General features: G+C 40.9%; 1 protein-coding gene across 1 annotated transcript; it reads right to left on the bottom strand.

The window, feature by feature from the left end:
* Positions 1 to 4,080: 4,080 nt before the first annotated feature.
* Positions 4,081 to 46,760, bottom strand: KIAA0319 (KIAA0319 ortholog). The gene is made up of 20 exons (XM_069007973.1): positions 46,691 to 46,760; positions 37,108 to 37,880; positions 28,965 to 29,148; positions 26,715 to 26,813; positions 25,946 to 26,043; positions 25,484 to 25,571; positions 24,842 to 24,934; positions 24,100 to 24,232; positions 22,113 to 22,341; positions 19,645 to 19,768; positions 18,138 to 18,270; positions 17,110 to 17,258; positions 15,057 to 15,208; positions 13,812 to 13,950; positions 12,460 to 12,619; positions 11,010 to 11,152; positions 9,931 to 10,053; positions 8,876 to 8,966; positions 7,256 to 7,347; positions 4,081 to 6,417 (listed from the first exon to the last, which is right to left on the bottom strand). The coding sequence occupies exons 1-20, from the start codon at positions 46,737 to 46,739 to the stop codon at positions 6,239 to 6,241; spliced, it is 3,231 nt and encodes a 1,076-aa protein (XP_068864074.1). The 5' UTR covers positions 46,740 to 46,760; the 3' UTR covers positions 4,081 to 6,238.
* Positions 46,761 to 63,894: the final 17,134 nt, after the last annotated feature.

Genomic DNA, 63,894 nt, shown 5'->3' with positions numbered 1-63,894 from the left:
GTCATTTTGTATGTGAGTCTTTTATGCTGAGTCGAACATTTTATCACAGGATAGGTTTTGTAGATTAGAGTGTCTTCCCTGCTTTTGTGATGTGATAATTCTTTATTTCATTCATTAAGATTTAAGATAAGTTTGTGGAGCTCTTCTATTTCTGTCTAATTAATACAGTCTTGAAGCCTGAGAAACTGTCTTTTAATTTCCAACTTAACATAGTCATGGCCAATTTCCATTTTATTTTCTTAAGTTACTCTGTAAACAGCTGTTTGATATACATACACCCCCACCCCCACTGCCTGTCTTCTCTGTATAACATGCTCTCAAGAAATTATGTTTACCTGTTCTACTAGATAGTAACAATTTAGCTATCTTAAAGGAGATTTAAGTATGGTGTTCAGAAGCTCTAAATTACATTTCAGCACTTGTTTAAGGGGTTTCCATGTCAAAACTTCCTGCTTAGGTCCTTCTAAGAAGAACCATGAGAAGCTGGTGGTTTATTCACCCTATCAGTGAGTGCCAAAGCTGCTTAGCACAACTGGCTGAAGTTGTTTCAGAATTATGCCGATTATCTTCTGTTACATCACCTACCCACAGGGATGGGGGAAGGCTACTGCTACTACCAGAATGTACAGTGCAATAACAAAGAAGCAGATTCCATCCTTCAACAAAGGACATATGTATCTCATCAGCTTATTCAGCTGCCAGTATTCCCTTGTAGTCCAATGGCAATGTTTGAGGCACCACAAATCCAAATAGACTTTAAAAGTTGCTTTCATGGTGTATGAATTTTTCCTTACAGAAAGACACTTGTATCTTATAGCACCTTTTATTATCACTGTTCAGCACAAACTTAATACACAGCAATGGAAGGATTTTTCTTTTCCAGTTCAGAAACAAGCAGCATAACCTACCCCTCTCTAACAGCATATTTTAGTTATATTGCAAACCTGTATCTCTCGTTATCACTGAGCAGCTGACTCAAGTATGGAATCTGTTACAGAGTAAGCCACAAAACCTGTCAAACCACCACACTTGGCATGACAGCTGGTGATTACTTACACACAGCCAATTAAACCAAGTAAGGACAAGCACCACATGAAAACTTACTGTGAAGTTCAATAAATTACTCTTTTCCTGCTCTCTGATGTACTGAATTCTCTAGAAAAAAGATGCTTCTGTCAGTAGAAAGGGAAGGAATCAGCTACTGCACTGCTTTTATGTTTCAGTACAGACAAGCTATGGTAGACAACATATGTCTATTAGCCTGGCCTGAGAGTGTTGAGTCCAATACAGAGTACCATGCTTAAAAGAGTACCTGACAAGCTTCTAAAAGGAAAGACAAAACTTTATTAATAGTTACATAAATGTAGTAATTTCAGCTCAGAAATTGTTCCAGTTACAATACAATAGCATTTGCAATAAATAACATTTTCTAGAAACAGATTCCTAATATAAATTCTGTAATAGCTCACCCATCCACCCACAGGGAGAAGTGCTTTCATACAGAGACAAAATACACATGTGCAGCTCATCTGCACCTGATTCATAGCCTGTGCAAAAATTGTTTGCCTTTGTTGCCTCCTCCTTAAAATTTTATTTCTAAACTTTGTATTTCCCTCTGCCTTGGGGAGTTCAGGATATAAAAGGTACATAAAATGGGTTTTTCTTTGCTGCAGAAGTATGGGATTAGTATGCAAGTCAGAGATCCCTGATAAGCAATAACTGACATTAAGAAACTAATTCACCTCTATCCTGTTTCCGTTCTCCTGGAGGAACATCTTCCTTGCTCAAACCTCATGTAAATGGCAGAAGACTACACTTACTGTCATTTTATTACTACCTTCCCAAAGCTCCACCTGACTACTGCCTGTTACTGCTATAGCAGGGGGCAAAACTAGTTTCACTTGAGGTTAAAAGCAGGAATAGAACGTTTGCCTAGGAACTCAATTATTTCAAGAACATCAGACTATCTAAGGAAAGTTTGCACCAGCACAGAGAACACGTGTACACTCACTCTCTCACTGTTAAATTCCTTGCATGTGTATGCACTTCTCTTTGCCCAAAGGAGACCAAGGAAAGGAAAACTGACATCATATAAGCAAACAGCTGACAGCACAGAACAGATGCTTGAACAGTACTTTTATCTGATACATCAGACAGAGGGAGAGTAAGACTGTTTACGTAAAAAGACAGAGTTGATCATCTATTCTTACATATGGAACAAGAATAACCTTTTTTCCCCAATGCAAATAAACAAATCTCTGTAATAAGACAGTTTGCATTTTGCTTTGTTTTCTCTACTTTCTCTACAATATGACAGGTTGAACCATAGGACAGATAATTTGGGTGTGGATCTCAACAGATTTGCCAAGGTAAATTTTGTTTCATACTGCAGTACGATTTCGATTAGGAAAATTAAATCCACAAGACAATTACCTGTTTGCAGTCATGGCAGTTTCATGCTGTGTATGTACTGCATTGAATATTACACTTGGGTACTGAACCTGTTTAATGCTTAGGAAGTTTTTTTCCCAAAATATACTCCTTCCTTAAAATGCAAACAAATGTAGTCCTTTTACATAGCTGGACAATCCCTGCTTGTGCGTGTAAAACCATGATGCAGGTGAAAATCCAGCGCTTACACTTCAAGGCAATGAGGCACTGCAAGTATCACCACGCTGACTGCCTTTAACAAGAGGCAGTATCTTAGCAGTGCCAAACTGAATTATTCTTTATTTTCAGCGGATTCTGAGCCACACAGGACAAGCTCTATCTGGTCTCCTCTGCTTTTCAGTGCAGATGAGTCTTTTGGGAATAGCCCCATCCCTATTTTACAAATCAGCTGCCAGTACTCTTTCTGTATGTGAAGGAAAACTGTGTGCAGAAGTAAACGTGAGGACTGAGAATCTGCTTTGAACCTATAATAACCCAAACCAAAGGGTTAGAATCTAAATTCTGCCAATATGCTTGCACTGTTACAGCCAGTTTTCTGACCCTTTCATTCATGGTATGACCTGACATTCTGCAAGAAAGCAGTAGTTCTAGAAATAACAATTATACTGAATCAAGATACAAGCCTTGCTATAGTCTCTCCCAAATTCCTGACACGAACATGCTTGGTCAAGTGACACAAACATGATACCACAAATTCACAGACCCAGCTTCTGTGCAAGTTCCATATATTAAAAGCAAGCCTGGTCTTATGGTAAGAGGCATAACTTCTCTTCCCAAGCAGGTAGAATAATCAAACTAGTAGAATTCAGCAGCAGCTGAAAAATTTAAACTATATTCAACTTTGAAAACATAGCTAAAATACTATTAGCAACAAAGATGTCATAGTATCATCTAGAGAACTGAATTTACCAAGTAGCTTCCACTTGCTAGGGCCTTATACAATGAGAAATTGGTCTAATACTTCTTATTTGTTAGAGTGAGAAATACTTAGCCAAATCATGCATACGTTCTCATGGCACATGAACTTACCAGTGATCCAAAGATCTGAGCCCACAAGTGTGCGTCCATGGGCAGGGGAACAGTCCTGGAAATTCTGCAGCATTAAGGAATGAAGGTTTATGATTCCTGGAGTTGTTTTACTAGAGAATCAGTTTTTCATTTTGGTGGGGTTTGTTTGTTTAAAAAAAAAAAAAAGGTATTTTAATACCTTGGAAGAACAACATCCTAGGCTTCGGCACTGGCTTTAAAAACATAAAATAAACCCAAAAGATATAAGTCACTAATTTCACAAAACTGACAGATGCTGCTGACTGCACTGACATGTCCAAGAAGGCAAGCTTCAAGATAAAGGCACACTGGAGACAGAATTTACAGAAGCATCAATGGCAGCACAGCACATATAAACTTGAAATTGTTTAAGCAACTTATTTGCTTGTTTAAAAATGCATGTTTCCAAGAGAATAATTCCTGCTAGAACATTCTGTGAAGTTGTTCAGAATGGATTAAGCCCAACATCTGGATTTCAAAGGAAAGAAATAAATTAGTATTTTGAGTGGGTTTTAACTTTTTTCAGGAATGCTTTAAAGTGAACACTGCTTTCATCATGTTAACACATCTGGAGCAGGAACTGAAAGACATCAGAAGCTGACCTTGCTTTTGTTGATGGAAGTTCTTTAAAAATATATATATATATATATATATACACACATATACACACACACTCTCAAGAAGAGGGAGAGTGTGATAAAGTAGATTTGTTGCAAGAAATAGCCTAAAACCCCCAAACACAGAGTTGAAACCTGGTTTCTGAAGAAAGCAAATCATACCATTCATACTGCACTTCGCTGGTGCGTATGGGAAAAACATGGACAACACCTGTATTAGCCCTTTTTAGCTCTTCACAGCCTCTCCCACCACGATGACTCCTGCAGCCCCACAAAGATCTCCAGAAAAATGCAGGGCTGGACACAGGGTAAATACTCCTCATTGCTGCATTAGTAGCCTTAGGGACTATTGCTGACTGCACTTCAAATCAAAGGTATGAAACAAGTTATGAGCATGCTGTGTTGCTGCAACTTTTGACCACTGATCTTCCAGCCTAGATGGTTCTGTCTGTTGCCAAGTCCATTAAGAAGAGAAGCACAGAAGCCACAGTGTTCAACCCAGCTACTCTGTTGTGTCAGACTTCTAAGAAAGGATGAAGAAAGCCCCAAAATTCTCTACTACATTATTCCTCATGATGGAGATGGGCTGTGTCCCCTCCCTGACCCTTCTAAACTGCTCCCCTTGATCTCTATACTGCTCCATCCTCTGATAATGGGTTCTCTACCCCTGGATTAAAAAAAAACAATAACAAAAAACCAAAAAACCCTAAAACATTTTTAAAAAAACTCTTCAAAAATGCTCCCAGAGGAATGTTTTCTCCATCAAAACACATCATTCCTCCGTCTCAGCCCAAGACTCCAGTACATCAGTAGAGGACCCCCAGGAAAAGCTGATGTCATGGCTAAACAGTACTACTCACTACAAGTGAGGACTACATACAGAAGTCTGGTCTTCAGTTAGGGGTTTCAAAAGCAGTACCCGGGACATGATTTCAAAGCCTAACAAGCAGGCTGTGAAGAAATTATCCAGATTGTGAGCAAGAATGTCAGAACTGCAATACACTTACCCTTGCCAAAGATGTAAAAGGATCTCTTTAGGCCAACACATCCAGTCACTGAATAGCCAGAGAGGAAAAAGTCAAAAAAATCTCATGTTCAAGCTAAAGTATTGCTCAGCACTGATTACCACGACAATGAAGGTACAATGAACCTCCTGCTCCACAAGGGTATTCTCCACAAACATTTCACTACACAAGTGCCTGGCACATTCTTTAACTGAGTGCTTGATGCTGACAGATGAAAACTCAGCTGAGCATTCAGTCTTAAAAAGGTCCAGAGCTCCTCAAAGTGATCTAAAAAGGTTGTTTGGGATGCTCAAAACGCTTCCGAAGGTGCATTGCACCAAGTCCTTCCTGCTACAGTTTCCTGGATGGACAAGGCAGAGCCAAAGCAATAGGTCATTACAGAAGCAACCTAAGGCTAGAATTCCCTGCAGAAACCACACCTCCTATGTGAATAGTGAGAATGTTGCATCCTGCAGGACACAGATATATCATGTTACATTACAGCTGATCCAGTGCAATTGCTAGTTGCTAACTTTCTCTGAAAACAAAGTTTTCACCCGATGAACACTAACCTAGGAAAGGAAGTCACAGAGTACAGGTGGATAAAGACACTGCACTAAAAATGCTCTCCGTGTTTCTGTCCTAAACTGAAAATTAAGATGGAGCCTGTGGCCACATATTGCTCTCTATAGTTGTAAGGAACTTCAGCTATTTTGGCTTTTGCTGTTGTAAATCACACCACTTCTCAAAGACAGCATGAGGAGCACATATGAATCTGTGTGCCATTGTAAGTTACCATAGTTTGTAGCAGAACAGCCCTGGCTAGTTTTGTAGCAGTGATTTAGAAAGAAAGGCCTTCTGAAGTTCAAATGTTCAGCACAGAACATGCAAGAAATAAGATGTGCTTTTTCTTATTCCTATGATGGCGACAAGAGGAGTTAGCTGACCATCTAATCCTTTCTCCTTCCTTCTGCCTTCCCCTACCTCTTCTAGAAATTTACTCTTTAATCTGCAATTAGTTGACATTTTAGGAATCTTTTGGTTCTGGAAAAACAGAGGTGGGCCAACATGTTTCACATGTGTTGCACCAGTGTGTTCTGTGCTTTTACCCTCATTCAGTTATCTGTCTTTGGAGCTGTAGTTGAAGGAAACTCCATTTCTGATGGATCCATTTATAAGTGTTCTAGAATTCTCTCTTTCAATCTTTTCTCTGCTGAAGATAGTGTCCTGGTCGCTGTCAAACTCTGATTCAGAGACCATCAGACTGGAGTTGTGTTCTGTACTTCTGTGTTTTATACCTGACAATGAAAAAGCAAAACAAATTCATTAGAAAGGTTTGGGTTTTTAGTAACATCTAACCATCTTCTCCCCTGCTGTGATATGAAAGGTAAGTGAAAATATTCTCTGCAGTGCAATGTAACAGCATACACCAATACAAAAACTGGCTTAGGAAGTATCATATACCATTTCAGATACTGTTATGGCTTCATTGCAGGCCCATCAGTTTATGACTCTGAAATGTGAATATATGTATTTAAATTTGAAACAACTAGATTATCTTAGTACACACCCAATGAATTTTTAACAGCTTGAATCTGGAAATCAGTCTGTCCACTCAACAACCTTATTAACATGAGTGGCAATGAAACGTCATGGTTTCTACAGAAACATTATCTCCATCTTTCTAGGGCAGCAATTTCTCAGAATGATTTTATTTCCTTGGATTCGAACATTTCCTCTGCTAAAAACTGGAAGACAGGTAAATTAAAAGATACATAAACAGCAGCTGAAATCTACTGATGTCTAACAGGGCACTTGTGGTTGAGGAGGGAACTGCTCTGCAGCAAAACAGCTCGAAATTAAAGCATGTTCAGAGGAGGAAGGCTTACATGGAGAAAATCCGTGGGGTAATTAAATGTTCTAAATTAAGATAAACTGAAGCTCAGAACAGAGGCTGAGCCCAAGGCTTTATTAAAGAAAATTAACTGATTCTTCCCCCAACGACTTCATTGTCTGTCTCTGCTATTCCCAAACTTGTAGGCCTGCTTCTGGGCTCGTGCTGCCTACAAGTATCAATTCAGACACACCAGCTGCACGCCTGGTGGATGAGTTCCCAGGTTGCTATATAGCACTTACCATATTTGGGCCGTAGCTCCATCCTCTCCTGTTCATCTATGTTATCTAGGATGGTGTATTTTGTTTTCTTTCTTATCTTTGTCCTCTTCCTGCTAAAAAGATAGTTACCAAAAAGACATTTAATTCTCACATACACACATAAATCTGCTCCCCCTTCCTTTGCATACACATACCCCTATATACAGAACATCATTGTACTTTCTCACCTCCACTTAAAAATAGTTCCAGTTTGTACCTGAATAAGGCGGCTGTACAATATGGACAAGACAGTATAGTTTATTTGCTCTCTGATATGGAAAGATGAAGAAAGCAAGGCAGACTGATTTGCTCTCCTAAGCCACAGTTTGTTCAATTCCAACACAGTAACTACAGACATGGTCGATGAATATTCATATGCCCCCACAGTTTACAGTGGAGAAGCCACCTTACTGCTCAGCCAGCATTACAGCAACAGCCAGCCTTGGCCTCCCTTCCATGGTCTTCTATAGAGTTCATCTGGCAACTCGAAGTTTTTAAAACCTCCAAATCTCCAGCCAAATCTTGAGTCTACACTGACTTTTTCATGCAGTTTCCACAAGGCAAAGGGAATCTCTTGCTGTTCTGTCCTGTGCAGTAATTCCCTCCTCTTTTCCACATGGATTTGTATCAACCTGCCCTCACTCTCAGACAGAAGCCACATGAGGACAAAGGACAGAAGCAGCTGAACTCATTAAAAATCCCTCAAATAATCATCCAATACACACAAGCCTGTGAGGCTCCACACCACACTGTGGAGGTGGAATGGGACACACTTTACTATTTGAAGTTTTCTACTAACAGCACTGTTCCTTCAACTATAAAAATAAAATTGGTATCGACTCCCACACATCCTTTACATACTGCAAAGACACCCTAGAAAAAGATGAAAATCCAGAAAGATTTTGATGGCATTTTATTTTTGCTAACACCTGAACAAGCTATCTATTTGCTGAGCTGTTTGAGCTGCAGCAAAAACACTTGCTCTACTGACAGAATTTGCAGGGGCTTGTCACTTGAAAGAGAATTTCTTATCAGCTCACTAGGAAAGACTGGAGGGGAGGCAGAGAGGGAAACAACATTCAGTAGTATGAGTGTTCCTGTTTAAGGAAAGAAGAAGCAAGAAGTCTGCATGACTGAGATCACTACAGTACTCCTTGCCTGAAAGCCACATGCAGCCCAGCCACCCACCCTTCCTGTCCGAGGGAGACACGAGACTGGAAGCAGATCCTTTCCCATGGCCTAGAACATTCCTACATCAGTCACCTTCAGGGTGTGCCTTTTTTTCTTAGTATGGAGTACCTGCAGGACTCAGTAGGAGACTGAAGATCTGCAGTATACTCTCAGCATTTTAAGATTAATTATCACTTAATATGAAGGGTACTGCAATATTAACTTTTTGGTTTTCATAATGCAGAAGAGCACAGACACACAAATGGATACTCCTTTTTTCAAAAGAAGTGTGTGTCTACAGAAACAGATATAGGAAGCTCCTCACATGTCCAAAATGAGCTCAGTGGTTTAGTGTTATGGACTGGACTAAAATGTGGTGGTTGTGTGCAATTTTTGCATATACCCCATCAAAAAAACCCACAAATCATGTACCTTTTGCAGCAGAAGATGCAGAACCAGGCAAGCCCTACCACGAGCACAATCAAAATAAAAACAGATACAGTCACATAGAGTATACTCCACTCTGAAAAAAGAAACACAACAGTGCTTTTTAAGGTCATATGAATAGAATAACTTCTGATACAACTCTACTAAAATAACCGATCCTGAGGAATGGGGAATGGCAACAGGAACATAGGAAAACTCAGGACCATCATATTCTTGTAAGAATTTGTAAAAATTTTTAGTCTTTAAGATTAGAAGTGCAAATTAGGAAATTTTTTTCCTCTCAAATACCTTTTACCATCCCAAGATACCTGAAGTCTGTGTGGGAACTGACAGTCCTGCAAAGGGTCACAGTTACCACCTCAGTTATCATTCCCTAACTGAAATAAACAGAGGTATACTCTGGGTCTGGCATTTTAGCAGTGCTTTAGAAGAGGAGCTGATTAGAGGTAGATCCTTTTACTTGCACATTTATATTTATAAATCCAGGAAAACAGGAAAGGATACAGACAGATGTGCAATAAATTTAACTCCGACGTGTATACTCACAGTTGTCAGTGTTACCAGGTTCTAAAGGTCAGTATTGGTCAGTCCAGAACACTGATGTTTCCTTTGCTTAGAACAGATCATACTCCTGGCACAGCAGCATCAGCTGCCCACTCAGAGAAACTGAAATTGCTGCCTCTTTTCCAGCTTTGCAACAGTCCTACTCAAAAGCTTTGCTATGCTTAACATTACTCAACAGCCCCTCCAACTGGCCCCAAATTGTTGCAAAATCTCTTTCCTATTACCAAGCTTTCACACTCTTTTCATCAAATAGTGATTCTCTTTAAAATTTAGGCTACTACTGTCAAGACATAATTTCAGGAAATTATTCAAATATCTTTCTATAGAAAGGTATTGTTGGGCTGGAAAACACAGACTGTTTTAGTCTTCTCTCAGCATCTACCTCCTAAGTATTCCCCGTTCTGAGAACAAATAATCAACAGTCTCACAAGATGACAAGTTACTCTTGAAATACATCCCACAATACCCAAACTCACCACAATTACTCTCTCCATCATTTAGATAACGATGAATCAAGTTTTCCATCCACAGCTGGTAGCAAATGCAGCGCTTTGTTATGGGGTCACAGTGCCCATGTCCAGAGCATTTCAAAAGACAGGCTAAGAACAGAACCAAACATAGGGTCAGTTGTGTAAATGGACAACTTGTCATACATCCTCTTAATGGATGACTAGATTGGTGGCAAAGTGTCTGGTTCATAACACTGTGGTATGTTTTGAAATTCCCTTTCCTTTGGGCTTATGTGTCAAATAGATCTACAGTTTAGCAGACTGCTGGCTGTGAGGAGAAAGAATATAGAGTATATTTATAACAGGACAACAGTCCTTTTCAACCAGTAAACAAAGACTGAATTTACTATACAATCAGTACCTATTTTATCACTGGAGCTTGCTTACTTTGTTTGTATTTGAATTGTTGTGCCCTGATTTTAAATTATGGAGAAGTCATGTCTGTAATACCTACGTATCATAAAGGGTTGACATTACTATTGAATCTTAAAATAAGCTTAGAAGTTCAAGCATCTTTTTGGGCAAAAGAAGGAGTTAATTATAGGAAACCCCAGTGGCCTGTGTACATTGCAAAGATTAGAAGACTAGGTAGCAACATAGCAATCACCTCTTTTGTTTGATACAGGCAGACAAGAACAAGTTAGATTACAAATCTATTTACTGAACTCTAAAAGCCCTGAAGGAAGCAGAGATATGAAACATATCTACGTTATGGCTATATTAAGTTTTGCACATCTTACAAGAAAAGGTAGTATGTAGGGTATCTTTATCCTCATTCCACAGGCCTTCCTGATGCAGACCACATTAGGATGTGCTTTTGCCTGCTGATACAGATGATGTCTTTTAAAAGTAACTCAGACCAGTCTACCTACCACAAATCACGAAGCATTTTAAGTACTGTCCTCAACATAATCTTCTGTAAAGCTACACCCACCAAGCTCGGACACCAGATGGCAGACAGAAGGACTTCATGCAGTGTTTCCAGGTGCTATGTTAGCCAAATGTCTGCAAAGTTCCGAGATGAGCAAGCACAATCCAAAACGTACCAGCTGTGTCAACTCGCAGGACTTTAAAAAGCAAGAAGTCAGCCTTCTGTTTCAAAAGCTGCACGTGCAGAGTCCGTGAAACATCTGATGCTTTGATCACCGTGGCAGGATGCCCGTTCTGCACGTAGAACACAACTGCAGTGCTGCAGAAAGAACAGCTAAGGTCAGGACTGCTGTCACAGATCACTTTTGGCAGGCATTCAGCAATAAAGGCATATAGCCTTTAGTCTTTTTTGTTTCTGGAAAGCCAATGTCACCACTGACAAAGATTAGGGAACTCTCTCAGTGGAGGAGTCAACTGATCTTCATTCTGAGCTGGGAGCACTAGCAGTTCTCTGGCTTCTCAGTTTCAGAGAAGACAGGTGAGGATAACAGCAAATATAATTCCCTCCTTGGTCTTCCTGACTTTTGCTTTAAGAAGTAGGTATACATTTGCTTTATCCACTCTCATGTAGAGCCTGTCAAAAACCACTCTGAAGCAATTTCACTAACTTTAGGAAACTGTATTTAATAGGAGAAAAAGCTCAGAAGCAAAGGACCCAGAGAACTTCATGTGGAAGCCCTCCTGCCCTGTCATCCACAACTTTTAAGTTGGGTGGTGTTGATCTCACCCTGTATCAGACACTTCAGGGAACATTTTGATTTGAAAAGCTCTGACTAAAAATATCATAGCTATAAATACTAGACTTTCCAAACTGTGTTTTTGAATTTTAAGAGGTTTCCCAAGAGCTAAATAAACACCAAAATGGGTTTTAAATTACCAAGTAGTTGACAAGAAGTAATTTAAAACTAACTCATGTCAACAGGTTCTACCAATCATGCTGAGAAGTTTCTCTGGGTACACACAGCCATCTCTAGCACTCTACACCAAGGAGAGGGCGTATTTCTTCTTCACAGTAAAATACCACATTTAAGAGAATCCACTGTGGAGTGTTCTGTGCAAAAAATGGATTTTCACCACCAGTTACATGGGAAAATGTTTATAAAATATTAGAAACATCAAAACCATGGAGAAGAAGTAGGAGAAAAAAGAGGGAATAAAATAGATTTGATCAAATGGAGCTGGAACCTTATTTTGAAATGCAACACATGTTTCACTGTGAGAAAGTCTGTTTATCTTGCTCCATTCAGCATTTGGAAAAAACAGAAGCACTGTATGTAACAAGACACTGAAATACATATGCATGTACTTTCTTTAAAGGAAAAAAAATGTATATAGAAAAATTTGTTTGTTTTTTTTTTTTAAACAAAACACTTCAGTTCTGACCCTCCACAGAGTTTGCTTCATCAATTTTTTACCACAGAAGAAATTCACCTTTTAAAGTGTATTCTGTTGAGAAGTATAGCATTTTTTGTCATCTTAAGAAATATTATTTTGCAACTAATTATGAGCTGTGAGAGAGGCAAAGAAAATCACAAGTCCTTCTGGCACAGCAGGACATCTTTGTACCTTATATCTGAGTAGGCTTGTATCTTCTGAACTTTGATATCTGAATCCAAAACATTCAGCAATACAGCCAGCTGTCTCACCAGAGTGTCCTTCTGCTGCTCACTCAGCTGTCCCACTCCAACCTGCAGGATCAGCTCCACCAGACCACTCCTTTTGGGATCTGACGGAAGAAGAACATGCTATTCCTTCAGAGCCTGGCAGATATTTCCTTACAACATGCACTACTTGAAAGTATTTATTAATACTGTAGTTTTCTGCATAAGACCCATGTCACTGAAAAGCCAACTCTTTCATGTCCTTAGAGAAGTACTTAGCCTATATCATCACATTCTCTCTGAAATAAACATGGTGGGTCCTGAGATAGCAACCCATCTTATCAATACAAATGAAGTACTTCAGGGTGCACTTTCAGCATTTACACACTCCTGTGCAGAAGAGCAATTTCTGTTCCCCTAAATGCTGCCATCTTAAAGTCAGAGGTAAGGACTACATGAGTCCAATTGCCAAGTTCACTGCTAATTATCTGCTACTGACTACCACCCAGGAAAAGGGAGCCAAAGATGGACTTGTATGCAAGCATGCAAGACTGTGAGCAATTCTAAATGAAGATAGTTAATTTGAGAAGTATTAGGTATGTTTACCCTGCCTACCCTTACAAACTGAGGGTTCTGTTAAATAGTACTTGAACTTCTAAAGTGCCTTGCAAACAAAACAAACTTCACAGATATCCCATGAGAATCATAATCCATTTACTATGACTACATTCAACAATAAAGTGAGGAAGAGAAATAAAATCATTGCCCAGGAGCCAGATAAACAAGGTATCTCTAACAGACCAAAGATTTCACACTCCTTTCCTGACACTTCAACTTCCATCCTTTAGCTATTTCACCTGCATTTACAACCCCCTGAAATTCTGTGAGGATTTTTTTTGTCTTTCAGGATTAAAGAAGAAAAACAAAAAAACCCCACAGTTTCAACCATCAAACAGAAGCATTTGTACTTAAATTTAATGGTCAGCTCCTATCTCTTTCTACTGGCCAAACTAATTAACAACCAGAAAAAGAAACAAAAAACCTACAATGAATGAGATGCAGCAAAAGCCTAATGAAAACATTAACCAGTAAGTATAGCTGTTATCTACTTATGGTGACAACTGTAGTAGTTAAGAATCCAGATGTCACCTTTTAATACACTTGGGCCTAGTCAGAGAAAAGTAAGTTAGGAAGATAGAGACCTGTTTGCTCTGTGTTTTAACTTGAGAGATTCTCATCAACATCTAAACAAATAAGTGAAAAGGAGAACGAAGATGTGGTATTCACAACATGTCGATGACCTTTTAATTGTCATACCAGGCCGCACTTCAACAGTTGCTGAATCAACATCTGAGTCTCCCTTAGCATCCGTCACTTTCAAGTGGAAAGTATAGGTTCCTTCCACCAGATTAGTTAACTGCAGTACTGCCTCGTGGTCTGAGCCATGGATCACATCCTGCAAAAACAAGGTCCAGAATAGTTACATCCTCAGAGAAAGATGCAGGTGTCATTATCGAGTCGGCTATCTGGTATGATGGTATGTGTTCTTGCTTTGACTTTTGGGACAAATGTGACCTACCCAGAGTTTATAGCAGAGTAATGAAATTTGGAAGTGACAGTCTGCACACTATGGATATTTTCATTAAAAATACCCCAGAGAGAAGAGCTGACAATCTGAAGAACTCATCTGCATGAAAATCCAAGACAGCTACATTATTATTTTTCAATGTTTTTCCAGTATCCCTAGTTCTGCTGTCTTAACTCCTTATTTCCTCTCCTTGGAGTTTATGTATTTTCAACTATCAACTCTGCCAGCTATATCTAAGCTAAACCTCTTCCATTCTTACACACTCATGTGAATTGCTTCTAGAAGCTTTTTTTATGATTTTGCTTTTTGTCCTCTTCCAGTACTTGCTGATTTGGTGCTATCTTCCTGAGGGCAAAGAGCTGTCCACAACACTTCTTGCAAATAGGGAAAAAAATTATCCCAGTTTTATTAGCTGACAAATAACTGAAGTTTATAATCAGGTATTTCTCCTGTTAGTCCTACCCAGAGAGTAGAATCCACTGCCCTAATGCCCCAGGCTATTCACCATCATCTGTGAGGGAAGGTACCTATGCATCTAATGCCAAACACCATTTTTGCCTTAAAGTTTTACCTCATAGGATACCAGGCAGGATTCCTTAATCTTTATTGGTACTTCTTGCTCTCTCAGACCCTTCCTCCTTTAGAATATCTGCATTTCAGATAATTCTTTTCTCTCAAACACATTACCGTCATATTATCATCAATTACTCTTAAACAGACACAGCTTTATTCTTCTGTCTCGAGTCTTTCCCAACTAAGTCTGCATTGCTGCAGTCCTTAGTTACTGTATTCTCCAGCTGTACTGAAAATATCACCAGCCTCTTGAACCGCAGCATTACAGAGAGCAGGGGAAACAAACCAGAAACAGGCACCACACCTGACAGCATCTTATGGGTCATACCTGCTCTCCCTGCTGCAGTGGTGTTACGTGCATAACAAAAGACAAATTTCGTTACAACCTTCAAGAAACTTACCCCAGCTGCTGGGCTTTGACCGTCCCGAATCCACAAATATGACACAATCCCCTGGTCATCAGCAGACCCCGAGCCATCCAAGGTAACAGAGTTGTTTGGAAGCACTAGAACATGCTTCCCACCAGCATGTGCCCGGGGTGGACTGTTGTTTTCTAGCCACAAAAATAGTGGAGAAGGATTTGCTTTCAAAACGTGAAATGATATGCCATTGCCAATACACCCACACTGCAATTCTTTACCTGATGATTACAGACAATAACAACAGAACCTCATGTCAAAGCTACAGGGAAAGAATGAGTGGGTATACAAAATCTGGCTCTGAGCATATTGCAGTCTAATAAAATCAGAGGTGCACCATAAGGAGAAAGATCTTTTTCAAAAAGCATTGTGGGATATTCTATTTACAGTCTCACAATAACTTAAACATCAGATCTTCTCAGTCAAGCAAAAAGATTTTCTGCCTACTTAGAAACACAGTCCAGCAGGAGATCACCATGCTGGGACCTTTTCATCTGGAAAAATCACTTATTACCCAATAGAAGCTTGTGCAAGATCTTGTATCTTCAAAATGCCTGTATTTAGGCAAAATGCAGTCAGGAAACTTAAGAGTAAGTCTAATTCCCAAATGTTTTTTGCTCACCACTAGCACTGAAACTAAGGCATGCATTGGGCACGTGGTGAAAAAAAGTCAAAGAAACATGAACATGATCTCTTTCCAAAAACCAGACATCACTGATTTTTTTTTAGAATACAACTGGTAAGCCAGGGCTCAAGGAAGCTGTGGGGCTGAGTGAAATACCTCACTGGACACAAATAGTTGGCCCCGGGCAGATCTCAGGGGTGTTGGCTGTAACAGCATAGAGTTGTCTGTGATACAACTGATCTTGTCTCTTCCAAGTAAAATGAGTTGACTAAATTTGGTTATTGGAAAACTGAGTATTTTTAATACTGAACCTGCAACTGTAGACAGAACTTATGTGGCTACGCCTCACAGCACAAACGAGACCATGGACACATTTGGGCAGAGCTGTTGCCATCTATTTCTCACTGAATACTAACTGAAACTCTGAAAAAGTTCAAGCAATGATGCACATGAGTAAAACAAAGTCCAGCTTCTTCTCCAAGATGCACATGGGTCACAGCAATCCCAATCCCAAGTACAAATTGGGAAGAGAATGGATTTGGAGCAGTCAGCATAATGCCACTAAGCCTTAAAGAGAAGGACTTGGGGTGTTGACTGACAAGAAGCTCAGCATGCCCCCTCAATGTGCACTTGCAGTCCAGAAAGACAACTGCACCCTGGGCTTGCTGAAGTCAGCACATCCCTGGGAGGGTCCAAGGCCAGGTTGGATGGGACTTTTGAGCTATCTGGTCTAGTGGAAGGTGTCCCAGCCTATGGCAGGGGTTTGGAACAAGATGATTTTCAAGGTCCTTTCAAAGCCAAACCATTCTATGATTCTATGAGTATCCTGTTGGGAAAAAACCCCAAAAGACATGAAATACCCCATACCACCACAACTCTTTCTCTGTATAATTTAAAAAAACCAAAACCAAAACAAAACAAAAAACCGCGAAACAAAAACAAACCCACCACAACAACACATCACTGAAAAAAAAAATAAAACCAGGTCTTTTAATACTAAATTTTTAAGTGGAAACTGGTTCACTGAGATGTGACTTCTTGGATGTTACCTTAAAATCCACAGTAAAACTGCTTTTCTGCTCAAAGCTTAATTTCAAAGATAAAATTAAAAAAATCTTCTTAATGATGTAGTCATACAATTGTCAAAAATATTATTTTGGAGCACATTTATTACACCTAATTTTGCATATATTGAACACTAAAACAGCTTGCATCAAATGAAATTCATTCTGCCAGTCACTCACAATACTACTCTACTAAAAAAAGAGCAGTTAAGTCTTCCTAAACACATCTGAAATATAACAACAAATATGTTACACCTTTCTGTTCTGATTTCCTTCACATTTGGTCAGTGACTGAATGAACTGTCCAGCTGCCCACCATGCCCTAAGAAGCAGCAGCCAAGCTTACCTTCCTTCACAGTAATGGAGAGCACAGATGCACTGCTCAAGCCCTGCTGGTCTTTCACAGTCAGCCTGAAGCGATAGGTACCAACCTGGAGACCAGTCACAGTTGCTATTGCCTTGTCATCATTTTCCATCTGTACAGAGCTTGGCCCACTGAAACAAAACATCTCACAAAAATCATCACGCCCAGCCAGCCAGACTGTGAGTTCAGCAGCACTGCTCAGGCCTTTGCTTTTGTGTGTTGTAGTTCTACTACTGCTATAAGCACTGTTGGCTAAAGAACTATTTGAGACATGAGTTTAGAGAATTGATTAATACTTTCTTTCAAGACATTAAAAGCACCCAAGAACACATCTCCACCTATGAGAAGAGCAGAAAATATCCCCCAGAACTTCAACCTCACCATGGTTCTATTTCATGGGAGAATGCACATGATATTGCTCTAAGAGCAACTGACAATCTGTACAGGCTGCCAGCAGACCTCTTCTTGTACCAGGTATGACAGCTGCATGAGCTAAAATACCTTGTCCTTTTATTAAGGATCAGTTAGATTTGCACATAAACATGCAATTATAAGCTTTTGTAAAACATTTTCAATCACCATTCAAGAGTCATTTAGTCACCCGTTACTGAAAGTTCAGGCTAAAATGACTGACACTTTACTGTTCAACAAAAAAGTGATTGAAAAATCCTAGTTCTAAGCACTAATGGAAAAACTGTGTGTTACAGGAGGGGGTACCCAAGCCTGCTACTTGCTTTTTAACAGGAGACACAGAAGTTCCTGTAATTTTCTCTTAATTTTATAAAAGTAGGCCTCAAAATGAAACATTGCAAACATAGGTAGAGACTGTCTGAGCTTTTCAAGTTCAACTTAAAATTACTATTTCTTATGCTATTACTACTCAAGTGGGATGGTCCTGAAAGCAGTTCTCTAACAGAGCATCATTCAACACGATTGCATAAGAGGCTCTAGACCAAATCACTTTCACTTTGCTCTCTATTTTACTGGAGATGAGTAAAATCTTTAGATACCTGATATTTTCCCAATGATAGAAGACAATGCCTTGATCATCTTGGCTTTTGCTTCCATCCAGTGTAGTACTTTCTACTGGGAAGGTCAATTCCTTGTCAGGGCCAGCCACTGCTACTGGAGGACTGTTATTTTCTGCAAAATTAGTATTTAGTGTATGACATTTTCTAGGTAGTCACTGGCAAGGCTTGCCCATGAGAGGGAAGATTTTACACAGAATATTTTAATAAAATTGTGATATATTGGTTCAAAAGGTACGAACCACAAGTATGACATGCACAAGCCAGCAGCTGGGAAAAGTCAACTCTGCAACAAGCCAAATCCCACAGTAAGTACTTCCCTTTTTCATAGTCATATCTGAAAGCACAGTCCCAGTCCCAAAAATCTTGCTGCATACTCAGTGCATTACATAAAATGTCACAAAACATGAGTGGTGGGGTATTCTCCTGGTTCCACCTGTCCCCCCCTTTTAAAATCTCCCATACAAATATGATTCTTTGCCCTCAGAGAAGATACTGACCCATTCTGTCTGCTGCTCAAGGCCAGCATGATGCCACTAAGTTAATGTCAAATCAGAGCCTTTGAGAATTTAGTGCAGAAATATATGACCTGTTACTCTGTTTTCAGCCTCTGCTTTTGTGACATGGTAAAACTAACAATGCTACAGTTTTCCTGGGTTTTTATTTACCCTTTGGCTTGACTTTAGCAATAGCATCTTTCTAGCTCCACACTATAATGGGTCTAAAAGGCTCCACCACAATTTATGTTCTTGATTCCTGCAGTGAATGATTGCTGTAAAATTGCCCCAAGAAGGGATCACCTACAAAAGATGTGTATTAAGCAACAACAGGAAGATAAAACATTGCCCCATGATGGAATGTGAGACCTGCACATGGGCAGAAAAGGCCACTGTGGATGTAACAGGCAAACATACTGTGAAAAAAAGAAAAAAAAAGGCATTAAAAAAAATCTTATGAAGCCCAGACCATTTGGGCTTATTCATCATTTGGCTCCCAAACTAAATAAACATGTGAAAGATGCAGCTTTTGAAAAGTCCTTGGCTGACACTTTTCCCTAGGAAACACAATGCAATTCATTTGAGTGAATTCCAATCACACAAGGACTCTTGCAGGAGAATTGCAAAACAATAAGAAAACTGAGCAAAGCACTGATTGATACTCTGAGCAGCTTTCAAAACAGACTCTGTAGGACATTAAACTCAAGAGCTACAATTTGGCTTTTACAAGCACACTCAAACAGATTTCTGTTGCCTTACATAAGCAGGCTGGTGTGAACCCTCAGGATCACCACCTGAATTGTGTATGATTCTACACTTGACTGCCTGCTTTGAAAGGAAATGGAGGTGGACAAGTCCTTGATCCAGGGGTACCAGGCATTCAAGCTGCCATGTCAGTGGTGCAATGTGGGGAGAGGAGGTGTTGGAGAACAGCACCAAGGCACCAGGCTGGGCCAGCCCTGAGGGACCCAGACATGCCTGCACTGACTTACCAGGCTGCACAATCAGTGTGACCTCGGCTGTGGAGCGCTGGCGTGCAGAGTCTGTCACAGTCAGCTGGAACGTGTAATCTCCTTCCTGCATTGCAGAGAGCTGCAGGTACGGCGTCCGCACCCCCTTCGCAGCATCCGTAAGGACAGAGCACGAGACAGAACAGAAATGGTTGTGGGTAATGCAAGGTCTTACAGAGCAAATGTAAGAGATAAGAAATGTTTAAATTCATGAATACAATGTTTGAGCAAGGAGTTTATGCACTTTGCAGATAAAGAGAAGGCTTAAAATCTGGTGCACAGACAGAAGTAATGTGTTCACTATTGCAAATATTCACTGTTCCTACCAACCCGGAGAAATATATCTATAAGCAATAAATCCTAATCTCTTCTGTTGGTATAACCACTGCATTATTTCTCCACAACATAATTGTGAAATACATGGAACATTACCATTCTCAATCAGGAAATTAAACACTGATGAAAATTCCTACAGCTTATTCCATTTCCTTAGGGATATTTTAAAAACAAACACCATGACATCCTTTAGTACTTATAAAAACTGTTAAATGCAAAACCAAGCTTGACTTGAAGCCAGGTAGACAGGGTTATGGAAAAAAAAAAAACCATATTAAACAAGACAGATCTGTCCTGAGTTTACTCTTCCAGCAGTATTTGCTGATACCTGTAGAAGCTCATTAAATGACTGAGCGCAGCTATAGGTCCTTTTGCTAATAAAATGAACATTTGTGGCATCTCTCATATGAGGAATACCAAATCATAATGCAATTAGGTTTGGCTTTTTTTTTGGGATAAAGATGATAATAAGAACAAAGGGACTTGATAAGCAATTACCTAACCAGAAGAGGTACTTGTTACATTGCACTCTAACAGTGGATATCATATAACACACCACAGACCAGTATCCTCCGGAGTGGTCCAGAGAAGGGACACAAAGATGGATCAGAGGGTTGGAGCACCTCTCCAAAAAAAGGCTGAGAAAGTTGGGGTTGTTCAGCCTGAAGAAGAGAAGGCTCTGGGCAGACCTCATTGAAGTCTTCCAGTATACCTAAATGGGGCTTATAAAAGGAGAGAGAGGGACTTTGTATATGGGCAGATGGTGACAAGACAAGAAGGAATAGCTTCAAACTGAAAGAGAGCAGGGTTATATTAGATATTAGAAGAAATTATTTACTCAGAAGTGGTGAAGCACTGGCACAGGTTGCCCAGAGAAGCTGTGGATGCCCCATGCCTGGAAGAGTCAAGGCCAGATTGGATGGGGCCCTGAATAACCTGGTCTAGTGAGTGACATCCCTGCCCGTGGCAGGGTGTTGGAACAAGATGATCTTCAATGTCCCTTCCAACCCAAACCATTCTATGATTCTGTGATCCTCAGCTTCAAGCACATGAAGAAGATTACTAGTCTGTTGAAAAGAAACCGTAACATGCACTTGCACTTCCATATTAAACACCCAATGAATCCATTGGATATGTTAAGCTGTCATTCCTTTCCTTCAGAAAGGTTGTTTTAAGATTGAATGGCTCTCAAAAACTACAAGTTCAGTTTGTTTAGGTGCTTTTGGAAAGTTTTTGTCTTGGTGAATGATCAGAAATAAGTCATTATGCTTTAAGTCCTTCTATAATTCTTAAATTTCCTCTACAATGTAGGCTTGCATTAATAATATTATTCCTTTCCTAAACAGATCTACAGAACAATCTCTTTCCAGTTCTGAAGGTCTAAAGCATTTGCCAACCTGGCAGAAATCATCTCTTATAAAAAATGGCTTCTGAGTTCCAGCTGGCTTCATTACATTAATTATCTCAACAGCCTACAGAGCTGTAAGAATCTTCAACTTATCGGATGCAAGTCCAATGAAAATATTTATTAACTTCTCAGATTAAAAAAAACCCCAAAACAACAACAAAAACAGTCATAAAAATAAGAGAATAACTTCTGTAAGGCTTCACTGGAAACTCAGTTTTAGTGAGCATAAAAACCCACCACAGAGCACGGCTGCATAAACAGTGCCAAAAGGTCTTGTCATCTTTCACTCAGAAAATTAAGTTTCTATTTGAGTTCTACTCTCTCCAGGAGAAAGTGTTTCAAGAAAACTCTGACTATCCCCACATTCTCCTATAACCAGTTTTCACTCTGCCCAGAGCCTCAGAAGATGGGAGCCTGTGAAACAGCCTCTAAGGTTCAAGGACAGAAAACGTGAACTTGAAGTCTTTCCAAACCACCAGGGAACAAGCAAGTTTGTTTGGCCCCAAAGAATGAAAAAAATTATGAAAAGGAATTAAAACTAGTATCTAAAATAAGAGCTGAATACATGTGAGAGAAAAACAAAAACAGAATAACATCACTCTAGGCATTTCAGTGCTTCTGAGCAGTTACTTAGGTATGTGTTTGCTCATGTTAGAGGCAAAGGTAAAAGATCTTTTCAATCCTATGCAAGGAGAAATACACATACCTGCATTGCTACAACCTTGCCTTTGCTTTTGGGACTGAGCGACCACTCATAGCTGACAATTTCATGGTCATCACTGCTCTGATTTCCATTCAGTGTGATGAAGTTCTGGGGCAAAGTGACTGCCTGATTAGGTCCTGCATTAGCAATAGGTGGGTAATCCACTGGCTTGTTGACAGTCAGGGATGCAATGGTGGAGTTGGCTGCTCCATCTGAATCAATCACTGTGAGTCTACAACAGGAAAAACAGTATCTGTTAAGATGGACTTCTGCCAACTTCTAAATTGAAATATTAATCTTTTTCTGGCACTTTTTCAAACACCACCTAAACAAGAGGCACTGATTATATGATATGAACTTCTGCTTCAGACACACATATCCCTCAACTAAGGTAGGAAAGAAATTCAGAAAACTGTTTACAAACACAACTTTCAACCTTTAAGAAAAACAAAAAAAAGCCTAGTTATTCTGGATCCCAGATTAAACCCTTTACCTGCTGTCAATAGCAACTGCTCCATTCACTGCAAACTCTTTTAGAAAGGTACTTGGTAAAAAAAAGGGATTTTATTCATCCCTTATAGTGAAATAGTCCCTGTCAACATCTGCATCTAAAACTACACTGGATATTCAGAACCTCTGCTTATAGAATTGCAACAGATCATGGCACACTATTACTAATTTTAATGGTGCATTTAATCAATGTCAAGTCACAAAACTAAAAATGTACAGTGTTTTTAAAAAGCCAGACATTACTGCCTCTCAGAAATACAAAATCATCTTAAAAAGAGACTGCTGCAGGCACTTCAAAGGAATGACAGCTGCCCTCTGCAGTGTTGTAACCAACTAATCTCTAATCCACCTCTGCTGTGAAAACTGCATACAGCTGACCACATGGAAGAGAACCTGAGCAGGAACAAAACTAGTGTTCATTACCTCAGACATTACGGAACACATATATTTTGCAATGGGTGCACATCCATGCATATCACGGGCACTGGATTTTTTTGACCAGCTAATTTCTTGTAATCTTCAACACACTGCTCTACTGTTCAGGTAAATCAGCCTCCCCCAAAGGTGAAGAGATATAACAACTGACTTCCTAATTCCCTAGGGTTTGGAACACACTTAGAAGCATTGCTTGTAAGTGAAATCTGCCCCTTTTAATATGGAAAAAAAATTAACACTCATTTCTGCTACTGTATGAAATGGAACAACTCCAGATAAAGAACACAGAATTAAAGTGGAAGCTGTAGGACTTCTGGTGAAGCTTATGCAAAGCACCACAGTTAATGGCTATGTATGCTGGCTTCAACATTCTGCTGATGCTACACTGATACATAATATATTGGCTGGTAGCCAACCCACTGGCAGCCAAAGAACCCAAGCTGGGTCAGTGGGAAGTCTGCCTCTATGCAGACTGGGCTTTAGTAAGTTCAGAAAAAAGGGACTGATTTTTACTAGAGCACCCAGAACCACGAACATTGCTTCCATTGTCTAGGTAAATCCCAGATTCAGCAATACATAAATGGAGGAAACCAGTAGCAAGGCAAACTCTTTTATAAAGAACAGAACGACTCTTAGTAAAATCAGCATAAAACAATGCCTTGTGAGGATCAGTCTGCCAATATTATTCTGTCTGCCACCACCCTTCAGAGGATGACTTTCACAGCCTGACTGCATAGTTTCATTCAGGCCACTAGCCAACTGCTAAGCTGAGAAAAAAAAATAGTCTGTCACAGTTATTGCTGGAAGTGGGGATGTATTTAATTTACAATACCTTCTTTTCTGTAATTTTGTGTTGTAAAGGATCACTGCAAGCACTTTTTAATAAAACTGCTCCATATGTCTCTCTACTGTGCAAAATGAAGAGTAACAGTATGCAGATGAAAAATTAAGTTTTTTGTTTGAGGAGATACACGTGAGCACTGAAAGAAACAAACATTTAGCTGATATTACAGATAAGCCCCCAAGAAAATCATCATGCAGGTACCTGAAGGTGTAGTTTCCAGGAACAAGGTTAGACAAGTGCAAGACAGGTGTGTCAGCAGATGCCTTCTGCTCTCGTAAGGGACCTTTAATTTCCTCCCAGTGGTAACTCACTATCTTCACATCATCTATGCTTTCTACATTCATTAAAGAAAAACATATCACTTTCTTGTAGCAATTGTTGGAATGAATACTTGAGTCATTCATACACTCATTCCTAACTGGTTTTCTACAACTGTCTCTTCAAATATAGCTAAATGAGCTTCATGAACCACAGATTCCAAGTTACCTTTGGTATGATTTATCTAAACAATTCTTCACACACATGAATTAAAAAAAAAAAGTCAGTCTCAGACTCTGCACATTCCAACTTGTCTGCACTTAGTAATTATGGATGTAATTACACCTCATCACACCCTATCTGACAGCTCTCTACTATGGCCCCAGCTGTACAGGCACAGAGGCTCTCTGGGCACGACAGGAGGAAGCTGCAAGAGTAGCTGCTGTCTGGGTGCAGCAGTCTCTGACACACTGCATCTCAATCTCCAAGTGCAAGGTTGCATTTTATAATTTTTTAATTCAGTAAAATAATTTATAACTTGACACATATCCCCAAAATAAATCACTATTCAGGGAACTTCTGAGAAGAGTGAGAAAAAGAAATTTCACTTGTAATTGACAAACAATAATGTTGTAACTGTGTATTAAAAATATAGTACATAAGCACAGGATGGTCCAGTACATACGACTGCCATCGATGAAGGTAGTAGTTGTAGGCAAGGAAACTTCTTGCACTTTGGGTGAAGCAACAGCAACAGGTGGCTGGTTAATTCTGACTCCTGTGAGAAAGATAGGAGGAGAAGAAAAAAAGAAGAAGAAAAAAATATTAGTGAAAGCCCAGGTAAAACTAATGTTAAGTCTACAGATCAATAGTTCCCTAGATTAAATCTAGGACACACAGCTTTGCAGCATCTGCTGTCCTTTTTGGACAAGGCAAAGAACAGGTTACTGATGAGCACTGTGCTGACACAGCAGTGTTCCACTGCAATGCTCCTACATGGTGTTATTCAGATCAGAGCCGTGCACTGTAGCCTGCAGACAGAGCGGGATCAGCACGATTGCTGTCCCTAGCTGGAGAACAGGACCAGGAAAGGTGGCATGATGCTATCAGGCTTTGCCTGAGGAAGGGGAAGACTAGAGAGCACTTAAGCACAGTGAGCAAGACCCTTAGCTCTACTTCCTTAAAACCCCTGATAGACACCAAGATATGAAACATGTCGGCATGACTGGACTGCCAGACATCCTTGACAAACAGTAACTGAGAGACTGTTTGATAAGAATGCTGTACTTGTGTTGAAGAAATTAATTATATCAGCCAACTGATTTACCTGGTTTGACTGTGACATTTACAAAACCTTCACCAAAGGCATTTTCACCAGAAACTGTCACTTTGAAGGCATAAAGTCCCACTGACAACTGAGATAAACACAGAACAAACAGGGTTACATGTTGAATTATACAAAAGAAGTATGCTTAAATCTGACAATAACAGAATAAATCTGGATGTCTGAATCCTCAAGCTACTTTTATAAACACATACATAAAAGACCACTAGTCACTGCCTGGAAGTGTGAAATATGAAGCAAACACCAAGGATTTTTACTCTATCTTAGAAAATTATCAGAGCACTTTAAGACACTGGCATAAATTTGATGACACAAGCAAGTGAAGAGACTCAGGATGGCTTGAAGCCATTTGAACTCCTTGAATCAAGGTTCCCTTCCCCACAGGTTATAATTCTGTGAAAGAACCACACAAACATAATGAGCCTGAGCTTACAGCTCACTTACATGAGAGAGCTTCAAAGTCTGGCTGTGCCTGTGCTCCATTTCCCCACTATAGTCAGCAGGGTGACTGATTAAGCTCCACTCATAGGTGTAGGCTGTTTCTAAGAGCAATAACACAGTGTAAAAACAATCAGTTTTGCATTCAAGATAAGCCCAGACAACAAAGAAATCAAGTTCACCACTCATCAGATAAAATGCTACAGTATGAAATCATGACTGCTACTGTTTAAACCTGTAAAATTAAGCAGTATGACCACATGTTAAACTCTCAGTGTGCTGCAACTTGGTAAAGCAGCAAGGATGTAATGGACTTCACAAATAATTGACTTCTTCACAAAAACCAGCTTCATGTGAAGCTGATGTGTTTTACGTAGCTACTTACAAAACAACTTTTATTTGCTTCTGCAATTCAGAAGCTGGCAGTTTTAACGCAAATGTTGCATTCAAAACCTACTTCCCCCACCTCCCCTGAGCTTTACAGCAAAATGCTATAAACTAGGCCACGTCATCTTTTGGTAGAAATTACGGGCTTTCTATTGAACCATTTGGCTAATAAGTTCAGGTTCTGAAAGTAAAAGACACTTAAAAAAAGTCATCTTTAAAATACAACAGAGGAAATTCTCTCTGTAGTTACAGCCCCAAAAGAGGCAGTATCAGAAATGAGGAAAATGGTTTTATCCTAAGTGGTGTATGTTCACATAACTCAGAACTTGTCTGCATTTACAGGTTGGTAGTGTGTGCATCTCCTTGTGTACCAAGGCATTCAACTCACCTGTAGATGGTGGTGGGACAGCAAAGGCATTCAGTTCAACCTCATTTTTGGGTAGCATCACTTGTATGTTATCTCCAGCAGACACGGTAAGTTCTTTAACTGCATGTAAGACAGGATGAGTACACTATGTTATAACAGATGGAACTGATATAAATTTAGTATCTTCAAATATGATTTGCAATGGATTAAGTAAAATTTGACAAGTACTCTACAAGAGAACAGGCAATGAAAATTAATAAAAAAATTCCTTAATGCATTATAAAATAATTATGTATTTAATCCTGGCTGTGATTCCCTCACCTTTTACCAAACCAAAGTTGTTTTTTTTTTCTTCCCCAGCTATGAAGTGTCATTTTCCCTACTTTTGTTTTAGAGAAAAGCATTCTCATTATTCCTTTATATCAGAGGTAACAATGCTCTGCATAAAGAATTATGTATTTTTCTCAGTAATTAAAAGTGCAGGAATTAAAAAAATGCAGAAGACAAAAAAGCATACTAGAACTTTCATATCACACTTTCACCAAGAAGTACTACTTCTATGTTTGTGTGGCACTTGTAAGGCAAGTTCCACTGTCCATCTTGTGCTCCTTTTAAAAAATCCACTTGCACGCAGGGCAAATGGTTATTTCTCATCTGAAATGCACATTCAATCCACTTGCTGTCCAGTTCTCTTCTGTGAAAAATGTTTTCTCTTTCAAAAAATGCTAAAATACACAAATACAGCCTCCAGCAGAAACACACCAAAGCACAACTTAGGGAAAGTTCTCTTAGTCCTGTATTTCAAATGTTTTAAATGTCTTTCTTTCAATATTGGGAAACCACAGAACAAAGTTCTCCAAAGGCAACATTCACTAGTATCTAAATGTCCAACTCAGAAGAGATGCCAAAGAAGTTACTCAGCAGTGGCAGCTGATGGGTCTAAAAATGTATGAAGACATTGACAGCACACTTTCTGTCACTGCTACCTAAATTCACCTAAGGCTTCACAATTGATCATGGGAGTTGCCCTAGACACCTGTGGAGCAAACGTTTGCACTTGGACCTCCACATGAGATGATAACAAAATAGCTAGAAGAGGGTGATGGCCAAAGGAGAGAAGGAGGGACTGGCACTGAGACTTTCTAGACAGTGTGGCTGAGAACACACAAACTTTAGGCAATCCTTGTATAAAGCAGTACTTAAAGTGAGATTCATCACAACCTTCCCTTCAGCTTCTTATTCCAAACTCTTTTTTGGGCCCTCTTCAACCTCCTCCTGTGAAGGAGGAGGAGGAAGAGCTGCCTAGTCAACAGTCAATGGTAATGATGATCCATTGCCTTGGAGAGGAATCTCTTGTAGCTCATCTCTTCCTGTTACCTTCTATTGCTATCCTCGCTGGCAGGTTGCATTTTGGTAGAGGGTGTCAAGAATGTCTCAAACCAGACTTTCTCCACCAGGAAGCAAAGGGCTTAGCTCTCCATATCCCTCAGCACATCAGGAGTGCAGAAAAACATGCACCTGTGCTTCTCTGCTTCTCATGGCCTTTCTAACCATTTGTCAGTGTGTGCAGGGAGGTAGGAAACTCAGCAGGAGAAAGATGATACATGAACATACATACAGAATTTAACCCAACTATAGAGGGCATGATGGTTAAAAGTCCTTTTCAAAATAAAACCTTTTGTTCCGCGGCTGTAAGTGTGATAAGCTTCCCCACAGTTTTGAAATTAGAGCAAAACTTTGTTTTCCCAGGATTTGGAGGCTGTGTTCTCCCCTGTTAAGGGCTGAGCTTCTTCACGTCCCACTTATGTTGCTGCATGGTATCTGGTAACTATGGATAGGCTTCTACGGCAGTTTCTGAGAGGGAACAAGGTTCTGAACAGTCACACCAAAAATAACAATATGGCTAGAAGAGACTATTCTGAAACCTCAGAAAACCTCAGGTATTGCTCACCAAGTTAAAAAAAAAACAACCTAAATAATTTAAAACAGGCTCTTGAACTCTGCTTTTTACTTTGCCGTATTTGCTTGAGTTGTCATTTCCCATTACTGGTGGACTTGGTCAGAGTTTTGCCTCAGAAGGAACTGGCTAAAGGGTCAGGAGTTTGCAGTGTTACTGTAGGTCTACAGATTTAAAGTGGGATTATGTAACATTTGGATAAAGAATGAGTTCTTTCTAATAGCAGGTTGGAAATCTGACAGTAAGAAAGCCATCCCCACCCTCTGTCCAACCTGCAGGTACCCCTCAGATCCCCAGCTATGTGGAAACATTACCTGGTTTAGCAGCCGTAGCAGGTGGTGTGAACTGCTGCATGGGCTCAGATGGTGCAGTATTAGGTGGAAGTAGCATGATCCCACCTTCAGTGGCATTCTCTGGGGCCACTGTGGGAATCTGGGTTTTCTCTGGCATGCCTGGGGAGAAATCCAGTTTATCTGAAGAAGAGGAAGGTGTAGCAGCCTGAAAAAAGGAATTATAGGAAAGAGTTGTTGTGAGACATTTTTCACATTTCTAGATTTAGAGGTGTGCTGTTTTTTAATAGCACATAGGATGACCCCTGTGATTTATGTTACTAGGAGATTTTATTCATGTACAGAATACCTATCAAACAAGGACTGCTTTTCTTCCAAACACGCTTTGTAAGAAATGCTAATAATTTTCCAAGTTTCAGATGCAGAACAGTGTAAGCTACAGTCATGAGGTAACCTGGAACACAACTAAGGCTACCAGTTCTCAAAATATTAAAAAAATCAGGGTGACAGGTCTAAACACAGTCATAAACCTTGAAAAGCCAATGTCAGAAAGTGTGTGTGGCATTATTGTCTTTCTGCCATACACAAATATAACAGAATCATTGCTTCTTATGACGTCTGCTCAGTACACCACTAGGGCATGCCTTTTTATCTCCGCAACTGTAATAGAACACCCTACATGTCTCTGCTTCAGGTATCAAGCAACACTGCCTCACCTTGTTAGTAAATCAGAACTGCAGTAAAGGACATGGCAAGTGTGGCACAAATAACTCAGCACTGGGTTAATCTTGCCTTTCAACAACACATTACCCTCAATGGACCAGCAGGTTTTCCTTAATATTCTCAAGACTTATTTCTGATCTAATAATTAGGGAAAAGCATTTTTCCAATTATGGCTACCATGTGTGGCACATGAAGACGCAGCAAAATACTCTTATTTGTACATTTTCTATTAACGGAAGAAAAGGATTATGAAGGTTGGCAAAATGTTCTTATATCACAAACAGCTGAGGTGGAAAGACACCTTTGGAGATAGCCCAGTTCAGCCCCTGCCCTCGAAGCAGGATCAGCTACAGCAGGCTGCTCAAGACCAAGTTCAGTCTGGTTATGAGTATCTCCAAGGACAAAGAATCCACCTCTCTGGAAAACCTATTTCAGCGTTTAGCCATCCTCACAGGAAAAAAGATGGGGTTTAGTGCTTAAATAAAATTCCTTGTCTTTGATTTTGTGTCCATTGTATCTTGTCCTGCCACTGAACAGCACTGAGAAGAGCCTGGCTCCATCTTCTTCACACCTGTCAGTTATTCATACACATTTGTAAGACCCCCTGAATCCTCTCTGCTCAAGGCTGAACAGTCCCAACTCTCTACTTCTCTTTGCATTTCAGGTGTCTACTTTCACTTTGCGGTTTGCCTCCCTAGGAAATAAGGGCAACTCTGCCTTATGGACAGGAGGAAAAGCTTCCTGTGCAGCTGGGAATGTGAAATGCCAGGGACTGTTCCTTCCCAGCCTGAGAGGAAACAGACAGCATGGAAGTCATCTGCAACTCCATCTCTGCCTTCAGCAAAGGACAGAGAGAAAAGATCCCTATGTAGTGTCAGGGATTGCCACTGCCCACCCTTGAGGATGCCAAGGACCACACCAAGAGCTGCACCTTTGGGTGAGTCCATAACACAGACAATGCAAGCACCTTTGTGGTCACACCTCCAGCCCTGCTCCATATGCAGACAGTAAGAACTGAGCAGCTGGGACACTGATAGCAGGATCAGGGACTGCAGCTCCCCTAAAGCAATGCCTTCAGGAATCTCACCTTTGACAACTTCACGTACAGCAAGAGCCTCGAGCCCATCCTGCTTTGTATCTTGACAAAAGATCTCTCCTACAGACAGGTCTCCTTTACATACTCACTCCACCCCACATCTTTACAAAAGATATTTTTCCTCACATGTGGGCAAACCACAGAATTCTTTCGCTTTCCAGATTTGAGGGATTTGAGCTCTACTTTCCTGAGCTTCCTCTGGCTTCTTTCCTCTCCTGATCCTGTGCCAATCCATCACCTGAAAAGCAGCCATCATGGCTTTGTAGGACAGATGGAGACAAAGTCACCTCAAATGTACCTTTCCAGGGTGCCTCTTCTGCAGTGGCACCAAACATCACTTCAGACAGCAAGCCTAGGCAAGACACTGCTGTCAGAAAAGGTGCCCTGCGGCACTGTCATGTCTGAAGTGGTATCACAGCCAAAAAGACAGCTTAAACTAAAAATGTTAGCAGGCAGCAGACAACTGGGGCAGGGACAACACCAGAAATTAATTTCTCAGACAGAAACTATTACTGAGAGATTTACTGGAACAGATGTGGAGGGCAAGATTAACCTAAATTCCAGCTTGAGAAGTGAAAAGAAAAGAAAAGAAAATAATTCTTTCTGGGAGTGAGTAGGGTAGGCTCTGTTGGTACGGGCTTTGTGGGCTGTTTGCTTTTACCCTTTTGTACAGCCACTATTGCTTGATACAAACACACCAATGGTGAGGGCCCACATCCTTCAGTTCTCAGGGTTTGACTTGAATGAAAATCTCTTGAGAATTCCAACAGAAAATGAGAACAACCCTATAATACAGAACAGAAAAAAAAAATTGATACAGTTTCCTGGGGAAGCTCAAAGTTACAGTGCAGGCAACAGTATCATGCCAAGGGGGTCCTTTCCCACTTCCAGTCACTGGCTGACCCTGTAGATTGGGTACTATTTTTTTTTCCCCTCTGTGAATGGGAAGGATAAACCCAACCATGTTTCCTTACTTCATCCTGATCCTGCAGGCAGCCCAACTTTCCCCCGCAAGGAAGCGTATTCCTCAAGTGCTCCTAAAGGCAATTCATCGTGACTCTGGTGAGTCAAGGGCTCCTATGACTGCTTCCCCAGCACTGTTTCCTCCATGTCTCTCTGCTCATAAGACCACCACATAACTGCAGTACCACTTGCTTTTTCTCATTTATCTGGAAAACTTTATGGAGAGCAGCTCTGTCAGCAGTGAAACTGCTCTTTTGCTGGTCTGCTTCTCCCTGCTTCTCTGCTTTCAGTCTAATGACTTCAAGCAAGTATGACCTCTACTAACTGTGTAGTTGGGGAGTTGCAAAAAGAGCAAACCATCACACAGAATAACATGAAGTACGGACTTCAAAATAGAAAGAAAGGTAAATCTAAATATCAAACCATCTTTCAGGGGTTTTATAAATCCTCCATGGATCAAGTCAATCTATTTTTAACCAAACAGAACTGTTTAGCTTCTGCAGGCCTCAAAACTGAAACAAAGCCAAAACAAGAGATGAATATCTCTGATACTCAACTGTGCTCTAAGTCTTAAATATGAACTCTGAAGGCAAGCCAATCAGACATTAAAAGGCTCACCATCACACAGAGTCTGTCAGCCATCTTAAGGTTTCTTAAGTAGAGATTTATGCATTTTGACTGCACCATTATCCCTGCAAATACAATAAGCACAAGAATCAAGTCAAACCTTAGCTATTGCATAAATGTTCAAAACATTGCAGCATCAACATAGCAGCAGCTAGAATGTGACTAAACCTGAGAAACCTTACTTGGCTTAGCAGTTAACTTATTTGGTTCAGCAAGTCAGCAGTTAACTGGGAATTTTAAAAGATAATTAATACTTTGCAAATATCTCACTTCAAGGATGGGCAACACTGCAGATTTCTGTTCTGGGCAGCTGGACAACATATACTCTGTATATGTGTGTGTCCAATCGACCAGCGGTACAAGAGACAGAGAGGCCTCTTGGTAAGACAGTCTCTGGTGCCAAAGACTTATCGGTTATGGTGAGGGAAAGGAGCCTCTCCCAGGAGGCCTTGTTTGGTTGTGGTAATGTGCCCCAGCTCTGCTTCCCCAGCTGGTTCCTGGTGTTAGCCACACCCCTGTACTTAAGCTTGAGCTGTCATGTGTTTGGGGTCATTTGCCTCTAGAACCCTTCACAAGTTGTAGCAATAAACTGCTTTCTGTGGAACTCTACGCAAGGACCCTTCTCAACTCCTTGCCGTCGGCTTAGTATCACTGAAGCCATCCCTGCGTCTGTGCGTTCATGCACGTGAGCCACAGAGCCGTAGGGGACTCAGTAATAAGTGGCGCCCAATGTGAGGCACCATCTAACACTGTCCCTGCCCGGCTCCGTGGGGTCCCACGTGCCCCTGCAGATGCACGGGTGGGTTCGCTATTATAGTCGGTAGCAAACAGTCAAGAGGGGCATTTGCGTGCGTTCCAGCAGGAGCATTTATTGCTGCTACACTGTCAAAGGTTGCAGAGGTAAATACCAACATGACCCCAAAGCCCACAGTTTTATCCAGGGGCAGGGAAAAGGCAGGACTAGGGAACGGGGACCAGTGGGGAAGCTCTGGGGGAGTGATGAGGGGTAGAGGCTGACAGCCAACTGGGAAATTCAAACTGGGGTAGATTAACATAACAAAACAATGCATCCTGGGAGAAGCCTTTTTGGTCACCCTAACATGAAGTGGTTCTTGTGGCACTAGGGACCCACCTTACTGAGAACTCTCTGTCCCTTGCAATGTATGTTCACTGGCCACCACACAGATTTTTGAATGTATTCATGTAATTGAGCTGCCAGAGAGTGACAGTCCATAAGATCACTCTGAACTCTGATGTAAACCCGACAGTCAGGTGACTCACTTAAATGACAAACCCCATATTCTCTCTCCCAAGTCACATACAGAAACTCCCTGCATCTGACTGCATTTATGGCAAGGATGCTCCAAGGGCACAGACTCTGGAGGTCTGTGTTTGGTTGGTTTCTCAATTTAAAATCTCTGTGCAGGTCCTTGCTCAAAGAACACAGCACCTGAGGACACCACATCCTGCTGACTACTGTGAAGGGAGGGAATTGCATTTTTGCCACCTCGCTCTGTCTGGCTTGTCAAAACAGCTTTGTCTGGAACCTGCAGAAGGGAGTGCATCAGCACAGATCCAGGAATAGAGATACAGAATTGCCGTGGCAGAATTAAGAGGATGATAGGAAAACATGTGCAATGAACAGGGTGATTTATTAAACTTAGTAGCAAGCATGATTTTAAGACCTTCATATTTTCATAACCTATACAAAACCACCACAGTTTGAGAGGTTGTTTGGATTATATACCAATGAAAAAAACTATTCAGAGACCTCTCGGCATTTTTAATCCAGTACAAAAATTTAAGATTTCCTTCATAACAAAACTTGATTTTCAAAAACCAACTTTTTTCAGAAGGAAACACAAAAATGTGCTAAGCAGTCCATATGAGATTTGACTAAAATGTCTCCTTGCTGGAGAAAGAGACACATAAGAAGGAAATCTTATCATCAGAGTATATCACAGACAGCTTTTATTTCACTAGGGTGACAAGTAAAGTTTCCAAACCAGAAAAACTTGAAGTCAAGCCGAAAATTTGTGTTAGGCATACCTGGCGGGGCTTAGGCGGCAGAGGGCTGGCTGCAGGGGCCACCCCTGTGGTCCCAGGCAGTTTGGCAGTGGATGGAATCAAGCCACCACGCACCAACACTGAAACCTCTCAAACCTAGTTAAAAAAGGGCAACAGCCACTGTGGGCAGGGGACACAGGAGGATGGGGGGAATGCAACACAGGAGACACGAGAGGAAACATCTGGAAGTGAACATTATTGTGCACTGGGCTGAAGATGCCCTCTTGGAAACAGGCACTCCATGCCACTTCCCAGGGAACTGAGGCCCACAAAGAAGCCCACACCAGTGCAGATGAAACGAAAAGGAAGGAACAGTGGCAGAAAAGAGAAAGAAGTTATGAGCGGCAAAAAGGAAACTACCATGCACTGACCCAACCTCCTGTCACCTGTTTTCTCACCAAAGCGACTGTGCATAATCTGCAGTGAAAAGAAGGGGAGCGGAGACTAGGAAAGGGAGACGAGATGTCTCTGGGCTGAAGCTGATTCTAGGGAAGGCCAGGGAAAACTCTTTGCTAAAACTGCTCAACATCTCCATTTCTCCACACATGTCTAAATTCAAAGGATTCCCACCTAGGAAACAAAGGTTTCTTAGGCTTTGGCAGTTTCTCAAGGCTTTCTGCTTCTCCAGATTCTTTCTCTACATTAAGAGAGAGCTTTTAGAGCCATTTCTAATTACATGTAATGAACAGTTTTCAATGTTATCCCACCAACCCTCTTTCTACAGCTCTGCTCACAGAGCACATCCCAACCACCTTCTAACTACCCTTGTCTTACCAGTTCTTCAGCATCATTATCAGCTGTGGCTAAAGACTGATCCAGGTTTGGAGTTTCATCCCTTCTGCACTATAGCAGCAAGCTCATTCCTCAGCCTTTCTACTGGAGTTTCAGTGGCTGTGCTACCATAATGTTAGCATAATATGAAGATCACACAAGAATGCCTCCTCTGTGTCCCAAAGAGAAACAGGTTTCTCTCCATTTCACTTTAACATAAACTCTCATTTACACAGTCAGTGTACAAAGAGAAAGCAAAAATCTTTCTATTCTGGCTGGGGTAGCAAAATCAAAGTAGAGATCTACAAAGTAGGCTTGGCCATAAATCTATTTATCACTGCTGCAGGATGTGAAATCTCAAATTTCATAAAATGGTATTCACATGATCCCTTAGAGACAGAGAACAAACTTGCTCAGCTCCGCCACATAGTTTAGGTGAACTCAGAGTTTTATGACTCCTCTAAGACACAAGGCATAAACACTTCCGTCAGCAGGGATCCTGACAATGGACAATCTCCCTTGTGATTCTTCCAAACAGATCCCACAACAGGCCAAAGACTGCTCTACTGAAGTCCATGGTTGTGACCCTGCTTCCTGACTTATTCCTGCCCCTCCTAGGAGCTTCTACCTCATACCTGCATCCCTAACTAACCCCTTGCTTCCTGGAAGGGTAAGGTTCAGCAGAGTCTCTCTCCTTCTCAACTCCTCTAAGCAACTCAAAGCAATAACCTTCTTGAAGTCATCAACCTTCAGAAACTTTCTGCATTGCTTGTGCCCTGCTCTCTTGCCCTCCCAGTAGTTTTGGGGTGGCTTAAATCCACCATGAGGACCAGGGCTGTTAATAGGAGGCTTCCAGTTACCTGAAGTCTTTATCTGTTTCTTAAGACTTGCTGTTCTCCATACATCAATCACCCCCTCCCAGTACCACAGCTGTCACAGATTTCAGGCAACTTCTTATTTGCTTGCATTTTTCTTCCCTACAGTAACAGCAATAAATTACCATTTTTACAGCAAGAGATACTCACTGGTTACAAAATCTGGTGGAATTTAGAGCAAGTCAGCTAACACTGATTAATTTCCTCTTCCCTCTGGCAAGGGGGGTCAAACCCAGGGAATGTTGAATTTACAGCCTGTTTCAACTTTCCAGTTGAACCCACCCTGTTCTTAAGAAACCAAGGCCCATTACTTTCAACTGATCAAACTAGTTGGCATAAATAGAGAACAGGCACCTGCTACATAAATAGAGAACAGGTGCATCTTACCTATACTGACTTTTGTATTGAATTTTAAGTAATTAACTTATTTTTCTAATTATCAGACTCAAGGATTCTGAGAACAGAAACACCTTATCCCCTTCATCCTGCTGCACATCATGGTCCAAAACCGCTACCATCCCTCCTTACGTACCATGCCTCTCCCATGTTAAAAAAGCATTATAAAAATTAACTCAGCACTTAACATCTGTAACACTGTTCTGCATTAGTAGCATGAAGCACATGAAGCAGGCCTAATTTTATTGATGGAGGAGTTTATGTTTCCTGCTCTTGGCCTTTGGATGCCAGAGGGTCTACTAGTACTGCCCTGCTAACTTCTTCCAATGAGTCACCAGGGGTCAGAAGTGAAGACCACTCTAACACTATTACACCAGGTCCAAGTTCATTCATTGTACACTTTCAAGGAAACCCCACAGAGCCCTAAAAGGAACTTTACTCCTTATCATCTGATTAAAAAAAAAAGTCCTTTAGTGATTCACCTCCCTATTAATCAAATCCCCTTCAGCCTTTTCTACAGGTTAAGAGGACTGTAAGTCATTTGAGAGTTGTAATATTACAAGGCAATAACCTGAGATTTTCAAAGATTTGAAAACCAAAATAATTGCCAAGTAATTATTCCTGCCTACTTTCTGAGGGGTAAACATACCTCTTTTTGCAAAGCATCCTCAGTTTGTGCAAGAAGTGGAACAACTGCTTCCCTTCCAAATGCCTTTTCAGGGAGTGGTGTAATCTCTGGGAGGGATGACAGCCTCTCTGTGGAGTGTTCATTGATGGAAGTCAGTTCAGAGCTGTTTTTATTCAGAAGGCTTTCCACTTTCCCAGCCTCCCCTTTCTTTTCAGCAAAATCTTCCTGGTTATCTCCATCATCACCTGTGGAAGTGTTGAAGCCATTTTCACCTGCCACCATCAGGCCCCAGTCAGTATAATCCATACTGTCCTTCTGCTCATGTTTGATGCCCACTTGAAAGGGGTCCTGCTCCAACTCTTTATAATCATCAGTGTATTCAGGTATCTCCTCAAGGCTGGGATCTTTGCCAAGCAGAGATAGCTTCTTCAGGCTACTCATCTCCTCAGATGGCTCATTCTGGAGTCCCACAGAGTGGACCATGCTTGGAATCACTTGCCCAAATCCTAGCAGTGATGCTGGCCTCTGAGAAGGCCTCAGCACAAAGGTAAGGTAGGACTTCACAGTTTCAATTTTTTTAGGTTCACAATTGTCCTTGTGTTGGCAGTTCACGATGTAACAGCGCCGTTCAAACATCCAGGACAAGTCACAACCAGAGAGGTCACAGCACGCTGCGATGCACTCGGACACTGACAAAGCGTGAGGAACTCGCATGATTTTAGTGGTTTCTAAGTTGGGAGATATTACTGCACCTGAGTACGTGGCTCCTTCTCTGCACTGCTCACAGCTGGAACCTGAAACAACACCACCAACATAAGGCACAGCACTACAACCAAGACATAATATAGTTTACTGTGACCATAAGTGGCTTACAAGACAAAGACAGGTGGTACCCTATTTAAAAAAGCTCATTTCCTTTCACTAACATCACCACTACCTTTTTGAGCATGTCCCTTTGCAGTAATATTTGTACTACGGAGGATTTTTCAGTGTAGGATCTTGATAAATTTTTCATAAGAACCTTTTACTCCTGGGCTACAAATTCAAATACATAGAGATGAAAACAAATTGCCAATCCTCAAAAACAAGAACAGAGCAGGGAACACAAAGAAACCCAAAAAAATCATGGGGTACCTCCATTACTCCCACTGCATGTTCCTACTGTGATCTTTAAAATGTGTTTTAAAACAAAACTCAAATAAGATGCTGTAGCATATCATTGTTTCACTTGAGGCAGAAGGAAAAAAAACTCTAAATAGGAGAAAGATTTGCCATCTCATCTGAATTTCATGAAGAGTTTCTCACTCCAACATAATTACTGGTCTTAATATAAAACCTGGATCAATTTCTCAAACTTTTGCTGCTTTGCCCACAGGTTCATGCGAAAACTCAAGAGCTTGCTCCAGTATGGACCTCTTTCCTTCATTTGCAGTTAAGTTGCAATCTTTTAACATGACATCAGATTTATTTTCATAGCACATTACAGACTGAGCGTGAAATGTTCAAAACAAGCATGAATCAACATATTATATATTCCAGTCAGTTTTTAACATCTTTTCTAGGTGTTTTTCCCCTGGTTATAACTGTTCTTCAGAACTCCTCTCTCTGAAATCTGATTATGTTTCAAGAAAGTTGAGTAAAAACAGAAAATTATTCTTTTGATTTTCAACTGGACTTGCTAACTCAATGAATGAAAACAAGCACGTCCCCACTGTGGAGCTAACACAGGAATGGAACAAAAAGCTGACTTTGCCTGCTTTGTATCTCATTATTCACAATAGTATAGGTCAGGAAAAATGAAATCAAGGAGTAGGAATAGGCTGGCAATAGGGGTTAGGTCTGAATATGAGATGCAGAGATTCTCCTACACATCCACTGTATCCAGCACCACATTACAGTTCCCACCACCTCATCTGGGCTGAACTGCAGCACACTCCTTCACAATACATGGTCTGAATACAGCTACCAAAATACATATGGGGCATCAAACTGCCTGGGAAGAGTATAAAGCTTGCAAAATAGGTTAGTTCAGTGCAAAAACACCAAATCAAACAAACAAAAAAAAATGCACCACATACTGAGGGACAGAGGGGACAAAATGGTATGATGTTTTTGCAGAGCTGGCTGTGTGGGGTAAGGAAAAACATGAAATGAAAACAAAGCTTAAAGAACATTGATGACTTGCAAATAGGTATAGCTGAATAGGAAGCTGAATAGGAAAAAGGATAAAGAGCTTCAAGGACCATTTTCCTGACTGCAACTACTCCTTCACACAGAGCGAGGATGCTGTCAACTGTTCCACTTTACACTTTCAGTGAAAAAAATCTATCCAGGGCAACACACACTTAAAAAACCTATCCTGTTCTTACACAGCCCAGACATGAAGTATTCTTATCTATACCCAGAAGGTGCTTAAGACTTCTGCATTTTTTTCTGTTACACTGCCTACAAACATTTCCTCTACAGTCCCGGTTACCTCCAAGAACATAAGACCCTGGCAGAGACTCTGAATTATCATCACAAGTCTTTTCTTTAAGTTGTCTGCACTACTTTAGAACAGGGGAGCCAGAAAAGCTCTGGGTTAAAATGAAGTACAGGAGTCAGGAAGCCCATTCAACCATTCTGTCTTTTTGCAACCCATATGCATTCAGCTATTCCTGTAAGTCAGTAGAGAGTAGGCTTTTAAAAGGGGAAAACGGAAACATGACTCTGTGCAAATATGTAATATTAGGTCAGTAACAACTCATTACAATGTATACTTTAGGAACAGCACTACTAATGTGAGCCAAAGAACTCCTTTGATGGCTGTTTTCATCACCCCCCTTCTTCAACTTATTTCTGAAACAGAAAGTGAACAGTGTGTTAAAAAAAAATAAATTGAAAGTTTCCCTATTTACTTGTTCAGAAGAGAATGACCAATACTTCTTGTTTTAGAGACAGGCCTACACAATTGGGATACTCCACTGCTCTAACCTGAGGCCAGACTTCAAGTCCTCAACCAGCTTCAAATCTCACTCCGCCACTTTCAGTTTGACACCTCCGTTATCACACTGCAGAGTCAACCTCTCTCAAAAGTCGTGGTGCTTCTTTAGCCATAGAGAGAAACAAGTTCAGCACATTCCTAAGATGATACATGACTTTGAACCAAAATCTCCCAAGCACACAACCTAGCCACAAACCTTAGCTACCTGCTTTTGCAAATGTCAGAAGGCTCTGGTTTTATCCCAATAAGGAACAGAAAAAAATCTCAAAGTAATCTAAGTTTTATCTCTTGCTTTATCTAGCATTACACTGAGTTGAACTGTAGCAGTAAGTGTGCAAGAAAGGATGAATTTATCAGGCTATTTCGGCATCACACTGAGTGTGTCCACTAGTTGTCTTCACATGAAGATATGTAAGATCTACTTAGAGTGAACTTGATCTGATCTCTAATTTCATATTCCCTTTCACCCCATCTAGTCTCCAGTCTGTAATGGACTCAAATAGAGATAGGGAGGTCTCTTATTTACAGAAAATTTACTGAATGTGTGCCACATGAAAGGTCACTTAGTGACATTTGTGTCTGCTACAGTATTACCTGCTGTGCGAGGTCATAGCACACAGATGTTTTATTTTAGTGAACTGATCTCAGGAATTAAACTACTCTTCTACTCTGACCAGTAAAGGCAAAAACCAGCATCATGCAATGCTCTTTGTTTCAGAAGTACTCACTGAAGCTACCAACATGAAGATTGCGTCCCTTTATTACAAGCCCTGAAAACCCTCTGGAACATGAGTCAATAGCCTAAAACTTCTGCAAGCTAAGTGTTTCCTTTCCTTTTAACTGTACCCTACAGTAAGACAATGCTGATATATCCAGAGACCTAGTCAGGCAAGTTGGTTACCCTAAAAATACCCAACCTATATTCCCCACCCAAATCCTAATACAGTCACAGTGTGGAATACAGTTTCATTTTAAAGAGATTCCTTCCTTTAATGAGGGAACATCCACACCTTTGAGCTTCACACTTCTGCTCCTTCACATCTTGGAGCATGAGTCCACTGATGTCAAGAGCTCATCAGGAACACAGCTGTTCCCCTGTTGCAGCTGACTGGAGACCTTTCCTCAAGTGGACATGGAAACCTAACATCTGCTCTCCCCCATGCTCACACAGCCATGAGCACTTGAATGACTTGGCAGCAAATATTCTTTAGTCAGTCAGTAGTAAATTGTGACAGTGCACTAACACTGAGGTCATCACAGCTGAACACCCCAGCAGGAAGCCCTGCACAGGCAGAACTATCCACCTCTGAGCTACTCTGTTTGCTTTCCCTGGCAGCAAGCACTATACGAAGAAGCAGAAAGAACGGGCAAGAGGAAATGTACAGTAGTAGAGAAAAGCTCAGATTCAGACCTTGCACCAAGAAAAGTCAACATTTAATCAGAATCCCATTACCTTCTTGCTGGCAGCACAGCACTGAGAGCCCACATAGCATATTATTCTCACAGCCTAAAAGCCTCTGAACCACCTGAGCATGGATGATCCTATAGCAGCTTGCTACAGGAAGAGTAGGATTGTCCCTGTTTTCTTGCCATATGCTCCATCCACTCTCTTTCAGCAGCAAACTAGTTCTATCCTGGTTTTAGGCCTAGTAATTTTTTTAAATCCATCCAAGTAACTTTTACCTCATTTGGTGAATTTTGAGATGAAATATATTGTATCAGTAAAAAATAAGTTTTGTTTTTTCCTACTACTATAATAAACACTGAAACAATTTTTATAAGGTTCTGGAAGCAAAATTAAAATAACTTTTTATTTTTAGTTACAGTCATCTTAGAAGAGAAACTAAAATTCCAATTTTCAAGCTAGAGAGAATTTCCACAGCAGAGCTATGAACCCCTGCAAAGCACACTTTATATCATAAATGATGAAAAAGGCTTATACTCCATCAGCTTTGGTAATGCCTTACAGAAGGTATTGTCCTGGAAACTAGAAAAGCAGTATCACTAGAAACTTCAACATCTGAAATGTCACTGCATTGGTTCCTCTAGCAGCAGCTAACATCTCTGCACATCATGGAAGTGTTTTCATTCTTTTTCTGCAGGCTGCTCCAAGGTTCTTTGGACCCTGGCATTTCATGTCTTCAGACACAGATACACATGAGATAACAAAGTACTCTTTTGCGTGTTGGTAAAGGTGCTGACTGAGGAACAAACATCCAAAAAAATGCTCAGTTACAGAAAAGCAAATCCTCAACACAAGCCATAGCCAAGAGTAACCCAGTTAATCTGCAAACAATGATCTGCAAAGCTTTTATGGTCATTACAGCAGCCTTCACACTTCTTTTGTCCAGGATCTGTCAAGGCATCATGATTAGTTCAGTAGGTCTGATGATCCTTTCCAAGTATTGTTTTCATTCCACAAATTGTTATCATCCCTATTTGTCACTGATAAACCAACTAAGTGCTATTTAAAAAGAAGAAAAAAAACCCAGGAAAACAGAAGGGTAGATGCATGGCTGCAATTATTGCATCCCTCCACAAGGAAATGCCAGACCACTTCCAACAGAGGTATGGACAATGTGAACTAACCTGGCATACTGCATAACTCACTAATCTCAGAGATTATAATCAAGCACTACACCATCTTGTATCTCTGGAAAGACCTGTGTGAACCAGAACACTAGAACATCTAGTCATGGTAGTATAAGTAACAAAGAATGCAGTACAACCCCAGGCCAGTGGTTCTGCTGTCATTTCAAAGGGACACCTACATCTTAAATTTCCCTTGACGCTCCTGGCCTGTGCTTCACATGTTAGACATGTTGGAAGAAAAGGGTATTCATCTTTATCAAAGTTCAAGACCAGTAGTAGTGAAATGTGTTGAAAATTGAGGGTTTGTAATGTATTTAGAAACACCCTCTGCTAGAGTAAAGAAAAGGATATTGGTGAAGGCTATCAAAGAATCTGGGAGGTCATATAATCTACACCTGGGATATGTGGACTTGAAAACAGGAGACTAGACTGCACAACACCTGTGACTGCAATTACCTGGCAATCCCTGTTTACATTTTTGTTGGAGTGCCTAATCTCAGAACAAAGCACACAACACATGCACACAGCATGAGAAAACCGAGAGTCAGCCATGAGAACACTATTCATTGTATTTGCAGAAATGCATTTCAACAGCAGTATTTGCAAGGTCTGCTTCAGATGCCAAATTAGAATATGCCTGCTCAAGATGTGAGCTAGACTTAATTGATTCCAAGGTATTGGACTCCCAGCTGCAAAGTAAACTGTTGTTTCCATGCTGGAAAACAATGTCGTCTCTCTCTCTCATAGAGAAAAAAAACTTTGATACATTAGCAAAAAATCAGTAATTAATGGCCAGAATAATTTAAATGTATTTCAATATAGGCTGATTTCATCAATGAATGGATTCCAAAAAAGTGAAATGAGATTATAAGCTTTCTAAGGAATGTCTATATGGATAAATTAGCAGCTGCATCCAGAGGTTTTGGAAATCAATCCTCCAAAACGCATGAGATGTTGAGTGATAGAGGCATGGTACACACTCATTGGTACTATTGCCACACCCAGCTCAAGCCTCCTGAGAGGCACCAGCATTAATCATCATACAGATATCCAGTGATGGATATCTGTATCAATTAGGTTTATGTGGCAAATCTTGGTAGTTGGGGGCAGGGCAAAATGGACTGCAGGGATGGCTTCTGTGAGAAGACACCAGAAAATGCCCCACTGTCAGGACAGAACCTGTTACAAGATGGACCCAGAACTGGCCAATGCTGAGCCAACCAGGGACGGTGGCAGCTCCTCTGTGATAAGGTATTTAGAAAGGGGCAAAAAGTCTGGCACAACTGCAGCAGGCAGGAGAGAGGAGTAAGAAAATGTAAGAAAAGCCATTCTGTATACAGCAAGTATACAGTGAGGAAGGGGTAGGAAGTGCTCCAGTGCCACTGCAGGATTCCCCTGCAGCCTGTGGTCAAGACCGTGGTGAAGGCCATTATCCTGCTGCAGTCCATGGAGCTCCACAGTGAAGCAGATATCTACCCCTGCAGCCCATGGAGGACCCCACCTCAAAACAGGTGGATAAACCCTGAAGGAAGCTGTGAACCCTTGGAAAACCCAGGCTGGAGCAGGCTCCTGGCCTGAACCACAACCCCACGAAGAGGAGTCCATACAGAAACACATTTTCCAGCAGGACCTGTGACCCCACAGGAGATCCACACTGGAGCAGCCTGTTCCTGGAGGACTTCCCTGTGAAAAGGACCCATGGTGGAGTAGTTCTTGAAGAATATGAGTCCATGGGAAACACCCCATGCTGGAGCAGGGAAAGGGTGTGAGGAGAAAAGAGCAACAGTGATGAAGCATTATGAACTAATTGCAACCCTCATTTCCTGACTCCCTGAGCCTCTCAGGGGAAGAATAAAGAAGAATCGGGAGTAAAGTTGAGTCTAGAAAGAAGGGAGAAATGAGGGGAAGGTGTTTTTAGGTCTTACTTCTTATTATCCTCCTCTGCTTAATTGACAATAAATTAAATTAACTTCCCTAAGTCAAGTCTCGTCTGCTCTTGACTGTAACTGGTGCATGACCTCCCTGTCTTGGAGTCTATGGAGTTTTTAATGATATTTTCCTCTCCCATCTTGCTGAGAACGGGAAGTGATAGAGTGAATTGCTCTGCACTTAGCAGCTAGCAAAGGTCAGCCCACACGTTCATTAAAAGCAGTAAAACGCTATTAGTCAAAAACATCATGCACAAATAAAACTAAATAAACATCACCTAAACAGGACAGAGTAGCCCACCTCAAATTCTTTTAATGAACCAGAGCATGTTTTTCAATATCCTTCCAATGATATTCATCAGTGAGCCTGTTTCTCCCTTCTCTCAGTGATGGAATGTCAAGCCTTTCTTTCCTATATTAAGTCAGTCTTCTCATTATCTTAAATTAAACAAGTGTAGAGATAACCTGGGGGATTTTTTTAAGAAAAGGTAGCCTTTAAAAGCACAAGCTCATGGGCAGAAAAAACTGCAGAATGAACATCTTGCAAATTCCTGAGTCTGAGTCAATTCACCTTAAAGCTTGCACTAAAAAGAAGTCCTTTTGATTTAGAAAAGGTGAGGCTTTACTGATATATTGTAGCAAACATATCCTGGAAATTAGCAGGAACTTCCCAGTTTAATTAGGTATTAATTGTATTTAAAATACTACAAATTATTGAGATGGAAATAAATACTAACAATTTTACTAAAATAATATGAGCTATTAGATTATACTATCCTCTAAACACTGTGAGCTGGTAGCTGAGATACAGGGAGAGGCTTGAAATACGGCCAGCAGTTTGAGTGCAATGGTCTTGTTCTCAGATAAGCCAAGAGAGCATAACAAATTTGCAACTAAAAACAGATAACTTCCTCTACGCATGCAGAAGATGTTCTGATCTGCTAACAATTAACAGTATTATCAAAAGCATGAAACTGTGACATTCTCTACAGGCAAATTTCAGTATTTACTGCACATTACTGCCTTCTGTTGAAGTTGCTGTAGGTTTCCTTCTAAAGATACTAGCATAGACCCTACAGCAGGTACTCAGTATCTCATAGGAGAGGATTTTATTTAAAAAAGGCAAACTTGTTTACTACAGCAACAAAAAACTCAGCTCCATGTTCTCTTCAAAAAGTTTGGCAATATGAGATCCTAATGGTGATCTTGATGATTAATTTGAACCAGCTACGAGCACCGACATAGTTAATACCTATCTCCCCCCAGCTGGACGCTAATACATATCCCCTTTCATCCAACTTTTCCAAATTCAGTAGTCAGTTTAAGCCTTAGCACATTAAGCAAGTCTCTCCCTCATGAAACAGCTCATTCTGTTTATACTACAAGAGATGAAAAGTCAGATAACTGTGCATTATTTTCTCAGTTTCTGCTAATATGGATACTGCCAGTACCACCACCAGCCAGAACTCAAATTTTTTTTAAGGAAATAAACCCCACTTCTTCATATATTTTTCTTCAGTTACCATATCAAAACTACCTGCACCTCTCTGACAGAGACAGTATTAAGAATTGCTATCATTCTTCATCTGTCTGATTATGGAAATAAATTACCTATCCCTGTGGCTGAAGCAGAAACTTTCAGGACTTTCCTGTGGTTTTTGAAAGGATATATATGTTTGCAGAGAGGATGATGAGGTGAGAGATGTGAACCAGTGCATTCATGCTACTCATAAATAAACCACCTCATGATAATTCAGAACAAAAAAGTAGCTCACAATCCAAGCAACACATCATTCTTAAATTGCTGTCCTGAAAGAGAAAAAGAGGGAAAACTCTGAACTCTCCCACTACCCACTTTTGCCCCATGCATCTCCCTCAAAACAGCCTGCTGAAATTGGCTTCAAACAGCTACTCACAGCTGCCTTCCTCCATTGCAAGTTATGAAGCTGTACCTTACCAAAGCTTTTTGCACTGAGGAGTCACAAGATTTCCCAGCTCTTGCCTTATTCATATTTATTTCACAGCTCTATACACACTCCAGGAACATTTAATTCACTTGTTCTGTCTGGATGACTCAGACACATGAGAAGTAAACCCCTACCTGTTAACGTCCATAGGAACAGGCAGAGAACACCAGGTCCAAATGCCATGCTGCACCAGGAAGGCAGTGACAGCTGCTTTTCCGGCCGGTTGTGTGGAAATTACAGGTCTTAACAGTGTTTCTTTTTTTCTAATATTGTTTAGTGCCCTGCTGTGACCATCAAGCACTGAAACAGACAGCACAGGAAAATATAGGTCAGATGTGAGCATTAATTAGAATGTCACAGTAAAAGACAACAGACAGGTGACATGCAGGCTTTATCCTTACTTACTGACTTCTTGATGGATGACATAGTGGATCATGCAAGCCGAAGATACAGAACAAACTACCCACCTGGAAATCTCTTTCTCTAGAGATACAGAAACATCCCAGTAATACTTGCATTCTTGGGCTCCAGTACCTCAAACCCCACAAATATTCAGTCTGCAGTTATCCAGACCCTGGTTTAGCTCTGACTTTAAAGTAGCAGGTACCCTTAACTGAGGAATCACAGACAGCATTGTCCATGCTAAAATCCACACAGTAAGTCAGCTTTTGAGGCAGTCCTCAAGCTATTCTTTCCCAGATATCAAGGCAATGCAAGCAGACACTCCTCCAGAATTTCTAGGAAGACATTCCTTGTCAGAACACTAAATTCTCCAAGTAAGGCATCCTAAGCAACAAATAAATGTAAGGAATTAATAGTTCAAAGCAACATTACTCATGCAAGACTCATGCAAGGATAAAACTAGTTTAGCCAAACTCCCCCCACATAAAGGATCCTAAATGGATGCTTGACCAAAAAACACTTCTGTAAATGAGAACACAGGTAGTGTTTTTTTCAGTGAACAGCCCTGCTCACGGCAGAGTATCCCATGTTCATTACATGACTTTCGTATTTCAGCTGCCCATATCTACATATCATAGAAATGCTGCTAACTGGTTGCTCTTTGTAGGTTCCTTGCCACACATAATTTTATATGATGGAAGACTGTCTAGGTTTTCTCCCTTTCAAAGGAAAAGTAAGTTACTTAGACGTGCCAGGGCTGACTGAGCTAGAGTAGAAACCTTAGCAGCTCAGCAGTTGGACTTTTGCTCTCCGAGAAGGGATCCTTTATAGGTGGCATGTCTCTAAATCACACTAACAACTGGACCCTGGTCTGCAACTTGCACTTCTGTAAGACTGACCACAGGTTTTCCAAAGCAAGACGTGTATTTATCTCAAGACAAAATGGACCTGAGGCTGGCCTTTGTTTTAGATGCTAGGTGTTCTACCAACAGCTGAGTGGATCAACTGATGGTATAAATACTTCCCCCAGTTAGTTCATTAAAGTGTGACTGCCTCCCTGAGAACGCCAGACCAGCACAAGCCAAGTAAACAGGTGGCTTAACCCAATACAGAGTATAAAAACTGAATAACTAGCAAAAAAATTTCAAAGACAGCAATGGGCCTGAGCTAGATTCAACCCACACATTCCATCCCAGTGACAGAGGATGCTCAGTGTTGTGATGCTGGGATGATAGAGACCAGAAATGGGAATCATACTGGTGTTGAGATAGAACTGTATATTGCCATTGCTATATTTTGCCAAATATAATTGATACTTTTATTGTGATTTCAGTATACTTTGTAGTGCTTCACTAAATCAGGAACCCCATGTCACAGTAATTAAATCTGATATTAGACATTGCATGCTGTACACATGGAATATCTAAATGAGCCCGGTCAGAGAATATTGGACTCTGACAATTTCTCCTCAAGCCTGTGGTACAAGCATTAACTCTGCTCAGAACACAAACATAATGACTGATTTGTTAAATCTCAATATCCATGGACAAAAGACCCTCTAACTAATTAAAGTTAGAAAGTGGTATGTTTATTCAGGCACCAGCAGCAGGCATGGGAGTAGCCTCCTAAAGACATGCCAGCGAAGTACAAGGTTCTTCGTTCTCTATTTATTACTCAAAGTTTTACATCTTCTACATATGTATCACCCCAGCACCTCCCATCCTCCGCTTTGTATTAAAATGAGATCATTAGTCTTTCATGCATGCACAGTTTCTCTCTTGAATTGGGACAGTGGTCTTGAATTGGGTCAGTGGTCCTGAAAGATGACATCAGGAATATCTTCCTCACAGTGACCTTTTTACCTTCTTACTGTTGGCAGGCCTTCATGACCTCTTGGCACAGCCCAAGATCTCCTACTTTTGATCAATTATTATGAAATTATTTCTTGGTTCTATTAGTTTCAATTTGTTTTGATGACAGTTTATTTATTCTGTTTCCTTCTATTAAAAAAATTTTAAAATATAATGGCAAATAATACATCACTTAGCTCTAGCTTAGGCATCTAAAAATCATTATCTTTAGTTTTTCTACTTTGTATCTTAATCAATACAAATTTCTTCTAACTCTTAGCTGAAATTTTAACCTTTTAAAACCTTGACTCCTGACTACAGAACATGACTAGTGCAAGGACTGTCCCAAATGCAAAAAGATAAAGCTTTGGGAAAGCTCCCTGTAAGACTAGAAGAGACCATTACTAACTTTCAAAAGCCTGATACTCTACTTCTGTGACCTTTGCTCTATCCAGCATAAAACAAAATCCCCTTCCTAAGGCAGATGCCTTAGTGAAGAGTAAGCTGATCTTCCAATCTATTCCTATGCTGAACAATTAGAAAAATTATCTCTGATCACAAAAAAAAAAAAAAAAAATTCAAACACACAACACTATACTGCTTCTTAGATGATGCTATTTTAATTATCTGCAATTAGATGTTCTCTCAGGAAGTAATTCCTGACAGAATACACATAGCTGTGCTCCTCCACAGCAAATTTAGTAAGGCTTGACATGAGAAAGAGCAAAAGGTTGTCTGGATGCTTCCAGGTACTACTTCTATGATACAAAATTTTCAGCAACAGGGCCATTTTTGCTGTCTTGCATTCCCTAATTGCTCTTATATCCTTCCATCAACTATAAACTTATTTGCTTTTGTAGCAGACAAAAAGACCAAAAGTGCTTATTTTTTTTAAGCCAAGTCATTCTACATGTTCCACTTACACAGCCACTGAAATAGCCACTGAGCAGTGTCGGGGTACAGGATCATTGGCAACTGAACAGAAATGAGCACTTGTTCGTAAGAGGGAAAGAGCCAGTCCTGAAGGTCCTACAACATGGAGCCTTGTCTTTTGACTTCACTGTAAAAGTGAAGCAAAGGAAATTGTTTAATTTCATACTGAAATGAACTATGGAGATTAACAAAACCCATCCACAGAATGGTTGAGGTTGGAAGGGACTTCTGTAAGTCACCTTGTCCGTCCCCCAGCTCAACCGGGGCAGCCAGGAGCTGGCTCCCAAGGATGATGTGCAGACAGATCCAGTTATCTCCAAGGATAGAGACTCCACAACCTTCTTGGACAATATGCTAGTAATGGTCACCCTCACCACAATAAAGTCTATTTATCCTGCTCTCAGTTATGCAGGCAGGGATGTCCAGCTGAAAAGAGATGAGTTCTTAAGCCTTTCCAGCTGAATCCAGCAGCATACACTTGCCCATGCACATTTATTCTACCACATTACTCGAAGTGATTATTTTTATTTGGTGTTTTATTTCAGAACATTCAAACCAAACCAGAGAAATGTACAGAGCATACAATTTTTATAGACTTCACCTTTCAACAGTTTTCAAAATGTTCCTGTGGCTTTTGAGAAAAAAAAAAAACAGCTGAGCATTAGTAAGTTATGTTCCTAATAAATATTTCCAACTTATTAGCATAAACCCCAAATAATTCATTCTTGAGGGGTAGAAGAGATATTATTATGGTAAGACTATAATTTCACATACAGCCTTTTTCTTGTTTCTATGGAAATCCTTCTAGACTTGGAAAAGTTTTTAGCCACTAAAAATATGATTTGCAGAAGAACTTATTACTGCAGCTCAAGGTTTCTGAGATACTGTGCATTTCCTGTAACCTCCACTCATTCCCAGAAACAGCCAAATGGACCAGATGCCTAAAAGAGACTTTTAGTTCTTTAGCCTAAGGAAAAATGCATCAGGCTTGGTATCAGAACATCACAAGGTCAGAATTAACCACAATCAGAGGCAGAAAAATAATTTATTTTATAGGCCTTTTCCTCTGCAAGGCCAAGTTTACAATCTCACTGTCACTAAAAAGAGACAAGTAGCAGCTTCTATTTCTTACAGAACAGTACCCTGAGGAGTCCACATGATTACTTTTAGCAACACTAAGAAAAACACTGAGAGATGGTGCAAATGATCCAGACTTTTTCAGCATTACTTGTCCTGTGCTCAGAAACAAAAGTTCTTGAAGTAAATGGTTGTGGTTTGGTTTCTTTTTCTGTTTGCTTTTTTTTTTGTTTTTTTTTTTTTTTTTTTTTTTTTTTTAATTTCTATTAAGAAAATATGACTTAACAAAGCTGCAAAATGCCAGACTTTGGACCACATGTACAATCTTCATCGAATCCTGATGGGACCCACCATGTGAGGATACAGTGAATGCACAAAAGCAGCACTGTGTCCTCCCATGCTCCTTTGTGGCTCCACATCTATTGATGCCTAATTTCCACATAATAAAAGAGCTCGTATTCACTGCAACACTAGCTTGTGCTTCCTGATATGAGGCTCAAGCTCAGACACAAAGCACACCCAGTCACAATTCAGTGCACAGCTTCTGATTCACAGATGAGAACAAAGCTACCAGACACTGCATCCCTTCTTGAACTGTTAAAACAGTAAACAGAGCTGCGGTGTGTGCATGCAATGCTCCTCTTATCTTCCCCATGATACTTTTCTGTGCCACACAAGTGCAAGTTTCATCACACAAACACAAGACACATTAAAATTTAAGGTGGCCAGCCCTGAAATCCCAGCAGTTAAAAATAACTAAGGCCACCAGATTAATTTGCTAGCTGTGTCTCTATCCTTCACATATAACACAAAGCCTGTTATTTTTGTAACAACACAAGCAGACAGCATTGCTGGTAATTACTCTGGCATTTCTTGGCTCTTAAGAGTTCAAGTCTGACTTGCACTCTTAGGTAGAAGAGGGACGGCAGCCTTGAGAAGCAGGCATGGTCAAAACAGGTATGTATTATACATATACTGCCTTACTCTGAACACTATGCTTTTCTGTTCCAGCTGGCAGCTTCTGGCAGTGCTCTAGCCAACAGAACAAGGGGAAATTCTGAATTGATCCCTCTTTACAAACATTTTGACTTTATGATCTTTTAGACATATGCAGTTGCTGATCAGGACCACAACACCTTTTCATAGATAACACATGAAGTACAACACATTTGCAAGGAAAAGAAATTACCCTCATATTCCCCCTCTCCTCCATGCCAGATCTCACTCTGCATTTTGGTTCACCTTAATTTTAATGCAGACTCAAGTAATTTTCTCCCTTAGAGAAAGGGATCAGCCAAGCAGAACTATATTGCCACTTCCTATACATAATTAGGCCAGGGCCATTAGCAGTAAGAACGTGTACAGACTGAATTACCTGTGTCTGGGAATACATTCAAATCCTATATCTGCAAAACTGCAAATAGAGCATAAGGCAGTATGCTGGCATTCCACAAAAGGTGTAGCAGAATCCCTGCATGCCAAAAAAATCAGAGACAGGGACAAATGGTGTCATGAAGGCAGTCAAAGAGCACTGCCAGGCAGCAGAAACCTCCAGGAGAATGAGGGCCCTGAACACTGGGCTCAGCCACACCGGCATCAGTGGGAAAGGCAGGCAGGGGCTCCTTGCCTCCTTGCCCGTCTGGTCATTAGCACAGCTAGGGAACATGCCAAAAGAAATACTGAAACAGCATCTGAAACTCACCCCACAGGTAAAGCAAAACCCCTATTTTTGAACTGACAGCATTTCCTTTATAAAGTAGGCTGGCTGAGTAAAATAACCTATTACCACACCTAATGAAAGTGTCTGCACACAAAAACACATGCATGCGCATATTTGTCAGTTTCTATTAAACGTAATACAAGATAATCCTTCAGGAAATCCATCCCTCATGAAGAATTCAAATTAGTTATTTTATCAGTTATGGTACCTGCATTAATACCTGAGACAGTTACTTAATAGCTGAGCATTAATTAACATTGCATAAATACTGCAGAGGGGAGGAAAATTAAACTTCATGCCAGTAGCATTTGTCCCTAGTAAGAGAGAGAAAAACTCAGGACACGTGCAGACACTAGGACTTCTAACAATAACATATGCTGTATGAACACACATCATCAAAACAGCCACAAGTTAGGCATCTAAATAAAGGAGATAATTTTCAAACCCTTCAGCAGATGAGGAAGACATTGCAGAGTCATCAATGCTTATGACCTGTGCAAAGTCACCTTCCTCTCACACAATTTTCTAACAATAAGTACCTATACTTGAAAACAAAACCATGACTACTCATGGAAAGTTATTGCAGCTGCACGATATAGCTATAATTGCAAACGTCTCTCTGCTTCATTAAGAGGGTCTCCCACAGGTCTTAGTGAAGGCTGACATTGGATTGGCATTACATCCCAACTCTGTATCCATTTCCTCAGTCAAGTCCAGGGCCCAAACAGCAAGCGGTGATAAAACAACAAACTGAATAGCTGAATATACTCTGCCATGTTAAGCTGGAGAGTATGTGCTCCACTAGCTCCACTGGTATCCACAGCTCTGTCAACTGCTAAGTGACACCAAACAGCCAGATAAAGAGGAAAGAGCAGTGCTGCATAGAAAGAGCAGTTTTATTCTACAAGATTTAAGCAGCCTTTATTACAACTGCCACGGAGAGAGCAAACAATTGTGGAAATCCTAAAGGTGAGAGAGTTAGCAGGGGTATATGCTGTCAAGAGCTATTGACAAGGAAGGAAAGAATATTTTAAACCCACCAACGAATGGTGGAACTGCTCTGCTAAGATGTAAAAACACTATTTGTGTTAGTGTCAGGATTTACATGTTTCAGGATTGTTACTACTTAATTTTCAATACATACATTTGTATAGCCCTGAGAGTCAGCCAGCCCAGCAAGGAGGGAAGGCTAATCAAAAACTAATCCTTAGGAAAAGTTAGTAGAGTGAGATCAGTAGACACCTGAGAGGCTTTCTCTCCCCACTGACAGGCCAGACACATCAAAATATTTCTCTTCAGAAGGCAGTGAAACTATTGGACAACTCATCTAAACCATTATACTCAGTCTCCATTTGCTTTCCATTTTCACAAGGACATAGAGGAGAGAGAACTGGTAAGTGAGGCAATCTTCAAATATGTACACCACAATGAAAATTGAGACCTATAGAAGGAGAGCTTGAAGGAATAAGATGGTATCTTGTACCTTCCACAGCACAGAGGCAAGACAAAGCAACCTCACACCATCCTCTGGATTTTCATCTAGCCTGTCATTAGCCTGCCATGAAGGGTAGTTCAGAATCAATCAATCAATCAACTTCTCTATCTATCAATAAAACGATCTATCTATCTTCTAGTAATTAACTACTTTTTTTCCAACAGGAAAACAGATCACAGAAGAAAACTATCCAACGGGTGTACATAACATCAGTTTTGAGCTTCAGAAGGAAAAAGCAAAAAGAGATTTAGAAAATTGCCTGCAAAAAAGACGTGCAACTGCAGAGAAGGTGGTAGAAATCTTCTTCAGTTTGCAGAATCCAAATGTGCTACTGCCCAACTGCTGACTGAAGGCCTGTGTGACAAAGTCGTGTGGTCTCAATCGACTGCCGTGTTCCTTCAAGTGCCATTATGGCAGAAAGCAATTCCACACAGCAAGCTGCCCCACACAGCGAGTTCCAGCTAGGTGCCGGGGCATCCCTGTGCAGCAGAGAGAAAATGTGCAAGTGCACGTTGATGCTTCTGCAGAAACTTGAGGAAATTATAAGGAGAGGTGGAAGAAAGATTCTCACATGGATAGTTTAATCTGAATCACGTAATTGCACAGAACACAAGAATGTATTGATTTTGCACTTGCTCAAGGTCAAAAATGACTATCCTAAAACTACAAAAAGTTTTGCTATAGCATTGAGCTGAAACAAAGGGCAATTTTTTTCCACTTATATTCCACATTCACAAATTAAAAGGAACAATTAATTGATTCAAAATACCGTTGTTGAATTGCAGTTCTCAAGATTTTGACAAATTTTCTTAAAAGTGCCATTTCCTGAACAACAGTAATTATTGAAAAGTCTCCATTTTCAGTAGGAAAAAACCCCTCTTTCTCTGCTGAAGAGAAAACTGTAAAATTTAAAACCACAAGATTCATAGTTTTCATAGACTGGTTGAGACTTTAAATAATGCCCTTTTTTTTTTTTTTTTTTTAAAGAAAAACTTCATGGGACAGTCATGACCCCCTTTAAGTCACTGCTAGGATTTAGAAGATGTCTTTTATGATAACTTGAACTGTTGCAATTCAACTGTTGCAATAATAGTGCTATTTAGTACCTAATACTTAAAAAGAAAATTTACAGATGACTCTTCTTGTAACATGATTTCTACCTAAGCATCAAAGCTAATATTTGCAGACTGGAGACCAGGTTTGCAAACATACTACGCAGGAACCCCAGACACTGATCTCAGAAGTGCTGAACACAGAGATGATCACACTTCAAAAGAAATTGCAGACACTTTCTATCTTTGAAATGTAGAGGCTAGCTGTCACACAAGGCTGTCTCAAAAAAACGAGTTTATAACCTCAACCAAAGCAATACTAGCTACAGAAAGAGTTGCAAAAACGTTTATGTTATTGTCCAGTGCAATTTGAATTGCTGCACTTAAATTAATGACTAGATTTTACTTTGACACTCCAGCACTAATAGTACTCACAATGCAAACATTGTGGAGGAAGACAATGAGAACTACCACATTACAATTTTACTGTAGAAGTTCTCTGAACCCACTTCCCTTATATGAGATGCAAACTTTCTGGTTTATGGCCTGCAGGTGATACATACTACCTTCAATAATGAACAAAGCACCATACAGTAGAAGAAACATTAGTCTGACACTCAAAGTCAAATGGATGTGCTAGGATTTTTGGTAATATTTTTGTATCACGCTATGGTGTGATAAAATCCAACTTACCTAATTATGAAAGCTTTCAAAGCTGTTCACAGATTGATTGGCAGAGACTGGATCAAGTAATATAAGTACTGATGTCAACAAAGTTAATTGACCATTTCTGAGATTAGAGTATTGAACACACAGCAACTGCCTGAGATACAATAACACACACTGCAGGAGAAAAAACTTGCATAAGGGGCATGGGTACAACAGCAGATAGCCAGAAAAGCCCAAATCTTCCAAATGAAGTACATAAACACTCTATCAATTTGTCTTGCTATTTTATCACCTTCAAGAAAAGAGCTTTAATGTAGTTGGATGCTGCACATCCATTTCTAGACATGGGGATGTCAAGAGCATGTCAAGTTTTTATGTCCATTGTTAGTCTGCTCTCCTGCAGAGAAAAATCTTGCTTGACAGCTTTTCTTTTTCACTTAGGTACCCTTTAAGCCATTAATTGATTTCAACCAGAGAAGAAGAGATTACCAGAAGGAAGTTCTTATGACTTTTGTAAAATCAACCAGGCCAGAGAAGGCAAAACTGCAATTTTAACATCTACAGGCTCAAACCTCATATAATATGCCATCCAGTTTCCATAACTGAAAATGGTAGCCCATGTGTCATGAAATCAGTCCAGTCTGTGGCAAGAGGGAGCTTCATGGCAAAAATGAGGAGGCACAGGTAAACACAATGAAAAAACATTTTTTTGACCTCAAGACACAACTTTAAAAGAAATTCTCATTAACTCCACTGTTCAGAAAATCAGTTGCTTGTAATAAACAGCTAAAGCACACATGCGCACACACACACTCCCCTAAGATGCAAACTTCTGGAGCCCAATCTCAGATAACTGAGCATGTTTTATTTCTCTAAAACCCATCTATATTTTACTAGGGAAACTCCTTGCAACATGCAGAACAGTTAACAAAGTGTACAGAGGACAGATTTATCAAAGATAATGCACTAGGACAGGAAACAACCCTTGAACTGCCCCTTCATCAAGGTTAACTAGCTGAAAAATGGCATTAGACTAACCACATTCATATTATCTCTAACTGGACTGACTCAATTCCAATCTGCTTAGTACAAAGTCACATCATCCTGAAAAATACTCAGTGGTCATACCCTGGCATCATTCAGAAAGAGATTAGATGCTTAAATGGAAAAGCAACTATATCTGCTGTTATATTAGATTATAAATTTGTACAGAAAGACACTTTGTGACAGAAATTGAAAGCTAACTGCCTGACAGTAGGAAGGATTTCTCCCCATGGGTACAATATCCATTACAATGGTTTTTGCTTTCTCCACAGTCCTGAAATTGGAGACTGCTGGATATGCAGCACTTGTTCACAGCTCCACCTTTAATCACCAGTTTCCCATTAAGGATATACATTTAGTACCTAGCATACTAACATATCAAAACTAGCATAGATAAACCTTTCCCACACACTTTCTTAAAAGAAAGATCTGTAAGCAAAGTCCATACCACTGGTATATGTGGAAGCCCATAGCAAGCCTGCTCCAACATTACAGAAGGTACAGCTGGAAAGGGTTGGAAAGACTCCACCTAAAACAGATATCGTGTCTTAGTATATAGGTAGGAGAGAAAATAAACTGTTTTTAAAGCATTCCTGATGGAGATTTCATTAGCCCATTCAGAAACCTGGCCACGGTAACTCCTCCATCTCCACACCACTGAAATTAGCAGCCTGCTCAGACAGCATCCAAAACTACCATGGTGAGAGGTCAGCTCTGTGCAAAGCTGAACCAAACTACAGCACCTCCAGGTCGCCAAAACTTCTTCACTCCATGCAGCTCATTAGAATTGACAGAATTACAGGTCACTGATACACAACTAGTGAAGATGAAGCACATTAATAGCTGCATGTGTTCTCTGTGGAACCAGAAGTTTTCAGAAGTGTTACAGAAGTGCTCCTCCAGCCCTCCATCACAGTATTCTCCAAAGGAAATGGTGGGGAAAAGACTAAACTGGGCAAGCAGCCCCAGCACACAGCACCCTCCACAGACCACCATGACCATAATTCCACTTATCTTAAATAATGTAAAATCCATGCTATACTGCATTCTCCACTGCCTTGTGCTTAGGGGAGAAGCATCAGCCCAAGAAGCTTGTACACACAGAGTCTCACCTCACCTGCACCACTCAGACCCATAACATGCTGAGCAGCTCACCTCCCATCATCTAAGCTCCCAAAATGAGTATAGACAGTATCACCTATTAACTCTGTATTATGCCAGGTTTTTAAAGATTCAAATTTGGCTCAATGCAATGCCTAACGGTGAAATATCAATTGCAGATCTTGTCAAACACCAGAGCTGGATACTTACATGAAAAAACATCTCTCAGAGTTGTGTGGCTGAGGACCAGTCTCCCAACTACTAAAGGCAAAAACAGATAGAGAACCTACCCCAGAGTTTAATATATCAAATCCACTCTCTTTGCATGCAGTCAGTGTGAGGAACATGTATAAACAGATAGGGAGGAACAGAGGGCAAAACAGTTCACATTTAATTGTGTTCCCTCAACTATCTGACTATTCTGCAATAGGGGCCTGAAGGGGGTCAGGAGAAGGATGGAACTGTTCCTGTATAGCAATCATAATACAGATAACACCCAAAACTGCAGTGATATAAAAATCACACATAGCACTTTCTCCTGTTTAAGCTCTGTTCTACTGCTGAGAATGCAATCTGACAAAGCATTTCACATACTACACACTAGCACCATGCTCAGCAGACATAAAAATACATGTCTGGGCTGTAACAAAAACACACTTTGACACAAGACTGGAGAGCAGCTTGGGGAGGGTAATATTCTTACATTTCTTGGATACATAAATATCAATACACACACACACAGAGAACAACATAATGCTATGATTTCTGATCTAATATCAGACATAGCTAAATGCACATGCACACCTAGGAAATAGCCTATCAAAACTGATCCTTCATACATAAATACTTATTTTTCTACACGTACATAAATAAATGCATCTATCTGCCAACTAAACACCAACACACACACATTTCCCCAAAGCAGCCCCCTGTTGTATCTCCCCACGCTCCCGGCCTAACAGGTCGCACAGGATACACACTTTGCTACACGCAGACGGGGGAGTCAAGGAGTGAAGGAGAACTCCCTGGAAGACCGGGTGGCTCGTCGCTACCGCTGTCCCGCAGCCTTCCAGCCCGGCGTTCCCAGCCGTGCCAGAGCTCCTTCCTCCGGAGCCCGGGTTGCGCCCCACCAGCAGCCGAGGGCGGCTGCCCAGCGCTCAACTCAGCCTCACCCAGAGCACCGGCTCCGTTTTCCGCCCCTTCCCCACCCTCACCCAGGCCGCGGCGGCGATCCCATCTTGTGGCGATCCTATCTCGTGGCGATCCTACCTAGCGGAGGGCAGGAGCCGGCGCGGCCCCGCCGCCCCTCCCTCGCTCCCTCCCGCGGGTGCTGGGCGCCGGGAGCCGGGAGCGGGCGTGGGGCCGCGACCAGGACCGGGGCCGGGACCAGGACCGGGGCCGGGCCGGGCCGGGCCGGGCTGGGCAGGGCGGAAGGTGCCACTGCCTCCTCCTCGCCGCTGCTGACTCAGGAGCAGGCGCCGTCCCTCCACGCCGCTCCCGGGGGGCGGCCGCCGCGTTCCGCGCAGGATCGCTGCCCACAGACACCGCCGGGCACGCACCGCCCGCCGCCACGGGAGCGGGCCACACCTGTGGGCAGCCGCAGCCGCCCTGGGCATGGCAGGGGAGGGGTGTGAGGCGGCCCTCGGGCGGGGAGGTGGGGTCGGTCCAGCTCCATCCGAGGTGTGGGGGGGAGGGGGCTGCCTGCCGGCGGGGAGGTGCCGCGTCTCCATTTTGAAGAGGGGGAGAGTGGGAGTCGCAGCCCCCTCGGCGCGGCAGCCCCGCTCTCGCTGTCCCCACGCGGCGGGACACGGCTGCGGTGGAGCCGTGGCACCTTCCACGGTTTACGCCGACAAGGCTTTTACTGTTCCAGGGACGCGACTGGAGATAGAGCAGCGAGAGGTCTCCCAGGTCTGAAGACCTTCAGCAAAGGTCTGAAGGTGTTGAGCCAACAAGCTGAGCGCGAAGGCAGCCGAGCCCTCTGCCTCACGCCACTTTGTGTACCTGCGTCCGAAGGGCGACCACGGTGCTGCTGTTGGTGTGCCAAGGGGCCTCGAAGTGGGATCCCACAGCCTCTGTATTGTCGTGCTGCGTGCAGGTCTCCATACCTTTGCCACCTGCGCAGCTTTTGGCTGCTGTGTTTCCACGTGCAATGTTTTGGGGACACCGTTACTTCTCGTAGGGATTTCCCACGGTGACCGGCTGCACGGGGACTGCAGCAGGAGGCCAGCACCTGTCTGGCATGAGCTGCACTGGGGCATGCTCCCCAGCTCACACATCGTCATTCTGCTTTCATTCTGATCCTTACCTTTCCAATTTTCTGAAAAACATTGGGCTGGGGACCCAATGCTGCTCATCTGGTGAAGTCGCACATCTTAATGACAAGTATCTCTGTCTGAAGCCTCTGTAAGAGAACCTATAGCTTATGCAGCATAGCTTTTCAACAAAATACTCAGCATTTCTCTGTCTTTGATTTTGCTCTATTCTTGCCTCATTCCCATTTTCTGTTTGCAGTCAGAGAATGTAGAAATGGTTTGATTGCTTCTTCGATTTGTACAGGTCCACTCCAAAATAATAGACCAATTTGATTTGGAAAGAGGCATTTTTCTACTCAACACCAAAGTCCATGTAACATAGACAAGTGATTTAAATATATTCACCTCAGCAACATTTTAGAACACGCAATTTCATTTTAAAATGAAATAAAACAAAAAGAGCAGTGGATTTCAAACTTTACTTGCAAAGGTTTCATGCTGTTTTGCACCAGCCTGTCAGGGTCCCAAATCCTCTGTTCCACCTGTTAGGGATGTTACTGTACTGCCAAGTTCTGCTCAGTCTTTAATGAATTGCCAGCGCTTGACTCAGGGTAAATACTATTTTGCAGGTACTACAGGATGATGAAAAAAAATAAAGCATTTCAAGGATATAAAAATGTCATCTCCTGAGTGAACAACAGCTTTTACCTCCTCATCTGATTCCCACCCTACCAACTGTTTTCAAGAATGGCTTTTATGGTATTTCCTGAAGCTACTTAAGTTTTCCTCAGTATGGGAAGGTCGTGACTCATGTGCTTACTCTCTAAAGTAAGGAATGACATCTCGGAACTGTAATAGTGGATTGCTTTTGAATATAAATGAAGGAGCCTAACAGAGCTGTGTGTTGACATTTTTAAAATTTTTTTTTGTTATGTTGCTATGCCAATTTTGATTCCCCAGTTTTTGTGATTTCTGCATGTTGGCTGTTTTGGCCAGCTTAGGGAGACTGAGTCTTCTTATTTGAAGTAAAAAAGTATCATGTGAAATCCTAAAAAATGTTCTAATAACAACACAAAAGGAAGAGAAGACTTATTCTTTCCATTGTTGACCAAGTCTACTTGACTTGGAAGAGGATGTGTGTGCAGACAGGAAGCCTGGATATCTTTCCTTTGTGACAGCCCCGTTTCTCATGCCTTGAAGCCTTCCGGCCAGCACTGGGAGTTGATTTACTCACCCAGTGGGAGAAGAAAATTGTCCTCCAATGCTTCACGTGGTTGTGTGGTCCTAATTTTACTGACTGTTAAGGCACCAGATATAGTGGCACAATTTTTTTTTTTTTTAATTATTTTCTCTGCAGGAAGGATTATTCACTCAATGTTAGCACTTTTTGAAGGATCTGTATACAGATCCTTAGCACAGCACAAGCTTAGGGAAACGAATCCTCTGCATGTCCTGTCAGGAGGTTCCTCCCACTGTCTTAATTAAAACAGGGTGAAAAGGATGAAAGCAGAAACTGTCCCTGTTTGCTTTCTCTGCGCAGGGGTGGCTGATCCAGTGCCCTTCACTTTCCAGACTGTCTTCTCCACTGAATGATCAAGATGCAGCTACTCCTACACAAACGCAAAGGAATCAGAGCAAAGAGCTCCCATTCGAGAAATCCAGCAGCAGCACCTGGTGCCTGTTCTGTTGCCAGTCTGCAAATTCCAGAAATACTATGAAATAGCAAAAGAGATCATGAAGGCAGGTTTGTTGCAGATGGCTGAGGCTACTAAGAAGGTATTTTCTTGCGGAGTCAGTTCTTGCCTTTCATATAATTGATAAATTAATAGGCTTAATGCTCATGAAATAATAGTCTCAGCATGCTGTAATGCTATCTGAAAATCATTTAAACATCAAAATGTAGCCTTCTAGGTAAATGTTGATCCAGTTACCTCCAGCTGCCTTCCTACAGTAAGTGCTTTCATTTGATCAGACAAAAGTCTTGTGAAGCTGTCATCACCCAGGACAATTAACTCACTGCCAGATATCCAGGGTCATTTTGGAGTCTGCCTCTGACACGTACTCCCCATCACTGCCAAGTGAACGTTATGAGCAGCTTCTTGCTGTGACAGGGAAGCCCTGACCTGAGATATAACACAATATTACAGTGACATAGAGGAGGTTCCTCCCACTGCAGGGGGTTGGCACAGCCCTCCCAGTCACCCTGCACCCCACTCTCCTTCCCCTTCTCACTTGGTTTGCTAAACCAGCTGCTCTGAAGTTTTTCCTGTGACATCTGTTCCAAAAGAAAGAGGTTTGGGATATATGCCACTTTGGTCACATTACTTAACCCTCATTGGACTGTATTGCACTTTTCTGAAAATACCCTTTTCCCACCTCCCATTTAAATAGGAAAACTTTGTCTATTTCCATTCAACGAAGAGTCTACCAACACTGAAAAAAAGGCTAATATTCACCTTCAAGGCATCTGAGACAGATTTTTTTTTTTTGATTCCTCAATCCTTATAAAAATTTTTGAAGGCTGGAATGAGGTGAGTTCCCCTTGGCCACAGTTGTCCACTGTGTCAGTTGTTCTTACTTGTCATTTCTACTGCCAGCCCTGGTAAAGCTTCTGCCTTGACAAATTGTGTTTGAGTAGGTTTTTATTGGCTTCTCTATCCCACCAGTGACAGTATCAGGAAATCTAGTAAGAGTGCAAAAGGTTAGAGTGACATGGTGTAATCCTTTCCTTCTTTCTGTTGTTGAAGTATATTTCATTGAGGCAGGTCTATACTTTTACCCTTTTCCTTAATCAAAACTGTAGTTGTACAACATTTCTGTATATTATTTAGTCCATTTCTTGTTAAGTATGCATGAATCCATAAATAATGACACAGTAATGATTTTACCATGGGTTGTTGCAGATGCAGTGTTACTTTCATTTCAATTGTAATGTAACAACATTTCTGCCTACTACATCTTCCATTTAAGCCTCCTGTTTTCTCAGCCTTTCTGAAATGACAGCCTCTTTGTAAACAAGTTTTTGTTACTTACAGTTTCAGATTATTTTCTATAGTTAGTATCAGATTATTTTCAATAGCTAAGAGCATAAATGTTCTTTAGATGTATACTTTTAATCAAGACAAAATGATTTCCTGTTATTACTGTGGTTTTACTTGTCCCCCTTTAAAAAAAAAAAATCTAATTATTAATGTCCACAGTTGTTTAATACCTCCTTATTTTATCTCTTCTGTTTTAGTAATTTCAAGCTATTTTCATGGAGGACTGTTTAAAGCTTTGCTTGGATCCTCAGAAGAAGTTACTTTTCTTGATACCTAAATCAAAGTATTAATAAAAAAATGCTTCTTATCATATGGAATTTTATCTAGGTCCATTTTTGCTACTGATGATCAATAGGAGAAAATCACTACATTTCCTTATATTCCATGTTTGTGTAAATCCTTTGGGATGAATAGTTTCCATGATATCATATGGATTCTGATTCAGGAAAAGAATTCAAATTCTAAGTTGTAACCTAATAAATATTTTGTTAGGTTTTACATTTCAGTTTTTCTACCTTTAAATATTTATGGTGTGTTCTACCCAGTTTTAGTTGCCATATTCAGCAGTTATTTTGCCTTTTATATCAATGTAAGAGGTAAATTGATATAAGGGCTCTATCACTTGACTGTCAGCAATTTGGGTACTTACTAAGTTGTTTAAAATGTATTTAATTAAAGATATAGTGCTTGCTTAATATTCAA

The sequence above is a fragment of the Aphelocoma coerulescens genome, chromosome 2 (assembly GCF_041296385.1).
Source record: "Aphelocoma coerulescens isolate FSJ_1873_10779 chromosome 2, UR_Acoe_1.0, whole genome shotgun sequence".
In the NCBI taxonomy this organism is placed as follows: domain Eukaryota; kingdom Metazoa; phylum Chordata; class Aves; order Passeriformes; family Corvidae; genus Aphelocoma; species Aphelocoma coerulescens.
The sequence above is the reverse complement of the archived record's forward strand: the minus strand, read 5'-3'. Positions and strand labels throughout refer to the sequence as shown.

What these genes read in the sequence shown, in the direction of transcription:
- KIAA0319 (XM_069007973.1), bottom strand. Translation starts at nt 46,739, where the DNA reads ATGGCATTTGGACCTGGTGTTCTCTGCCTGTTCCTATGGACGTTAACA. An exon ending in CCTGGAAACTACACCTTCAG is followed by an intron (nt 22,342 to 24,099) that starts GTACCTGCATGA and finishes TTCCTGTTGTAG; the next exon opens with ACTCACAGTGATTGATTCAG. An exon ending in TGCATCTTCTGCTGCAAAAG is followed by an intron (nt 7,348 to 8,875) that starts GTACATGATTTG and finishes CTATCTTTTTAG; the next exon opens with CAGGAAGAGGACAAAGATAA.